This window comes from Panthera pardus, unplaced genomic scaffold (genome assembly GCF_024362965.1).
Source record: "Panthera pardus isolate Hobbes unplaced genomic scaffold, ASM2436296v1 HiC_scaffold_3, whole genome shotgun sequence".
In the NCBI taxonomy this organism is placed as follows: Eukaryota; Metazoa; Chordata; class Mammalia; order Carnivora; family Felidae; genus Panthera; species Panthera pardus.
The window spans coordinates 26,041,701-26,112,307 of record NW_026526876.1 but is presented as its reverse complement, the minus strand read 5'-3'; the positions used below and the strand labels follow the sequence as shown (position 1 = coordinate 26,112,307).

The following is a 70,607-nucleotide window of genomic DNA, read 5'->3' as shown; positions in this document are numbered from 1 at the left end:
CAAATCCAGGAGACTGGGAGGGCTCCCAAGGAGCAAGGACAAAGAGGAAAGATCCCAGAACGGAGCCCTGGGACCCTTTGGGGCTTGGGGCTCTGGAGATGAGGGGGAATCAGCAAAGGAGCTGGAGACTGAGTGGCTTGGGAAACGGTGGTGTCCTGGAGGCCAAGCGGTGATGCGTCTCGAGGAGAAAGACTTAATGCGCTCGTGTGACACACATGGGCTCCAAATGCCGTCCTGGAGGTTGCACATTGGAGCTAGAAACGTGGAGCCCTGCGGTGACTCAGTAAGGGCCGCATCAGGGCAGCGGTCTGGGTGCAAGTGTGACAGGGTGGGGCACACAGGGAACCCAAGGGAAGGATGGGGAGACAGCGAGTACACGGCTGGGCGGTGGCCGGAGGGGGCCCCAGGGCGCCGAGGAAACTTTGTATCTTGTTTCGTTGTGTTTTGAAGCTGGGAGACATATCCGTGGAGGGAGAGCCGGAGAGAGAGAGGGAGAATGGCTGGAGCCGTGGCCTTGAGTGGGGCCTGGGATCCGGGGCCAGGAGGAGGTGCACGGACCGGCCACCCGCAGTGACACAAGGGGTGGCAGTGCGGGAGGGTGCAGGTGTGACAGAGAGGTGGGAAGGGACAGCACGCAGCTCCACCCTGAGGGTGAGGGTGGGGACGGGCTGGCACTCGGGCCAGAAGAGAAAAGCCCGGAGTAGTCACCCAGGTGGGTGCAGACAGCAGCCTCGGGGCCTCATCCGGCAGAGGTGGCCCCAAGGCCCCCACGGAGGTTCCTGGTTACGAGTGCGAAGTGTGTCCGTTCCCCAGGGCTGCAGTTCGGCCAGGTGAGCCGTGAAGGGAGGGGTGACAGGGAAGCAGCGTGCGGCCCCAGGGAGGGGGTCCGGGCACAGAGCAGGCGGGGATGGCTAGGCGTGGTGGGGGCAGAGCTGAGACGAGAAACCAGGCTTCCAGCTCCCAGACCGGAGTTTGCGGGGAACCAGGCGAGGCTGCCGCCCTGTGGCCTGGCACAGAAGTTCCCATCCAACGCGCACGGTGTCCAGGGAGAGGCATGAAACTCACACGACAGCGGGGGTCTCTCCTGTGCCCTCTGGATTGTGCCAGGCCCGGCGCGAGCATCTTGAATTCTGGAGCCTCGGCATTGGTGAAGGGGTGCCGCGGGCTGTCCCATCTCCAACAGGGAGCCCGACACACGGTGGCGGCGCACTGATGTAAATTGGTGTTTGTTGAACGAATAACAAACGCACTCATTTCCGCCCTTCAAGTTTTTAGTTTACTGGTGATCTTCAACCTGTTGTGTCTGTAGCAATTCTGAATGTGAAGGTTTAAGTGGAATCCCTACCACAAGGAATTAAGAATTTGTCTAGGGGCGCCTGGGTGGCTCCGTCGGTGAAGCGTCCGACTTCGGCTCGGGTCATGATCTTGTGGTTTCTGGGTTCGAGCCCCGCGTCGGGCTCTGTGCTGACGGCTCGGAGCCTGGAGCCTGCTTCGGATTCCGTGTCTCCCTCTCCCTCTTCCCCTCCCCTGCTCACTCTCTGTCTCTGTCTCTCTCTCTCTCTCTCTCAAAAATAAACGTTAAAAAAAATTAAAAAAAGGAATTTGTCTAAGTCCCACTGTGTAAGTGAGCAATATTTACGAGGTGCTCCCAGTGCCATCTAGCTGCGTCTCATGGTGTCACTGAAAGCCCTCACAATTGCGGCATCATTCATTGCTGTCACCCCCTAGTGCTATGAGAGATAGCTTTCCCTTTTCTCCCTCGTTCTGCAGAGTCATCCTTTCTTCCGGGTCGGGTCTCAAAGTTACCATCTAAGGAGAAAATACCATTTAATAAAAAATTACCCTTGAAAATGATTGGACGTGCCTAACAAGCGTAAAATTCCAGTTTTGCTTACGTAAACCTCAGCCTTGACGTGCACAGGTGGCATACTTGGTAACGTGTCGCACACAATAACATGTTTTTATGCAAAATAGCAGTTACGGTATTTTTGGTAAGATAAAAGGGCAAAAAGTCAGAATTCGTCTAAAGACTTAAGTCAGAGTATTTACAAGGCAAAGTTCTCACCTGTCCTGGCAAAGTCAACATTCCTCTGTCCCCGGCCTTGGGTCACCTTTCGGCTGGAGGTCCGTACCCCTCCCTAGCAGCAGGGAGCAGGACCCCCTCACCTCAATGATTGGCTCCGTCGGGGCAGAGGTGGGGGTGGGGAGACGGACACTGGGTCCCAGGTCGCTGGACGGAAGCTCTCTGGGTTCCCACGAATCCAAAGCAATTGCTTCATTCTGGAATTCTGGAGCCGCAAACCCTGAGTTTGGAAAAGAGACTCTCTGTCGAACTAAAATATTAACAAGTGCTGAAAACGGGGAGCAGAGTCCCTGCTCCCAGGCGCCCTCCAGCGCTGGTGCAAAGTCGTGTAGACCAGGGACTCCCGACTGCCTGACCACAGACCCCCCCCACCCCTCCCAGGACAGAGAGTGTCAGTCAGGGTCTCAAAGTCCTGGTGGAAAAGCAGCTCTCCCCACAGAGTAAATGCGGTGTCCCGGGAGTACACAGATTGGTGGTTTTTGAAATCGTATCGATGCTGTTGGGGACGAGTCAACTACAGATTTATCCCGAAGCACCAGGGAATTCATAGCAGCTTCCGTGGCTTTTGTAACTCTCAGTCGCCACATACTAACCGTGCAACCACCCTGGGCAAGCAAGGCCAGTCCCTTCCAAATCTAGGACGCCCTGGCCCCAAAGCTGCAGAAAAGTGAGTTTTCCCCAGGCTTCCTCTGCTCTGCTCCCCCATCAAAAAGTCAAAGCCATTGTCCTTTTACTATTTTATTTTATTTCTAGGTTTTTAACTATTTATTTATTTATTTATTTTGAGAGACAGAGAGAGAGAGATAGCGAGCAGGACAGGGGCAGAGAGACAGGGAGACACAGAATCCGAAGCAGGTTCCAGGCTCCGAGCTGTCAGCACAGAGCCCGATGCGGGGCTCGAACCCACGAACCGCGAGATCATGACCTGGGCCGAAGTCGGACGCTCAACAGACTGAGCCGCCCAGGTGCCCCAGAGCTGTGTCCTTTTGCATTCTGAGTTTTCAGGATGGCGTTTGTTGGACAGGACAGCAGATGGAGTTGGAGAGATGTGGAAATCTTGTTATCCAGGTTGCCCAAATGCTGAGTTCCGCTGTCTTCCACAGAGAGGACCCAGGGAAGATGGGAAGGAGTCATTCTTGGTCTTACAGTGTCCCCATGGTCTTACGGTGTCCCCGTGCTCAGAAAAGCAACCCCATGGTGGACTTCGGAATCTTTCAGCCTTTGGAATCTTTCGGCCTTTGGAATCTTTCAGCCTTTGGAATCTCAGCCTCGGCTTTCGAACCTCGTAGGCTGGGTCTGCCCTTCCCGTTCTTACTCCCAGCCAGACTTCTAGAAGCAGATCTTTTGCTTCAGGAAATGCAGGCTGCTGTCTGGACAGCCGGGCTCAGCGGTCCTGCCCAGGTCCCCACGTGGGAGCAGAAAAATACCTATTTCTGCAGGTTGTGAAGTGAATTTTGAGGAACAATTGCAACAGACAATATGTCTGCAAAGTTCACTTTGAAATTTATATTCATGTCGAAACCTAAAATGGCTCTGCAAGTAAAGCCTACTAATTAAAAAATGGAAATTTTAAAAATGCAAGAAGACGGCATGAGAGAATAATCTCTCCTTTATTTCCCCCTTGCCTGCTAGCTAAATGATAACGCACAAATGTAGTAGAAAGTACTGAGAGAGTCATACGCATTATTCAAATTTGTCTTAGAGCAGCTTTTAATGAATGAAACCGTTGTATGAATGGAGGACTGTGTTGTACCTCATGGATGACACCTGCCCCCCTGGGGGGCAGAGACAACACCCCAGAGGGCCATCCAGGAGACCTCGCTTCTGGTTCAGGCCCGTCACACCTGGTGTGGTCTTGCTCAGGTCAATTAACTTCTCAGAGCCTGGACAGGGGTGGGAGGTGGGTTTATGGTCACCGGGGACATTTCCAGTGTTTGTTACGAAGATTCCATTCTTGGACAAGCAAATACACACAGCCACGGGTTTCTGGAGTCCCTTGGCAACGCACCCCAGAACTTTAGGTGCAGCAAGGGCATGGCTTTAAGTAACATCTGATCTCCCAGTAAGAGAATTCTTCTCCTGTGTCCAGAACTATCAAAAAGCAGCAGTACCTAGCCAGAGGTCAACAACGTGATTTGATGTTCCACGGGTTTGTCTTGATGATAATTTTCTTTTCCTTTTAGTTAAGTTTATTTATTTATTTTGAGAGAGAGAGAGAGAGAGAGTGAGAGAGAGAGGCAAAAAGAGAATCCCAAGCCGGATCCGAACTGTCAGTGCAGAGCCCAATGTGAAGCTTGAACTCACGAGCTGGTGAGATCGTGACCCCAGCCGAGATCAAGAGTCAGGTGCTTAACCAACTGAGCCACCCGGATGCCCCTTGACAATAATTTTCTACTTCTTTGGTGCCTGATATTGGATTTCCACTTACTCTATGAGGTTGGCAGAGACTTGTTTGAAATGACATGTATTTAAGCGAACAAGTGATTTGGTTTATAGGAGAAAAATGTTAATAGTATTAATGTGACAGGTGGTATCCAGATGTGGCCAAAAAAAAAAAGGCGGGGGTCTTGTGCACACAAACACAGATACACGTGAGGTTCGGAGATTTTTATTTCCTTATTTAGGGGGTTGTTATTTATTTATTTGTTTACTTATCTAGGGGTTACGAATAGCCACTGCACTGTCTCTGACTTGCAAGGCAGTTTTAAAAGGATTGTGTCTACTGTACCTGTGAAGGTTGAAGTCACTGAGTTTTGGGGATCTGGCTGGCCCAATCCATTCAGTTGCTGGATCTGGCCACTAGATGGGGCTTTCTCCCTCTGGGTCCGGACAACCCATGGTTTCTCACTCTGAGAGGCTACCGTTCTCTGAACTTAATCCAACCCTTTATGATTAATAGATTCCACAACGTTCCTTACCACTCAAGCCTCCAGCCAAATGTCAGCTCCTTAGAGACCTCTCCCTGTTTCCTTCCACCCGAGCCTGTGTTATCACTGACATTGAGCTTGAACCTAAGTTCGGTATGTGCTGAGGTGCTTTTGCTCTGTTCTATCCCCAGCCCGGTCCACTGGAAGGTAGACTCCTCGAGGGCAAGGGCTCAGGCCAGCACAGCCTCTGGCATTCGATAGGCGCTCATATATTGGCTCAATGACTGAGTGAGTGACCCTTCTGTGGAACTTGGGTGAAGGTGGGCAGGCGACCATGAAGGTGACAGGCGTTAAGAAGGTGATAGGTGAACTTGATTTCAAATATCAGCCTCCTTACGTGCTGGCAGGTGGTTTGGGACAAGTAGTTTGGATTCTCCAAGACTACACCTTCCCGTGTATGCAGGAGGGAGAAACGGGTCACGTTCATCGGCTCATTCTGAAAACTAGGTGGGAGATCATTTACATCAGGTGTCGGATCCAGCACCTGGCGCGTTGGTTGGAACCTGACAAATGCTGAGTGGTTTCCCAGCCTCTTCTGGGGAATGATTCAGAGTAAACACAAAAGTCACGCTACCAGAAATACATAATTGATGGTGCCTGGCTGACTCAGTCAGTAGAGCATACGACTCTCTCAGGGTCGTGAGTTCAAGCCCACCTTGGGCATGGAGCCTACTTAAAAAAAAAAAAAGAGAGAATTAATTTAGAATACCTTGTAGAGAAGGACAGACGCAGACCCTCGTGAACGGGTCTCTGGCTTGGGCAGAAGTTTTGACTTGACTTTCTGTTTTCATGGAAAATAGTTCTGTAAAATGCTCCCTCCGCCTTCCAAAAATACCAAATAATGCACACAGTCATAATCTGGATCCCCATCCCAACCCTAGCCTCCATCCTTTATGTCTGTCCACCTCCTTCTTGCTCTCTTGGGCTTCTCACAGTTTCCCAAATCTACTTCTACAGCTTTTTCACATGCAGATCCCCCAGCCTGAAAACATCCACCTGAGACCTTTCCCGGGGGACTCTCACTCATGCATCAGGGCGGGGTTTAAATGTCACCTCCTCAGGGAAGTCCTCCCTGGCCACACACACACACACACACACACCCTCCCTGGGTCAGCCACTGTGCTAAGGCTCTTCTGCTCAAACCCATATTTACTTCCTCAGTGTCTAGCTTTCCCATGATTCGTTGACTTGTAACTTGTTAGTGGACAATATCTACAAGTCGCAGTGGCTTGGTTTCCGGCCACAGGCAGAGGATCTGCGGTGACTAGACGCCTGCACCAGAACAGCAGGGTCGACATGCTCTGCCCCAGAATATGCCAGAGCCTGCATCTGTGAGCTGGGTGTTTCCATGCCAACCGGCGGGGCCTCGGTGAGGAGCACCCGCTTTCCTAAATGCCCCCCCCCCACCCCGGTTAATTACGGATGTGCCTCTATTAAGGCAAGAAACTTGTTTTAAAGTTATGGTGCGTGGATTCGTAGAGCTGGGTCTCTGCTGCTGAGAAATGCATTCTCAAAGACAGAAGGACTGTAGGAAGTGGGCAGTGCATTCCCAGATTCAAGGTTGGGAGCCCAAACGTGGGAAAGCCTGCGGCACTTGCCCTCATTCTCAGCCTCCTCTCCCCCCGGCCTCGGACACCTGGGCTCAAACCCTGGTGTCCGGCGCTGCCCTCTCCCCGCTGCCTCTCCCTCTGTCTTGGCCCCTTCCCTGCCCTCTTCCTCCTTCCCAGAGTCCATCGGTGGTGAAAGCATTTGGAGGTAATTGCTAGATTCTCTAGGTTTTTTTTTTTCTTCTTGGCTAGAGACAGTGGGATTTGAGAGCAATCTGCAATGTTCTGTGGCCAAAGAAGTGTCTCTGTACGTGTTTGCAGCTTAATTATCAGCCTCCTGATTGCAGTGTCTTCCCATGGGACACACCTGCTCTGCCTTTAGAACCTTGGCATTTGGAGTGTATATGCCTGTGTGTGTGTGTGTGTGTGTGTGTGTGTTGTAGCTTTTTTTTTTTTTTTTTTTTGCTACACATTTTCTGTTTGTTCAGATAAATGTGTTTAAACTCTGGTGGGCTGATGGTGCTTCTTCTTTTAAAAGAAACTAAGCTTATTCATCTGTGGACTGCTTTCCCAAAGGAAATCCCCTCTTCTCGTAAAGAATGGGTGCCAGAGATTGCGAGTGAGAAGTGCTGTGCAAATATCTTCCCTTTCTATCACGGCGCCCTCTCTGTGTTCGGGCACACCAGCCGACTCCCTGGAGCTGGGCTGAGATCAGGCTGGAGGGTGTCTCCTCCTCTCCCCAGGCTCCCCAGTGCTATACCTCCTGAGCCTGAGCCCCAGGCCTCTCTCTGCCCCTTTGAGGTCACCAGGAATCCACGGGAGAAGTCTTCGGGGCTCGGAGTGAATGGAGACATGTGACTTTGCTAGATGCTGTTCCCTTCTCCTTCCATAACGCATCCACCAACCTCTCTGAATCCACCTGTCTGGGGCCCCCTGGTCCACCCACAGCTTCTTCTTAGTCTCTGCCTCTCGGCCCAGCCCCTTGGGTCAAAGCACCTGTTGACCACTCTGCTGGGTTCTGGACACCAACCGCCTTTCTGGAGGCTTCCTCCCCCTTAGCTCCCCATTCAGCAGCCTGAGAGCCCACCTTGCCCCTTCCGATCTCCATCCTGAATTCCTAGAGCCAAGCCCTCACCTACACCAACACCCCATTTGTTCAAAATTTACTGATTAAGCAAGTTGTTGGTCCCTGGATTGGTCTATGTTGAAAGTGACTCCTGTGTTAGATACAGATCTTTCAAGAAGTGTGATGGCAATAACTAACGTTGATTTTGCCCTTACTCTGTGCCAGATCCTGGCTAAGAACCTCACACAGGTGTCTTCATTAATCCCCACGACAACCCGTGGAGTGATTCTTAATATCTTTTTGTTCTGTGAGGAAGGGAGAGTGTGGTTGGAGTCTGGAAACCAACGCGAGCCATCTGACGTCGGAGCTTCCAGAACTAACTGAGACGTGCCATGCCCTGAGCGCTGACCTCCTCGATGTCCCCTCCATCAGGTTCTCACACTTGCATTTGGACGGGTCTGCTTTGAGATCATTGAGTGAACACGTGGACAGTGTTTTCCGTTGCGATCGGTCGGATAAAGCAGGGGACTTCATCGTCATAGTCTAGGGTGGGAAGGGGAAGTCAGCGGGACTCAGCTCTTCAGGGAGTCACCCCTCCGTCCCTGCCAGGCCCACCCAGTGGGCTACACCTGGACCAGTGGACAGCCTCCCTCCTTCTCCTCTTCACCCCCTGTGCTGTGGCCTGGGAGACCCTTGTCAAAATCAGCCTGGCTTGGCTTACCCCAGGGCCTCCAAAATGATGTCCGGAGTCTTTAGTCTGGAATTCAGGGTGCTAAGTCTCTGACCCCCACCTATGACTCCAGTCTCAAGCTCTGGGCTCCAGCCTCCATGAACTCACTGTCTGCAAATACACCAAGCTCCCCCACACCTGTGCAGCGACATAGAATGCCCCTCTTCGACCTGGGGGGCTCCCCTTCACCCTTCACCTTTACAAAGAGCCCCATTAGCCCTCCCGGCCACTCCCTCCTTTAGTTCATTGTGGCCTCTTATTCGGACCTCCACGGTCTCACGTGGGTGGTAGTGATGTGTCAGGGTTAGTTCCTAACGGCGAGGATTGCATTGGGTGGTGTAGGGCAATGTCCACCTTTGCAGGAAATAACACTAAGAATTCCAGGTGGAAGGGCATCCAGTCAACAACTTACTGGCCTTGGGCTGTTGTCCCCAAACCCTGTGCCAAGGCATCCCAGAACACTGTAGTGGACCCTTAGAGGTGCCACAGGACATCTTACGTTTTTTGAGGGAAACACGGAAACATTATGAAGCCTCTATTAACACAGCAACTGTTAATCAACCCGAATGTCTATCTGTTAGAGATGGGCACATCCATGCAGCAGGCCATATGTGGCTCTGTGATGATTGAGGTCACAGGAGCCCCACCTAATAACGGGAACTATTAGCTATTTCCTTTGACCTAGGAGCCCCAGAAATCATGACTGGGACCCCGAGGGTGCCACTTGCCACGCAAGTTTGGGAACCTCCAGTTCAGAAAAAAAAAAAAAAAACCACTTTGTTCTGGCTTTGCAACCTTCTGTAAATTTCACATTGTTTCAAAATAAAATAGGAAAGCACCGAGGTTGACTCATGGTCCTCATGGAGGCTTATTTTGCGGACAGAAGTCTCCCCTGCCTCCTAAGGCAGCAACACACTGCCAGGCTTTAACAGAAACTGCATGAAACCAGGACTGTGGAACAGAGGCGGGTGGCAAGCCTCCGAAACTGCAGTCACAAGCCACATTGTGACACGTCCTTCTGCATTTCTGCACGCAGATGTGCATTATTCAGAAGAAAATGCATGTGAGGCCGTGTCAAAACCATGAAGGCACTCGGCTTGTTCCGGTCTATTCCAAGGACATGTATTAAAGAGGAAAATAATAAATTGGCCAGAAGAGGGCAGAGTTGTTAGCTTTCTTTTTTTTTTCTTCTAGAGCTGGGGAAGCATTAGAAATTTGAGGGGAAAAAAGTGCTTCTTTGCATGTGCAAATTCTATATTGAATGAACAAGTGCAGAATTTGATAATGTAAAATATTGACATTGGACTCCCAAAACCAATTTTCCAGATAAAGACTGGCTTAAGGACTGCTGGCCTGAAAAGCACCTTAGGTGACAGGTTTATGCCATTTTCTTGACAGACAAATGCACGACGCCCACATCAAGAAAGGGGTGCAGTCCAGCATTTGGTGCTGGAGTTTTGAATCAATTCTGGAAGTCACATTTAAAAGAGACATTGCGGGGCACTTGGGTGGCTCAGCCGGTTGAGCGTCTGACTCTTGGTTTCCACTCAAGTCATGATCTCATGGTTCGTGGGATCGAGCCCCGCATTGACAGCTCAGAGCCTGCTTGGGATTCTCTCTCCTTCACTCTTTGCCCCTCCCCTGCTCATCGCATAAGCTCTCTCTCTCTCTCTCTCTCAAAACAAACAAACAAACAAACAAACAAACAAACAAACATTAAAAAAAGAGAGACATTGCAGTTTAGAGGGGCTACAGAGGGATGGCAGAATGTTCCAGAATCATACATAGCATAGCACTTGCAGATTGGGAAAGGGACGTGGACGGAAGAGGTGACCAATCAGTAGGGACCGAGAACTATTCCCAGCTGTGAAGCTGCAAAGCACGGTTTATTTGGTGTGGCTACTTAGGTCAGCGAGAAACCCGGAGATCACAGTGGCTTGAGGCAGGAAAGAGCATAGGCTACCTGAGTTGTCCAGCTCCAGGGCCAGCTCTGAGGGAGAAAGTCAAGTGACACCGGGGACATCAAGAGCAGGCTGTCTGAGATGCCTGGACAGGGAGGCACCTGTCTGGGGTGTGAAATCAGTGCAGAAGTGAGCTGCCTTCATTGGAGTGGGGGGCGGGCAGGGGAGCTCCCCACCTTAGCTTATCCGGGTGTGAATGCCACCACTGGCCCAGCTCGGGCTCCTCGGCCACTCCTTGGCCAGAAGGGGAGCGGGTCCGCCGGGCAGAGGAATACACAAGATGTCCTCCGTGGCAAGTTCCTGCAGCTGCCTGTGCATCCCGCCAGCTCAGCTCACCTGCAGGCAGCCCCGGGGATCCTGATTTGCTCAGCGCTTATATAATTACAGCGACATCCTGTTGCGCGTTCCTCTGGAAGCCGACCGAGAGAAAGAGCTGGTGCGATGGCAATTGTCCACCTGGCACGGTATCGGGCAGAGGAGCAGCCCAGCCTCGACCCCGAGGGGGCGCTGCACACAGAGCAGCTGAGCTGGCCTGGGGGAGCGGTTCCCAGCTGGGGCAGTCATTGCAGGTCAAAGAAAGGGACTGATGGCTGCGGGGATGACAAGTCCTTCACGGAGGGCGGGGCCGGGTGGTGCTCACGGTGGCCACCACTCGGTAATAATAGTTGTCATCATCATCGTCGCCGTCGTCATCCTCTGCTCTGCTCACCTGTGAGCTTCTTGAGCCCAAAGGGACAGGATCTGGGTTTGACCACTGGTGTCCTCATCCCGGAGCATGGCTCTCGGGAAGGCCCTCAATGGCTACGTGCCCACCTTCTCTATAATCCTCTGTTACGTTTCTAACATGTGACGTAGAGGCAGGCGTCAGTGCTCCCAGGGCTCTGAGAGGGGAGGCAACCTGTCTGACCGAGGATCAGGCTGCTGCCTTGAGGACCGGCCCTATGTGATGCAGTGCACCTGCTCCCTCGATGATGAGGCCACCCTCGCCGGACAAGCTGGCCTGGTGACCAGAGCTGGGCTTGGGCCCCACTTTCTGAGGCTCTGGCCTTTCCGCCGTGACCTGCTGTTCTCGCACCAGCGTGGCGGCCTCTGCGTGGGCCCCTTCCCTCCTGCCCTGCTCCCCTATAAGGGGCTCTGGCCCAAGCCTGGCCTTGGGGCTGACCTGGGGCAGTGGCCAGGCCACGAGCAGGGACACACGGGACTCACTTGGGACAGAGCCAGCTCGAAAAGCCGTGGTGCTGTGGGCAGGTGCCTGGATGGGAGGCGTCCATAGAGAGGTGGAGGAGGAGGTTGGGGAGATACCCGTCAGAGGAGCAGTGGAGCAGAATGGCAAAGGGCAAAGGTTCTGGAGTTGGTCAAACCTGGGCTTTCATATCTACAAGCCAGTGGCCATTAAGTTAACATGACCTCTTTAGGACTCAGTTTGCTAATCTGTCTGATGGGAATAACAGTACTTCCTTCATTAGATTGTTCCGAGGATTAAGTGGAATTTCATATGTAAAGGGCCTGGCACATAGCAGGTACTGAAGAAACCTTAGTCTTCATCCTGTTCTTCTTTCCCAAGGCAACAAAGCGGTTCCGGGAGCTTGCGAGATGGAGGTGGGGCTCTTTCCTCTGCAACATCTTAGAGAGAGGAAAGGAGGAAGAACCAAAGGAGCAGGAATAGCGACAGCCCTATGTTTAGGGGGCACAGAAACGCACGGAAAGTTCCAGATTGAGCTACTGTATAGGAATAATTATGGCTGCTATTTTTATGCATTTGTTTAATAACGTTAATTTGGCGACAGCCTGATATTATAACATCCTCTCCCACACAGAGGTGGCTTTCACTCCCTGTTCTCCAGAATCCATTTGTAGTTCCCCCGATGGGTTTGGGCTCAGGAGCTGGTGAGTCACAGCTGGAGGGGCCTCCAGGAAAGTCCCCTCTCCACGTGGGGGGCGGGAGCTCCTGACAATGTCACCCTGTGACGGGAGAACCTGAAACTCACCCAGCCTTCCAGGGAATGGCCTTCCAGCCTTGCCCTGGGCCTCTCCGAAGGCTGGCAGAGAAGTGGCCATTCTTGAGCCATTTAACCAGGGTGGACTTAGAGGAGAACTCATGGTGGCTAATGGCCTTGGAACAGAGGAAAGCACAGGGGCCAGAGAGAATCATCGCACTAAAATTTACAACTTGGAGATTTGTGTTGAAAATAGAGATAACGTCAAAGAATGGTTTCTGAGTGAGGGCTGGCAAAATGGTACCCCTTAGTGGATGTTTTGGCTGAATCAACCCAAATGTCCATCGGTTGGAGACTGGGCACATCCATACGACAGGGCACATGCAGCTACAGAACAGAGTGACAATCAAGGTACAGAAAGCAGAAAGCAGATGAGGGGACGTTTCTCTGGAACTGTATTCCAGCTCGTCAATGAAGAAAGAATAGTATTAGAACACTCACATTTTGCAACCGCCAATGAAATAATGGATCTGGACCATGACTGTCAAGGGTTACTAACTTCACGTCTCCCAATTTCAGATGTCAAACTTAAGGTATTCTTGAAGTGTGTTATTATTGGCTTTGTGATTTAAAAAAAATTTTTTTTAACACTTATTCATTTTTGAGAGACAGAGATAGAGTGTGAGTAAGGGAGGGGCAGAGAGCACGGGAGACACAGAATCCGGAGCAGGCTCCAGGCTCTGAGCTGTCAGCACAGAACCCGACGCGGGGCTCGAACTCATGAATGGTGAGATCATGACCTGAGCTGAAGCTGGACGCCCAACCAACTGAGCCACACAGGTGCCTCTCGGTATTGTGATTTTAAAAGAATCTGAGCGTATATAGGTAACTGTGACATGCTTTTAGAGGAAATGATGTGATGTTTGGGGTTTGCTTCTAAACAATCAGGGGTTGGACATGTGTTCATCCTGGTTGAAACTGGGTGATGGGTGCAGGAGAGCTCACTGTACTATGTTGTCTACTTTTGAATAAGGTTGACATTTTTTAATTTTTAAAAAATTGTTAGTTTTTTAAGTTCATTTATTTATTTTGAGAAAGAACGCAGGGGAGTGGGGCAGAGAGAGAGGGAGAGCGAATCCCAAGCAAGCAGGCTCCGTGCTGTCAGCACGGAGCCCTACGCAGGGCTCGAACCCATGTACCATGAGATCATGACCTGAGTTGGACATTTAATCAACTAAGCCACCAGGCACCCCTGGCTGACATTTTTAAAAACTCAGCAGTGTTTTTAAAATAGTGGATTTGTTTGGGTAGTGAGGCTATGCATGGTTTCTTTCCCTGCTCTCATTTGTCTGTATTTCCCAAGCTCTTGAAGATGAACGTATACTCTCACCTGCAGAAGGGGACCTCATAGCACAGTGGTAGGAACCTCGGGTTTGGCATCAGACAATCTAGCCTCCAGTTCCCATCCTCTGAAGACCGGCTCAAGGACACCGCCATTTTCTGCTGTCTCTTCCCTTCCCTCCCCGCTACTCTTGGGAGAATTAACCCTCCTTCTTTCATGTTCCCAGATTATGAGGCTGGCCCATCCATCCACAGAAGATCTTTGATTGGATGATGTGTCTTCCATGCGAAACTGTGAGCTCTTGGAAGGCTCAGAGAGTGTTCTTCTCGGATATGTGGCTGCAGGTAAATCACTTACCTTCTCTGAGTTTCCTCTGCTGGAAGAAGGTATTATAATGCTCCCCTCGTGGAGTAGTTGGTGCAACCCACTAGATGACAAACAAGAGAAAGCTAGATAAGCCTATGTGGTTCTTAACTAGGGACACCCTGCCTACCCCCTGCAGAGAACAGCATCTGGAGACATTGTTGGTCGCCACGATGGAGGATGAGGTGCCACTGGTGTCAACGGGGTAGAGGCCAAGAACGTGCTAAATATCCTGCAATGCACAGGACAGCCCCCACAACAAATATCATCTGAGCCAAAATGTCAACGGGGCTGCCATTGAGGAATGCTGGACTGTTTTAGTCGGGGTAGGGGGGGCGGGGAGTGGAATATAGAAGCATTCATGCTTTGCCTGTGGGAATGGAAACTGTGGCCTCCATTCTGAAAAGCAACTAGGCAGCGTTTGGTCAAATTAAGTGCACACATACCCCGTGATGCATTCCACTCTTTGGTATCCCAAGGCAATGGCCACAAGGTCTGTAAGGTCTGGGTGATGAGCTCTTGACTCTGGCCTCTTAACCCCATTTTTGTGGTGTCTGTCAGTGGGATTTTCACCGGGATTTAGGCAAAAGGTGGTGATTAGAGGAAATGGACTACAAGTTCGTGGAGAAAAACAGAAGCATCACGACAGCAGTGTTAATGAAAAAGCAAGAAAGGGAATGACAGACATAATGTGAAACCATTTATTCGAATTCACATTACATGCAAAAAAACTCAACAACACACATTTAAGGAGCAACAGATAAACAAAAAGTTACCTTATGAAATACATTTGAGTGGTTACTCATGGGGTAGGAGAAGAAAGGAAAAACACATGCATAAATAAAAAACCAAGAGCCAAGCCTTTGTGGACCAGTGAGAGACCAGTTCACGTACCATGAACTAGAGAGTGTAATTTTTAAAAAATATTTATTTACTTTTGAGAGGGGGGGGCGTGTGGGTGTGAGCAGGGGAGGGGCAGAGAGAGAGGGAGAGAGAGAATCCCAAGCAGGCTCTGCACTCTCAGCACAGAGCCCCAGGATCTTACAAACTATGAGATCATGACCTGAGCCTAAATCAAGAGTCAGACACTCAACCAACTGAGCAACCCAGGCACCCCCAGAGAGTGTAATTAACTCAACTCTGCTCTAGGGTTTGGAATCCATAAATAAAATGAAATGATGTAGGATAAACTGCTTGCATAGATGCTGACATAATAGTAGTTACTAAATAAATGGTAACAATAGCTAAAATAATACGTTAGTACTAATTTAATTATTATTAATAGTCTAACAGGGTAAATTATTACGAATGCTTTGATCATTTTCTCATCTCTTTCTTTTCCCCCCCGATCCCGGAAAGAGAATCCACCATTGTTTCTACGGACCCACTGAGGGAGAATACAGAGTATCTTTCCAAGGGGACAAGCTGGAAGGAAGTCCTTGGAAGAGGTCAGGGAGAACAGCCAACTCTGGGGACAGTCCCCATCCTGGGAAGGAAATGAACCAGAGAGTGTAATAGGTGGGATCCTAGAGTGGTTGAGACTAGAGTCCCTCACAGGCCCAAGGCAGGTGTTTCTGAGGCCATTGGACACCAGGCATGGATGTCCTTGCCTCTGCAGGGACCCTAGCGCCTACCCTGGGCTGGGCTGTGGATTTCCAGCTGTCCGATGGCCTCTGTCATGCCCTCCCCATTGGGATTTTGGGCAACGCTTGGAGACACTGAACTTCCCGCCACCCAGTTAAGGGGGGGTGGGGCTCAAGGTCAGACTTAATTTGATTTAGAAAAACAAGGTGACATTTGTCACACTTAAGTAGTGTTGGAGTAAAATTCATTTGTGCTACACTTTTTTCTTTGCACTTCACGCAGCCAGCAGCATGGGAGCTCACACATATGGTGTTTCAGGAAACGTTCTGTTGAGCAAACGGAAATATTCCCTCCTCCTCTCCAGCTGGTGGGCTTCAGACTGTCAAGGCCTCCCTTTCCGTGTGCTTGTACCGGCTATTTGCTTCACAGTGTCCTGGGATTCAGCCTGGAAAATGGGGCCTGGAGGACAGAGTCCACTGAGTGCTCATGGCCAGCATCTGAGGCTGACTCCCCAGCACTATGAGGATCAGGTCATTGGGCAACTGGGATGACGCCAGTCACACTCTCACCAGTCAGGCCAAACATGGGCTGTGAGCCTTCCTCCAGGAGCTGTCAAGAGGAGAGAGGGCAGGGGCGCCTGAGTGGCTCAGTCAGTTAAGTGTCTGACTTCAGCTCAGCTCATGATCTCATGGTTCGTGGGTTCAAGCCCCGCGTGGGGCTCTGTGCTGACAGTTCAGAGCCTGGAGCCTGCTTCGGATTCTGTGCCTCCCTCTCTTTCTGCCCCTCCCCTGCTCGCGCTCTGTCTCTGTCTCTCTCTCAAAAATAAACATTAAAAAATAATTAAATTAAAAAAAAAAAAAGAGGAGAGTGCAGTGAGGGACCAGCATGCAGGAAAACGTGGAGCTGTACATCCATTTCCAACATTGGTTGTGTGAAATAGTAGAAAATACACATGGTGGTCTCTTCTCTGGTTCCTGGCACAGAGGTCCTAAATCCCTTGGAATTTCCTGGGTGATGGGAGAGTCTTTTGTTTGATGAGGCAACCCTGGGTGGGATCCTGGATAGCTTCAAGATGGGGGCTAGTCACCAGAGAGACCGAGGCATGATTAGAAGCCTGGAATTTTCAGCCCTACCCCCTATCCTGCAAGCAGGGAAGAGGGGCTGGAAATTGGGCTAACGATTGACCAGGCCTACATGATGAAGACTCCATAAGAATCCCGAAGGAGGAAATTTGGAGAGCATCTGGGTTGGTGACCACACTCATGTGCCCAGAGGGTGTCACACTACAACTCCACAGGGCTACAAGCTCCGGTGTTCAGGACTCTTCCAGACCTCGCCCGCCCTGTGTATCCCTTCATCCACCTGCTCATCTGCATCCTTATCATGACCTTTATCATCTAATAAACTGGGAAGTGTGTTTCCCTGAGTTCTGTGAACTGCTCTAGCCAGTGACTGGATCCAAGGAGTGAAGTCATAAGAACCCCTGATTTGTAGCCAAGTTGGACAGAAGTTGGGCGTAACCTGGAGACCTTCTTGTAGTTGGCATCAGAAGTGGGGGACAGTCTCACAGGACCGAACCCTCTTAACCTGTTGAGTCTGCGCCAACTCTGGTTAATGTCAGAGTGGAATTGAATTGTGGGACACCCAGCTTGGTGTGGGGAAACCGACACGCATCTGGTGTCGTAAGTGCTGTGTGTGAGTGTGAAGGACGAAGCAGTGAGTTTTTCCAGCAGAGATGAGAGTAATAAGTGGAGAGCTTTCAGGAGAATGGCACCTCACCATTCTTTCCCACTTATTGAGACCTTTTCTTCCCCATCAATCTTTGAACGGGAGCCTGGACTAGTTCTCTGATTATGGAAGTGGACGGTTTGGCCGTGTGGGGCATTTAGAACTGCAGGTAGCAACCAATTAAAACAGGGCTTTCAGAGCACCGCAAATATCATCTGTGTGGTTATGAGCAAGCCCCCAACCCTCTTTAAATGTCAGTGTCCTTTCACGAACCGGATTGACAGGGCTAAATGAAGGAATGCTCGCAAAACCCCTACTACGTGCCAGACGCTCTGAATAAGGGCTTTACATGCACGCCGATGATGATGTCTGGCGATGACCCCTCTGCTGAACTCGTAGGGCCTTAGACTGACATTCACAAGAAACCGTGTCTTGATTCAAGATGGTGAATCCATTTTCCCCGAATCTGCCCCTGACCTCGTAGGACACCATCCAGCCTTGATCATTTAGGGCACTGAGAATTGCTTTGGATTTAATATGTGGTACTCACCTGGAGCCTCTTGGGTTGGTTTAATTTTGTCTCTTGGCCATTTTGTTAAGACAAATAACAGACAAATAAGACAAATAAGATAAATAGTCCTGAGGAGGACTTTTACCTTTTAAACACATAGTTGTCATCTTTTAAAAAATAGACTCCATAGTATTTTCACACGGATTCTATCGTGTCTAATATGGGGTAGGAGGTGGATGTGTGGATGTGGGTGGACTTAATATAAAAATTGAGCCAAGTCCAGTCTGCTGAGAAGACTGTCATACATGGTCTCTTTGTTGCCTGATCAGAAACCTCCAAAGCCCTCAAGCCTTGTTCTTATTATGATTGCTGAGTGTGAAATGAATTATTCAAAGACCAGTGATGAAGACTGGTTTAAATTCTGTGTCGGAGCCCTGAGACTGTAAGGTCATTTCTGAGCATCTAAGGCCTACTCAGAGCCAGAAGTCCATCCCTTGGCCCTGAAAGTGGGGGCAGAGAGAATACTGGCTCCAGAATGCTGAGCACTGCTGTCCTCTTTCTCAAAGGCAGGCCCTTCCTGCATCCTGATGAGTACCAGCTCAGCAGGGAAAGGGCCCAGGAGCAGAGAGGCCGGGAATGTGCCCATGGACTTGACATCTTGCCCATGGCATAGCCTTATCTAAAGAGGCAGGGTCTGCGTGGGTTGGGAGGGAGCAAGGAAGATGCCTGGGCCTTTAGCCTCTCTGGTTGCCCACCCAGGATCATTTCCCCTTCTTTTCCTCTACTTTGTTTGGGAAGCAGTGCTCCCCGACCAGACTCAGAAGGGGCTTTATCCTCAATCTGAAGGGGGAAATCCTGGTAGATCGAAGCCAGTGGTTATCAACTCTGCTTTCACACGAGAACCACCTTGGGAGCTTAAAAAAAAAAAAAAAAAAAAAAAAAAAAAAAAAAAAAAAAAAGCTCATGTGACTGGAACCCAGTCCCTAGAGCCTAGAGCATGGCACAGTCTTGACATCACCTGGAAATTGTTAGAGAAACAGTCTCAGCGCCCAGCTCAGAACAAAATCAGAATCTATACCTGGAAGAACAATTGGTCAAAGCCAATCATAGTGCAGCACATTGTATTTTTCTAAGGTGGTTGCCACAACAGATTCCTTTCTCATGTCCCTGTCTTCACAACAGGACTTTGACACGCATCATGTCTCAAACTGGCAGGATCTGTGTTCTCTCCCCTTACATTTGGGTGATCTGGTGATTATGATGGAAAGGACACCAGATGACATCCAAGGTTACTTCAAAGAAAGGCAATACTGCCTGTCTTTTAGGATGTTCACTCTCAGACCCCAGCTGTCATGCTCCAAGGAAGACCAGGCCTTGTGAAGAGACTGTGCATAGGTGTCCCAGCCGACAGCCCTGGCTGTGGTCCCGGTGGACATAATTGCCAGACAAGTGAGCAAGGAAGTTTTGAAGATGATAGTCGCTGACTCTAACCCCCTGAGAGATCCTGAGTGAGAACCATCTTGCTGAGCCCAGTCAGCCCCCCAAAGTGTCAGAAATAGTGATATGATTGCGATGAAGCTATTGAGGTTTGGGGTAACTCGTTATTTCGATAGATGACTGGAGTATGTGGTCACCCCTTCCCTTTGCCAGATGGTGGTTTATCGATGGGCACATGACCCCAGAGGTGGAGACTTCTGGGAAATTGGTCTTTCTTCCTAAGAAAGCCACGGAAGAAGAGATAGTCCTTCACTTCCTTCTGATGTTGTTGTATCTAGATAGGACCCTTGGGATTGCTGCCAACCTGAGGATAAAGTCAATGGCGGCACCCCCAAGAGATGGAAAGAACTTGGGTTTTTGATGGCATCATTGAGCCCATGAATTAGCCAGTCCTTGGACCCACACCTACTCCTGGCCTTCCTGACGTGAAGATAAGAAATACTCCTATTGTTTAAAGCAGTTTGAGTCAAACTATTACTTTTGCCATTGAAATGACCTATTCGTTGCAGCACATAAGCCAGAATCTGATCTCCACCGGCTTTAAAAAGGGAGGATCTCAAGGCCAAGGTCAGTGAACAATGGGGTATCAGATATGTCCCCCCAAAACTGCTCCTTGCTGGTGAGGAGAGAGCCAGAGGAATGGGAAGAAAGCCCCTCCCAGGCTACGCACAGGATGAGGGGTTGGAGTGGGGCAGGGCCGGGAAAACACGGCAAGTCAGCTAAGCTTGGGGCATAGAGATGATGACTCCGAACCAGTGCTCAGCCCTGAGCCAGTACATCTGCTCCACCGGGCACCCCCAGGATTCCCATTTAAGTTGTCACTCAGGCTCACTCCTTCCCAGGGCAGAGAGGCCGAGGAGGCTGTCCATCTTATGGGTGGAGAAACTGAGGCCTGAAATGTGCCACTGGTTTTCCCGGAGGGGGTAGCTGGAGGCTTGAAGCCCAGCTCTGAGGTGGAAAGGCTGGGTTGGGACTCAGCAGAGGAAGCCACGGATCCTATCCCCGAGCCCTCAGCCCACTGGGATAATCAGCCAGCATCTCATCTGCCAACCAAGGCCAAGACTGAGCTCCTGATGACATTTCTAGGATGAGCTTTTCCAGGGAACTGTCAGTTCCCTCCCCTCACCCAACTCCCACCTGGAAACTTTCATCTCCTAACAGACATAGTCACATTTTGGGTACCTTTCAGCTGGGAAAGATTTTTCTTGCCCTTCTTTTGGCACCAAGGTGGTGCCTCTTGACCTTGAACCCCTTGGAGGCTCTTGACCTCCGGAGTTGGCTCACCAGGGCCTCACTTCCCATAACGCCATCCAGGGGAGCAGACGCTGGATTGAGAAGCTCCACTGCCTCCCATTCCCATTGGCTGAGAAGGGGACAGCTGAGTTCATCTTTGAAACCTCCCTCCTCTCCCCTCCGGCTGTTCTGGGGCCTGCCATTTGCATTCTATCATACACAATCTTGTTCTTCCTTGAGGTCCCCCGAGTACGTGCTCTCTTAGCTAAATTCTGCATTCTTTGGGGGTGTCATCTGGGTGCCCCTGGCAGGAGGCAGAGGCTGGGGGTCTGTCATTTGAGCCTGGTTGGATTTTGCCTACAGAACTTACAGTCTTTTGAGCTGGAGACAGAACCTGCAGATGACTTTATCCAACTCCCTCGTTGTATGAATGATAAAAGGAGGTCCCTAGGCTGCTGACAATACACAGAGCGGGAGCAGTGCCCTGCAGGGAACTCAGGTCCATTGCCATCCTGGAACCAGCAGAGCAGAAGCCTCGCTGGATGCAAACACCCAAGGGCGGGCGACCCAGGCAGAAAAGTCTGGCTCAGAAGCAGACGGGGAGATCGGCCTTTAGTACACATGAGGAAGCCGAGGCAGGCAGTTGTAGGTGGGAATCCAGCAAACAGAATTCTTCCAGAAGGAAGGGCCTGAGGCCCCAGCGCCCATCCTGGGTCCTGGGGGGGGGGGGGGCGGGGGCTTTGGCCCAGCTATGGCTCACCACCTTCCACCCCTTTGGGGAGAGTCAGGTCTGCACCGTGGCGGCCTCTGAGACTCGGTGCCGTGGCTGACTTCACACGTGCAGTGCAGGCTGGGCCCTGGCCCATCTGGCACGTTCGGTGGAATCCACTCATTCACCTGTTCCCCACTCACGGAGTGTTTGTGTTCCAGAGGCTGAGAAACTTCTCAAGGGTTGTGTTAGCATGGGGGCATGTATTCACCGAGTGTAGGATACCTGCCAACACTGGGGGAGCTGCAAACGTGCTCCACGCACTCATCGGGGAGACGGCTTCGGCTGGAGGGACAGCCTGCGAAAGAACAGAGCCCTGGGCGTGGCCGTACACGTGCGTGCATGGGTGAGCAGGGATGCGCCGACTCCCCCTACTCCTGTATCTCACAGCTACCCTGCAATTCTTCTTTGTAAAGTTTATGCATTTGCTTTAAGAGAGAGAGGGTGGGGAAGGGGCAGAAAGAGAGGGAGAGGAGCCCAAGCAGGCGCTCACCGTCAGAGTACAGCTCAACGAGGAGCACAACCCCACGAACCGCGAGATCATGACCTGAGCTGGGATCAAGAGTCGGATGCTCAACTGACTGAGCCACGCCGGCGCCCCACCTACCCCGCAATGCTGAAGATGGAATACCATTTCCCCGGATCTCATCTGCCCTTTGTCCATTTAAAGTGTCAACTTGGCTGGGCCACGGTGCCCAGATTATTCTGGCAGTTTCTGTGAAGGTGTGTTTCAGATGAGATTGCCATTTATGGCAGCGGACTTTGAGTAACACGGATTCTTTCTTAGCATGTGCTGGGCCTCGTCCAATCAGGTGAAGGCCTGAATAGAATAAAGACTGACCTACCCCAAGCAAGAAGAAAATCTACCAGCAGATGGCCTTCAGACTCACACTGCGACTCTTCCCTGAGTCTGCAGCCTGCTGGCCTCCCCCATCTGATTTTGGTGATTTTGGACTTGCCAAGCCTCCACCACCATGGGAACCAATTCCTTAAAATAAATCTCTAGGTGCATCCTATCGGTTCCGTTTCTCTGGAGAACCCCAATACACCACTTCTATGTGGGGAGAAAGGAGTTACCCAAACATTAAGGAAGGGCCCCCCCCGACACATCACTGAGAAGCTGGTGGCACTTGGGGATTTGCCCCCAAATGCCTCCCCATCAACTCACTCCACAGTCCTAATAACAACCCATTCCTCTGAAGGCCATCTGGTGGGACAGAGGGTGTCGTGGAGTCCCCCCCCCCCCCCCGGGGCAAGGAGGAGGCTGGTGAGTTCCATGTGGGAGGGAGCCAGCAGTGGAATTATTCCTGCCCAACCACTGGTGACCCTGAGTGCTTTTACTCCCCAATTTATCAGACTTCAGCTCATTACCCTCCCTCTTTAAGTGTTGGAGGGGGAGAAAAAAAAAATCTCATCAATGTGTTTTCTTGAGTTCTTGAGGAAACAAGAGATCAGCAAGGGCATTGGGAAAGGAGCCAGATTATGATTTCTGAGTTGAGATTACACAGTTTAATATTTGATTGTGGGGAGGCTGCAAACAGACCCCCAGTTCTGAGATTCGTGTGTGGACGGAAAGGAAACCATAATGGTTCCACAATGATCGATAACCTTCCCCCCTCCCGCATGAAGGAGGACGATGACCCAGAACCTGTTCGTAAGAGAAGCAGAAGCTGTATGTTACCAAGGTAAGAGCTCCTTGGCTTAGCAAGTCCAGCAGCCAGGCCAATAAAGGCCCATCCTAATGATGTCAGGCAACAATCAGCTCGTGTTTAGGCGTGGATTCTATTTTTTCCAGGTGCACAAACACAAGCTCAGTACAGTGACAGAGAAAGGGAAATGAGGGACAGGGAAGTGCATCTTAGGAGGGTAATCACATTGACAAAAACCGGAGAAGAACACATCTAAACAAGCGGTCCAGTTCGGAAATGCTACCTACTGGTCTGCACGTACACTAACCGATGCCTCTACTGCGGAGAAGAATGTGGTTTCCGTTTTATTCTGTAAACAGTAACCAGAGTGCGATGGTCATGTGCAAGGTGCCAATGGACTGGAAAGTTGGGTTGGGTCTATAGTTGCTATCAGTTTCAAGGCAAGGATTGAAAAGTCACGTATGATGGCATTCTGGAGCTTTCTACACGAGGCTGAATCAACAGAGTTGGGGGCGGGTGTGTGCGAAGTGGGGGGCTTGAAAATAATTTAGGTCAAGCCCCTCAGAGCAGACGGGGCTTGCCCAAGGATCCGTGCTGAGTGAGTGGCTGAGCTGGGACCAGAATCGCCTCCTCTGATCTTCTCTACTGTGCTGTGAAGCAGGTGTTATAATCCAGCTACGAAGCAACTTGCCCGTACCTGTTCAATTGTGTGGCCCCCCAAAGTAGTGTGTTGAGGCCCTCACCTCCAGAACCTCAGAATGTGACCGTATTTGGAGACAGGGCCTTTACATGGTGATGAAGGTAAAACCGGGCTCTCTTAGGATGGGCTCTAATTCAATCTGACTGGCATCCTTATAAGAGGGAATGTGGACACCAGGGGTGGGCACACAAGCAGAAGAAAGACCCTGTGAGGACACATCCAGAAGAGGGCCATCTGCAAGCCAGGGAGAGAAAGCGAATCTGCTGACGCCTTGATCTCTGACTTCCGGTCTCCAGGACTGTGAGAAAATAACGGTCTGTGTTTTGAGCCATCGGGTCTGCGGTGTTTTGTTACGGCAGTTCTAGAAAACGAATAGACTGTCCTTTCCAAGTCCGTACCCACAGATGTGTGGGTTTTGGTACAGCTTTCCAGGGCCCACGTGTTGCCCGCGGTGGCCCTGCGAACCTGGAACCCAATGCTATCTTAAAGAGAGCAAGAGAAAGACCGAAAAGCTGGCAATGCAAAAAACACATGGCAGAGAGCCTGGCTTTGTTTCGCTACTCGCAATCTCAAAGCCGGAACTACACACGCTGAGAAGATGCCTGGAGAACTGGGGTCACATCCTGCGGTGCAGGATTTCCCCACCCGCCCCGCTGCATTTCATGGAGAGGGCCTGGTACCCCCCAGCCCAGCTTTGCTACTAGGGAAACGGGCATCACCATGCCTCCTCTGGAACCATCTAGTTGCCGACATAGGCCCCAGCCAAGTCCAGCAAGCGGATACTGCCCTGTGTTAGGATTAAAGGGCAACCCCCAAATGTTCACAGAGAGCGGCTGGATCCTTCCAAGTCTGGCTTGTTTAGACTCAAAATGCACCAGGTGTTGGCAAATCCAGCTCCAAATCCCAGGCAGCCTCTTTGAAAGCTGCCTTCTACTTAGGTGGTATAGATGTGTGTCTATAGGATTCTATTTTAGGGCCTTGGACAGGAAATACTGCCCATTTGAGCAGGGACAGTATCCCCAGGGCCTGAAATAGTGCCTGATGGTACTAACTGGGACCAGCCAAAGTCTGAAATTCTCCTTGTCAGAGTCACTTCTTGGGTTAAGGCATTAAAGACCCCTGTTAAAAACGGTATAGGGGCCATACATATTAAGACATCATCAGCCATTAACACCTCTTTGTGACTTTCTCAGAGTAGCCTCAGAATCCCCCCCCCAACTTAGCCCGGTAGGGACAAAGCTGGGGCAGCCGAGTCCTGGTGGGAAGAGAGGGCAGAAGATTCACAGCCTATGGGGTGGAGGGGGGCGGGGAGGACAGGACGGCGTGTTGCGCAGACCGACGTGGGTAAGGAAAACGGATAAGGGATTTCACGAGGAACACTGCTTGGCAATTCTGAACCAGCCAGACCTCCGTATGAGATTCACCTTTCTCCCTGATGGTCCAGAACACGAACACGGGGGCCAGGCTAGTTGGTAGGCACACAGGTCCGGCTGGGTCTGTGTAAGGAACTCGGCATCTCAGAGCTCGTCTCGGCCTGGGGCCACGGAGGAAGGTGTGTGGGGACAGATAACACAGCTGGAACAGCCACGTCTCCCAAGGAAGGGGAGAGCTGCAGGAGTGATTGGCACCCGAGAGGCGGGGCCACGCCCACACTCTCAGCCGATCAGCTTGTCCGCTGGCTCCAGACTCCTGACCCCACGCTGGGGGCAGCGAGAGCCGCTCTTGGGGAAACTTGGAGACGACACGGGTCAAGGGACAAGAGCGAAGCGTGGTGGGGACAGCCTGGGCCTGTCAACCAAGGGCCTGGGGCTCACAGACCATCAGGGGAGCATGGGAAGGGCCGTCTGGTTGTCCACGGTCCAGGGAGGAAGGCGGTGAGGCTCAGCAGGGGGAGGATGACATCTGGTCATAGTCGGGGCACTTGAGCAAGGCTGGGTAGTTGCTGTTCATCTGCAGGGAGGCATCACTGGAGATGTCAGACGGGCTGCGGCCCCGGACCCAGGCGTCCGGGTGCAGGAACTGGCCTGAGTAATCGGAGCAGTTGCTCAGACGGGGACGGTAGAAGCCGGGGTGAGGCCTGTACATGTCCTCGGCGGTGTACCTCTTCATGAACAGGTACACGGACATCACCCCAGCGCTCTACAGTGAGGAGAGAGCAGAGGAGAGCTCACTGCCGGGGGGCCTGGCCTTGCTCCCCAGCTGGGGCCTGCACAGGACACAGCCACCAGAGCAGCTGGAGCTGGGAGGGACATGCATGCGGGCACAGAACTGGGATGTCCTGGAGGAGCGGGCGGGGGTGAAGAGAGTGATACATTCCGGGGAGGAGGAAGGGCAGCGAGTGCGTCCCCCCCCCCCCCGCCCCCGCCACCGAGTGTCTTCCTGCCCCGCCCCCACCCAGCCCCCCCCACCCCCACTGAGTGGCCCTGCCCCCACCCAGCCTGCTGGGGGAAGGTTACCTCTGTCAAAAGGAAAGAGATGGCAGCAAAGGCAAACGACCACCCATACTTGTAGTTGAAATAGGTCTCCGTGTCCCTGGTCCTGTTGAGCATCTCATCGTTGATGCTGGAGATGTACAGCACCAGGCCCACCACCAGAGAGAGGCCTGGGGCAAGGGCAAGGGGGTGCTTAGGGAAGAAGCCCGGGTGGGATGGGGCACCCACCTCCCCTTGGGGTTCAGGAAGGAAGCTGTGGGCCTTGTGGTAACAATGGTCTCCTTCTGGACTAGAACGAGAGTAGGAGCTCTCCTCCTAAAGACCTTGTTGAGACCATGACCTTCTAGAAAGTAGACAGTTGCTAAGAAAGCTCCCCATCCAGCCACCTTCTGGGCCAGGGAAGCCCCGTGGGTCTCAACCCACCTGCCCACTACGATGACCTGTCAGACATACTTGCCTGAGCCCCATCCCTGAACATTCTGAGTCACTTGGCCTGGGCTGGGCCCCTGGCACTGTGCTCTCTTAATGATAATGTGAAGTAAGGGTGCAGACCACTGAACTAGCACGTGGCTTTTGCTAAACTGAGGAATGAGACGGGCTCCCTTGGTAGAGGCGGCCAGGGCGTCCAATCCCTATCTCCAGCAGGGGGTGGTGACCTCCTTGTGGAGACCAAGTGGCCCGTGGTCTTCACAGCCCAGCTGACCATGGGTGCGGCATACTGAGATTGTAAGGCAGGAGAGGTTAAGCCAGAGTTTGCCCAGATTCTGGCAAGCGTTAAATCAAGAGGCCAGTGGGGCCCCAACTCCTGTGCCGTGGTGCAAGTGACTGCCTCAGGCATTCAATTAGTTACTGTAACTGAATCAGGACATAATTAATTACTCTGTTTTGAGCTGGTCAGGCTTAATTCCACTCACATGATTAAACTAGGGCATCTTGTAGGGGAACATTAAAGGAAAATAGGTGTGATTCAAGCCTTCCTTGGTGCTTAACTCACATTGGAATCATTGCTGGCCCAAGGGAATCCTCGTTATTGTTATCATGAAAACAACTTCAGGTGGCCCAGTTCACTCTGAGATTTCTGATCCTGTTGCCTGCTTCTGAAAAACTTCAGGTGCCTTGAAGCTACTGTACAGCCTTGACTATTTTAAGTTCATAGAAAGGTAAAGGAAAAGTTTAACCCCTGAGTCTGTACCTCTTAGACTAGGTAGAAATATCACCATGCAGAGGGCAGGACACTGCAGGTGCTCAATAAATATGTGTTGGATTGATGGATGGAAAGGTGGATGAATGGATTAATAGATGGAAGAATGGATGGAAGATGGATGGGTCAGTTGAAAAAAAGATGGACAGATGAGTGGAAGAAAGGATGGAGGGAGAAAAAAAGGGAGAGGAAGGAAGGGAGGGAGGGAGGGGAAGGGAGAAGAAAGGAGGGGAGGGAGGGAAGGAAGGGAGGGAGGGAGGAAGGAAGGCGAAAAGGAAGGAAGGAAGGAAGGAGGGAAGGAAGGAAGGAGGGAGGGAAGGAAGGAGAAAAGAAAGGAAGGAGGGAGGGAAGGAAGGAGAAAAGAAAGGAAGGAGGGAGGGAAGGAAGGAGAAAAGGAAGGAGGGAGGGAGGGAGGGAAGGAAGGAAGGAGAAAAGAAAGGAAGGAAAGAGGGAGGGAAGGAAGGAGAAAAGAAAGGAGGGAATGAAGGAAGGAGGGAAGGAAGGAGAAAAGGAAGGACGGATGGACCCTCTAGCCTTTGGGATGCCTCCTCCCAGATGTTACACAGACACCTCAAACTCAGCATTTCCTACACTAAATTCATGAGCTGGGCCCAAATCTGCTTCTTCTCCCGTGGTCCCTAGATCAACGATGTGGCACGTCATCCACCCACTGCCCAAGCAAGAACTTGGCACCACCGTTGACTCTTCCCTTGAAAACCTAGTCCTTGTCCTGTTGAGTTTACCCTCCAAATGTCACCTGAATGCTTTCACTCCCTCTTCTCTCCTCTCATCCCCTTAGTTTGGGCCACCGTCACCTCTCTCCTGTGCCACCAAAATAACCTCTCACCTGCTCTCCCTGCCCCTGTCTTGCATCCCCCTCTCCCTTCATTCCCCAGGTGGTCACTCCCAAATCCCCAAATATGATCATATCATCCCTCAGCTCAACATCCTTCTGAAGTTTCTCACAACGTCCAAAATCTGTAAGGCGACCTCACATCCCATCTCTTCTCCCACCACGTTGCACCTTCCCCCCCCCCCGCTCCATCCTCTCTCTTTCCTCCAGGCTCCCTTTTCATCCCCACCCCCAACCTCACTCTTTTACCTAATTCCTACTCATCCTTCAGCTCGCCTTCTCCTGGTCGTCTTCCCTGATCAACCCTTGGTCTGAGTTTCAGCCACTGCTCTTGGCCCCATAGCAGTTCTGGCTGACTGCTATCATAGTCCTTTTTCTGCTGTGTTCAAATTCACTGTCTACTTGTTTAGATCTCCCACTATGCTGACCTTCTTGGAGGCAATGATGCCAATACCAGAATAAAGTCTGGTAGATATCATGAATGAATGAATGAAAGAAAGAAAGAAAGAAAGAACGAAAGAACGAAAGAAAGAAAGACAAAGACAACCTGGTGTCAATCCAAAAAGATAGATCCATATTTAAGGGACCTGGGCATGGGGTGCGACTGGAAAGTGAAGGGGACAGTAGGAGTCTCCTGTAGGATAGCTCAGGGCTGGGAGTGAAGGGGTCAGTATTCCAAAGGCAGGTTGCACTTTCTTGCAAAATGAGGAAGAAATACCCCCTTCAAAAATAAGTAGGCTCACTACTGGTGGAACTAAGAAGCAAGAGGTGGTAACAGTGAGGCGTGAGGAGACAGCCCAGGCTTGTAATCCCCACTCTGCCCCAGGTGAGCCTGTTAGGTCTCTCTTCTCGCAGGGTCATGGATGGACGTGAGGTCATCAGCGGTGTCCCTCACTGTGACTCAGTTCTTCCTGGGGCACTAACTCAGTGGCTCCAGGGCCAGGGGTTGATCCACAGCTGTGATCAGTACTTCCCAGAGCAGAGCCATTGATCAAGAGTCCAGAGTGCACGAAAGAAAACAGCACGTCTTACCTGAGAGAATAAAAAAGATGCCGGAGACAAAGGCCAGTATAGTCCTATGGGGACGGATGTGTCCAATGTTGCTCAGGATAAACCCAATGAACATGAAGAAGAGGCTGACCAGAGGGAATGGTGTGGCCGAACGAATCATTTCTAATCGAGGGGACAAGAGGATACTGTCAGCTTCCCACGGCCTTACTTCCTGCTCACCCACCCAGTTCAAGTGTTCCTGGAAGTGTTTGCCAACCGGTCCCTGAAGTCTTCTGGCTGGCCCAGTTCTCTGGGCTCCATACCCTCCTTGGGGGGCCTGGGGACCTCCCAGTGCTGGCAGGGCTTCTGTCCCTGAGGCAGGGCTGGGAGGTCTGATTTCAAGGGCCAACATGTTTCTGTCTTTTCTCCCAGCACAAACTACTAGGCATCCAATATGGCAGCTGTGGAAGGGCCTGGTCACCCTTCTCATTTCCTCTCCTGGGGGTATTCTCCATGGGCAAAGGCATCTATCTCTGAGTGGTGCAGGAGACAGTTCCTGGCCTTGGTTTTCTTCAATTTTGGGAATGGTCTGCATATTAAATGTCTCTGATCTTTGTCCTTGGTTCCTGAGAGATGACCTCTATATCCTTGGAATTTCCCAAGTGATAAGAGTGTCTTTGATATTCATAGTGGGCTCCCTGACTACACCGAGTTTCTTCCAATCAGCTGACTCAGGATGGGGGCTGGAAAGACCAACCATGGGATTAGAAGTTTAGGGGTTTTGAGCCATGTGATACAGGCCCGACTCTGGGAAGAGGAGGGGGAGATTGTGTTCAGTCATGTGGTTGATAGCTCACTCAACCTGCCTCTGTAATGAAGCCCAGTAAAAACTCGGCCCCAAAGCCTGGTTGTGTTTCCTGGTTAGTGGACACATCCATGTGCCAGGATGGTGACGCGTCCTGATCCCGTGGGGAGAAGACATGGAGACTCGGCATTCAGTACCCTCCCAGATCTCACCCTACGTGCCTCTTTATTTGGTTGATCTTGATCTGTATCCTTTATAATAAAACTGTGATAAGTATAGCACTTTCCTGAATTCTACAAGTGGTTCTAGCAACTTTTTGAACCTGAGGGGGTCACAGGAACCCCTGACTTGTAGCCAGCTTGTCAGAAATGTTGGTGGCCCTGGTGACTTCCAAACTTCCAGCTGGTGTGTGAAGTGAGAGCAGTCCGGTTGGGGGCTGAGAACTTAGACTGTGACTTTGTGCTAACTTGGAGTGATTAGTATCAGAATTGTATTGCAAGTTCATACTGGTGGAGGCGGGTGGTTCAGAATCAGCCCTGGTGAGGCAAAGGCCGTGAAGTCAACCTTCTTGGGGGCCAGAGAGTTTGCGTTAGCTCCCTGAGTGCTATAGCTTGAATGCTTAGGGTGGAACCCTCATGACTGGGATCAATGCCCTTATAAAAGAGACCCCCCAGAGCTCCCTCTCCCCTTTATCTGCGTGAGAACACAGCAAGAAGGCGCCGGCTGTAGCAGGGAGGGGGCCCTCACCAGAACGTGACCGTGCCGGCACCTTGATCTTGGACTTGCGGACTCTAGGACTGAGAGAAATTTCTGTTGTTGATAAACTACCTGGTCTGTGGCATTTTGTTCCAGCAGCCCGCACGGGCTAAGACACGAGGCAGAATGCCCTCTCCCTTGCCTGGGTCACAAGACCGTCATCACCACTGCAAGAATAATTGGCAGAGTGAGCTCTGGTGAGCTCAGGCCAGCACCGCCGGCTGAGTCAAAGGGCGTTAGCTCTTGCAAAGCAGCCTGGTCGCCCCGACTCTTCCCTTCGCCCTGCTCTGCTCTGGGAAGCCAGTGACCCAGGTCAGAAAGTCTGAGGCACCTACTTAAAACATTGACGGTGGACTCTGATGTCAGCTGGGTGTTCATGGGCATCACATACTCTATGGTGAAGCAGCGGCCCCGCTCCTCACCTGTGAAGACAAGAATCGACGTTTCCAGGTGATTCTTGAAATGCGGACGGGAAGTTAGTACATTCAAATGGGGTTCCCAGCTGCTTCCGGGGGCTTTGACCCACAGTGTATTTGCACCTGGGCTGGATCTAACCCCAGGGCGTCCCATCCCTGGCTGGTGACCCACATCTTTCCTGCAGACATCACATCCCGACATCACATGTTTCCTACAGAAGCACCACTGTGAAGACGGACCCACACATCAAGAGTCACATGGGAGGCAGACCGCCCTGCAAACCGGAGGTTGAATAACACATCTGGTGGCCGTCTCATTGCTCTGGGACAGGCTCGGCCGACGATGGTGCATGGCTGGCTTAGACTCCCCAGGGTGGGTGTCATGGAACAGAGCCCGGAAAGCCTTGTCAATCATTTTGGAAGCCAAATACTAGGGACTTCAAACGCTGCTTCACCTGTACATGTGACCATGTGATCGATGCCACATAGTCTAGGGCGGTGGGAGGTGAGGTCAACGTCAGGTGCCATTCCCAAAGCAGACACAAGTCACCGGGAGGCCAGGCTTCGGGGTGCTCTCCCTGCTGAATACTGGTGGGCACCAATCACCACCCCCATCCTCCAAAACCCCGCTTATTATAAAGGGACCACATGCTCCCTCTGCCCAGTGTGCACGTAGGTGACAGGGACCTTCAAGGATTGCTCAGTGACCACACTGTGGCAGTTCCAGCCAGCTCAGGCTTGCGGCCAGAGTACGGAGATGCCCCTCCTGTGCAGGTGGCTCTGGGCCATGATAAAGGGATAAAGGCCAAGTGCTGGGACCGGCAACTCGAGGGTTCCAGAGAAGTCCCAGCAAACTGGAGGGAGGCCCAGATAGGCGGGATCCGAGCCTACACCATCTTGCAGATTTGGAAGGACCCGCATCTGTGTTTTCTCTTTCCCACTTCATGGGGTTGGAATAGGAAAACCGCTAAGTAGTTCCCATTCTGTAAACTAGCGGATATATGTGACACTGAGTCACGGAGACTCACTTCGCCTCCCCGGATCTTCACGTAAGGTTGGAAAAGTAAGTCCTGCCTTGGAGTGTTGTGGGGAGGCCCTGAGATGGAGAAGTCCCTCAACAGTTCCAGACCCGCGTGAGGCCACCTCGTCCAGCCTGCGAGGTGCAGTTCGGGGAAGGCGTGGTTACAGTCATCTTTCAGGTGAGGACACGCAGGTCCCGGGGGCATGACATCGTGACTCAGGGCTTGAGTTTGGAACGGGCCCTGGTCGCTGCAGGGAGCGCCACCCAGAGTTGACGAGGACCATCCCTGGTGAACCGCCCCCCGTCCAGCAGGGGCATCTCCTCCCCGTGGGAAGCCCCTCGGGCAGGTTTTCCAAGGGGGCACAAGCCGCCCCTCTCTCTGCGGCCAGGCTGTCCCGACCTGGGGTGCCCTTACCTGCGAGGAAGCAGACACGCCAGAGGCCGGAGTGCAGGGACATCTTGATCTCCATGCTCTGGTTCTGGGGCAGGACCACGCCCTCCTCCAGGTACAGCCAGTAGTCAGTGCTGACCGCAATGCCCAGGAGACCCAGGCCACAGACAGCAAAGACGCTGCTCAGCAGGGTCAGGGCCTTCCTCCCGCAGCCACTCATCTTCCCAGAGGTCGCTGGGTGGCCTGTGGCCAAGGTCCCGCCAGCAGGAGGTGCGCTCTGGAGGCAGAGAGAGGGTGGGCCGGTGGTAGCCACCACGGCTCTGAGCAGGCCAGGACGAGGGGTCTTCGGGAGGGAACTAAAGTCAACCCTTTACGAAAAGGCACAGGGGCGCCTGGGTGGCTCAGTCAGGTGGGCATCCGACGTCGGCTCAGGTCATGATCTCACGGCTCATGAGTTCGAGCCCTGCATCGGGCTCTGTGCCGACAGCTCAGAGCCTGGAGCCTGCTTCGGATTCTGTGTCTCCCTCTCTCTCTCTCTCTGCCCCTCCCCCCCTCAAAAATAAACAAACATTTATTAATAAATAAATAAATAAATAAATAAATAAATAAATAAGGCAGAGGGGCAGGGAAGGCATCTTGGGAGGGTATCTTCCTCATGGGCTCTAATCAGCTGCAGCTCTGGGTCAACACAAGTCACAAGAAGCCACACCACAGTCCAAACTCAATGGGCCTCCTAAACCCACCTCATCAGAAACCATCCGACCTTGGCGGCCCAGCACGTGGTATTGGCAGAAGCCAGCTCTGAACCAGCCAGAGACCAAGCATCTACACAAAGTGAGCCACGAGCACAGCTACCGATTCCTGCCGAGGCCAAGGCCCTGGGCTCAGAGCTGGGTAACACAGATGCCGGCTCTGACGGAGCCCACGGGCCGGCTCAGAACTGAACTCTGGGTTAATCTAGAAACATCCAGGGAGCATCTAAAAATCCCTAAGGCCTGGGTTGCCAGCCTGAGAGATTCTGGTGCAACTGGGCTCATGTGGGGGCCGTGGTATCTTATAAACAGTCTGCACGATTCTAAGGTAAAGCCCAAGTTGAGAACGCCTGACCTTTCCTACTCAAAGTGTGACCCACGGACAAGCAGCATCAGCATCACCCCGGAGCTTGTCAGAAACGCAGAATCCCAGGGCCCTCCAATTTTCTTTTTTATTTTTTTTTATTTTTTTTTTTAACATTTATTTATTTTTGAGACAGAGAAAGAGCATGAACGGGGGAGGGTCAGAGAAAGAGGGAGACACAGAATCTGAAACAGGTTCGAGGCTCTGAGCTGTCAGCACAGAGCCCAACGCAGGGCTCGAACTCACGGACTGCAGGACCATGACCTGAGCCAACGTTGGATGCTTAACCGACTGAGCCACCCAGGCGCCCCAAGTTTATCTATTTTTTGAGAGAGGGAGTGAGTGGGGAGGGGCAGAGAGCGAGAAGGAGAGAGAGAGAGAATCCCGAGCAGGGATCTCAGTCCTGGGCCTGAACCCACGGACCGCGGGATCATGACCTGAGCCGAAGTCGGACGCTTAACCGACTGAGCCACCCAGGCGCCCCTCCAATTTTCTAAACCAGAATCGACATTGCGACAAGACCCAGATGAGCTGTGTATCTATGGACTTCTGAGAAGCTCTGTGCCAAGCAAACACGCAACTATGCTACAATGTAGTCAGTGCCATGATAGGGAAAGCCCAAGATGTGATGAGAGCCCCGAAGAGGGCCACCTAGTGGGGCTGCAGGGTGCAGGCACAGTTCTGGAAGGCTGGCAGCCCCGGAAACTCTGACAGTGTGTCTGGCCTGAGCCGGTCAAGCCTGCCATGCTGCCTGGCTGTCAGCACCTTCCATTGGCCCTTTGCAGTAATACAAAGTCAAAAACGTTGAAATAGGACCTTGATGCCCACAAAGAGTCAGGTGCCACAGCACCTGGGATAGGGAGGTGGGGTCACCGAGCTCAGGGCCCTGGGGGTGATCCAGCGGCCCTTCCCAAAGCATAGCATCATCCCTCAGCTGAGACATGGGTATATCCTGGCTGAGCCAGCTGCAAGGGGACAGAAGCCACACTCAAGTCAGGAGGCTTGATTCGTCTGTGAGGTCTGAGCTTGCTGTAGGAGTGGAGAGAAGGAAGACAGGGAGAGAAATGGGTGCCCTTCACAAGAAGGGGGGACGTCCTGACCCTAGTTCCACAGCACCGGCCCTGTCCCCTCAGCTGACTGTCTACAGAATAAGCCCCCCGCCGGTTTCCTGGAGGTGTGTGTGTGTGAGAACACGGAGAGAGGTTAAGAAACTTGCCCAAGATGGCTCAGCTAGCAAGTGGCGATGCCTGCATTTGAACTTCACCCCGCCTCCTTCCGAGACCTGACTTGTGCTTCCTCTATGAGTGTTCTCCAAAGTGGGTTCCATGGAACAATATTCTAGCAAAAAGGACTCTGGTGGGGGGAAAAAAGGGCACGGGAAGCACTGCATCTAGGTCTTGAAGAGTCACCTTGCACACTAATATGTTATGGGCCTGAAAAGCATGTTTAGTTTTGCTCATTGCAATGTTTTCCAAACTTCTGCCTCCACAAAATGGCGCCTGTTTCCGTGACACCCACTCTGGGAACAGCGTTGCCCCCCCCCCCCCCATGAAGAATGCTGAGCTCTAACCTGCCCACCCCACGAACTTGCTGGGGGATTAAATGCAGCAGGAGATACGACAGCGCTTTGTAAGGAATTATTATCACACAGCAAAGGGCTAACAAGCAGACAGACCCGAGCTTCTGAAACACGACAGCTAGTGCCTGGCTAGAGCTGAATAGCCAATTTTAACAGTAAGCTTGACAGACAAAAAAAGATTTAGATCTTAGAGATTTGGGGAGAGGAAAGTAGAGAGGAGATTGGATCTGAAGCTATAAAAGCAAGAAATAAAAGAGGCTGAAGTTGACCCAGCAGCCCAGCTCTGTCCTAGGAGACTCAAAGCCTGCAATGCGCTGGGGCAAAGGGAAAAAGTCCCCTTCCAGAGTGTGTAACAAATTTATGGAACGCTGCACAGAGCGAAAAGTGGTAATCTTACTCCTTACACCGTTATTTTGATGCTTCGGTTATGAAATTATTTACTTACGAATAGCTAATATCATTGGCTGAGGACTGGAAAGGCCCCTTGTGTATAGTAACTCATCAGGATTTCACGACAATCCCGTAAGTAGGTGGGATTAGCCCCATTTCACGGACGGGGAAACTGAGGCTCAGACAGGTTATGTAGCCTACAGGACATCACAGGTGGGTGACAGAGTACGGATTTAAATTTAGGTCTGATTCCAAGGTCTACACTCTGGCTACATCATCTCCCTACTGAAGAAATAAACGGGTTCAAGAAGTTTGGGGTGAAGAGGCACATCCAGAGCAGGTCACTGGGGAATCTAGAAATGTACGTAACACAGGATTTTGGGAGATTGTCTTTGTAAACAACCAAGTGTTACACACGGCTGTCTCCTGCCCCTACTGGGTTTACTTCTAGGGGGTCAGCCGGCATATCTTCTCATATTGAGACGCATACTCTAACCCAGCATTTCCGATTCCGAAAACCACCTTTTAGGGCGAAAAGACTAACCCACGTACTTCCCTCAAAGCACATTTAGGAAAATCAAGGTCCGTATGAGAGATTTACCTGGGATCACACAGCCAGTTTGTGGAGGGACAGAGTGCGGACCGGAAATCTTCTGAACGTTGATCCAATGCTTTTTTTTTTCTCTGTGCTGCACGGAAAATCGTAAGGCAGAAGGTGAAAATTATTGCGATGTCCCCCCATGAACATCTTTAGTTTACTGCTTCCCACTCTTTTTCCCGTGTGACAATCTTCTAGCCAGTGTCTTCAGTGGGCGGGGCAGGGACGGCAGTCCCCTGAAGGCACTCTGGTCTGGAATGAATTCCTAGTTCCCACATGATCAGGTCTTTGCTTTTCTTTGGTTACTTCTCCTCGTGAATCCTGTCCCTTGTCTACAACATCCATTTGGTTTTTCTCACGGGGGAGGCAGACCTTTTATACAAGCCGCTGACGCCCGATGAGACTCTGACGCTATAATATTGAATGAAGAAAGCTGGGGGTATAAAACCACGTTTGCCATGAGCTCAACTACGAAAAAAATTCATAGACTGGGAAGAAATGAACCCAAATGTTGACGGTGGATACTTCCAGGTCACAAGGTTAGATGTATTTGATTTTCTCTCTACTGTTCTGCGCTCGACAAAGCTTCTAAAAACAAACAAAACAAAACAAACCTATACCCAGGGAAGAAGACCAAAGATTAGAGTCCCCAGTTGTCCAATCACTGCCCTACGTAGACAGAAATGCAGGGTCCCAGTTAATTTCCGGGCGAGAGATGCCAAAATCTAGTGGCATCCTTCGGAGGCTGGGGCCCAGAAGCATGGCGGCTTGGAGCCTTTGAAGATGATTTCCCTGGTGCCATTACCTCTATGAATCTGCTTGTTAATTATCAGGAATTAACAGTCGCTAATTATCATCTGTGACTAGTAATTAGGGAGAAATGTCTCGCGGAGATTAAATCACTAACGCCACATTTCCCTGCCCAAGCCAATGATGAAGCACGTAGGTGCTCAGAGATAGGTGAGCTTCTAGACAGGGGTGGGAGACAGCCCAGGTGGAGAACTGGGAGTGTGGGGGGAGTGGTGGACAGGGTTTAACTGGGGAGAAGGAGAAAAGAAACGGGAGAAAAGTCCAACGCAGAATCCTGGTCTGTTTCCCACTAACCCAGAGAAAGCCCCATAGCACTTGATGAAGGGTTTGGGGTGGGGGTGGGGGTGGGGTCCTTGACTGGGCTTCTCAGTCAGTTACAGCCGCTGCAACTCTCAGCTGGTCTACGTGACTCAGTGGCCACTTGGCCAACACCCAGCAGAATGCGCTGGTGACCAGAGGACAGCCCCCAGTGGTCCTGTGTCTCTGCCTGCTTCCCATCACGCTGACCCCCATCACATTCTACGGTGGTTAAAAAGTGACCACAAATTCTGTGACACTCTTCCCATTGAGAAGCGGGGTCGACATACCTCTCCTCCCCCTTGAGTCTAGGCAGGTTCGTGACTACTTTGACCAACAGAGGCCGTGGACGTGTCCCATGTGACTTCTGAGGCTGGGTCACAGCAGGAGATGCCTGGTTGTCTGGGGAGCCCGGGCAGAGGACAGCCAGTCCCCAGGTACAAAGCCCGACTCCCCCACAATCACCAAGCTGTGGAGCAGGGGTTGTCAGCCTCGACCCTACTGACATTTGGGGATGCAGGATGTTCAGCAGCATCTCTGGCCTCTAGCACGAGATGCCAATGCACCCTTGCTGTAATAGACAGAAATGCCCCCGGGGAGGCAAAATTACCTCTGGCTGAGAACCACTGCTTGGAGGCCATAAATGGGTGTTCTGATTGACAGCCCGGCCGAGCACTTCCCAAATTCCTGACCCACAAAATCACGAGCAAAGTATGGTAGTTGTTGTTTTACACCATTGGGTTTTGAGGTAATTTGTAATGCAGCAGAAATTACCAAAATAACTTTATTACTCATTTGATGGGCATCTTCTTCTCGCCGCCTAAGTATGATATAAATTCCAGGTGGACTGAGGGTCACAGTTTAATCCCTAGAATCTGCAGCTATGCTGGGGAGCGAACGGCACGTGGGCTTTGGAATCAGGCAGATCTGAGTTGCAATGCCAATTCTCCCATGTCACCCCCTGGGCAAGTCACATGACCACTCTGAACCTCAGTATCTTCATCTGTAAAGCAGGGAGAGCTTCGTAAGAATTGTTGTGAGGATTTATCCCAGTGCAATCAAATAAGGCTGGGCCACCTCATGCCATCTCAGTACAGTGCTACGGTCACAAAGCCCCACTGCCTGACACCCCAAAAGAAGTGAACAACGGGGCAGATTTAATGGGGTAAATCTGTCCCCGAAAAAGGGCACAATGTCCCGGACTTTCTCATCTCCATCCAGCTCTCCAATCGCCCTCTGATCATGGCAATTGCTGCCTGCAGAACTGCCTTCATTTCTACTCTGCCAAACCCCTACCCTCTCCAGCCTCCCCATCAACGAAGGCATTTGGATTGGAAAGATTTTAGGTTCTTCTCATCTCAGGAGCGAAACGCGCTCTGCATGATGATGTAAAAGGTGTCTTCGTGGTGGGCAGGGTGGTGTTTCTGCACAGATAATAAATATAATATTGGCAAATATGTATTGAATTTTTAAGTGTCAAGCACATTAGAGGCTCAGCATCAGAAGGAGGTGAGTCACCTGAAGCCTTGAGACGTCTACACATCACTACTGTCCTGCTCTCCCAACTTGGGACCCATCTCGCCTTAGTTAGAGACACTGCCCTCTACCAAGTGATGACGAAGCTGCTGGTTGGGCGCTGATGAGTGCTCTGTTTTCTATGCTGGACCCACCAAATTCTCCCTGCCCACAATGCTAATGCCTGTGGGAGGAAGTGAATATTACCAGGCAAGGATTCACTGTCCTTTGACAAAAGCAGGACCCAAGGAATATGCTGTCTGTATTTCTAGTGCTCCCTCCCCTGCGGCTAAGAGCAAAAGCCAGAGTCAGTCTGTCCTGCCGGGAGTCCAGGCTGTAGAAGTGAGAAGGCAGAACTCTGGCACAACTCTGTGCCACCGTGACACTGCGTGCCCAAACCTCCTGCAATGGAGGTCAGTGTCTGATAGCAGGAGGTTACTGATGGACTAGTTTCTAGAGGAAACCAAGAGCCATCACAAACATACACCAAGGGCCACTGCTTTTGCCAGAAAAAAAAAAGTCCAGCTGGGGAGATTGCTGACCAAGATTTTGCTGAAGGTCCAACAAGATGCCCTACAAAATACCCACAATGTTTCTCCTCAGGCACGGCCACAGACCCCAAGGCAAGTGGGAGAGGGTTTAATCAGGCGGTACTGATGAGCTGTAATGATAGCAACTGCACCATTAATATGACTTTCTTTGTTGAATTATTCTATGCAAAATATATTGTTTCCATGCATTACAAATGTGAGCATACTGCACGTACCACAGTATAGCCTGATTTCATTTTGCTTAATATCATCAATATTTTCTGCACTGTTTTCAGGAGCTGCAGAATATATATCCTATGATTTGGATATACCAAAACCGAGGCAACCATTTCCCGACTGTGGAACAACTGGGCTGTTTCAGGAAAAAAAAAAGTTCCTTATTGTAAACAACGATAGGCAAACACCCTTATAGCTAAATACCTGTGGACATCTGCAAGTATTTTCTCAGGATATATTCCTGCAAGTGGAATTTCTGGGTTAAAGGACATGAAACATTTTAGCACTCTTAGAAGTATTATCAGGCTTTTTAAAAAAGGTTTCAACGGTATTTTTACCCCTGCTACCTGACGTACAACAAAGGTCCCCTTATATGGACACACAGAATTCCAAAGTGCCCCAGTTAAGAGCTCTTCCCCTATCTCTGCCAAGAAGAAAAGAAGATTGGCACCTGGGCTCTGCTCAGCCCTGATTGCTATCCTCACTACATCAACATGATTTTCAAGACCAAGTCTTCTATACAATTGATGATGCTCCAGGAAATATCTGAGCCTCCTTTATAAAGCAAAATGTCTTACATCGGTGATTTGAGACTTTTTGAGGTGCATAATCATCATCAATAGTGGAGGACGGTAGGCATGGATGCCTGCATCAAGACCAGCTGAAAAAAAAAACATTACAAATAATACTATTATTGAAATAAAGAAGTGGACATATAAGTAACATAACAAAACAACAGCTATAATACAGTTGGAAAATATAATGCTGTCTATGTAGCAACAAAATGGTAAACTATAGGGCAGTAACCTTAATAAGTTATGTGCTAGTGCTGTATAAAGACAACATTAAAACTATTGATAAATATAAAACAAGGCTGATAAATAAAGTATCATGTTTTCAGGTAGGGAGACAATGTAAGAAAAATGTTAACTCTCCCTAAATTGACCTATGAATTCAATGCAATGAGTTATCTTTAGAAAAAAAATGACGTATGATTCTGGGGTTAGTTCAGAAAAAAGCCAGAAGATAAAGGAAATACACTGACGTAAGCCTGACATGTTGTACAACTTTCCACTTGATGCGTGGGCCAGTTCATATAGAGTGTGGACCTGAGAGGCTGAGAAAAAGGCCATGAGGATCTTCTAGCAGACTCATAATGCTACAGAGTCAATAATAGGTGTTCAGGGCTCACCCAGAAGGGCAGGTCTGATAAACAGCCCAATCTTTCAAACACAGGGCTCAGGAAGGCTTACACTGCAGGTGAACAAGTAAGAGATCAGCTTCTGCAATATTTAAGCCTATTTAAAATCAGCTCAATTTACGACTGGATGTAGGCAATCTTCTTTGATCTAACAGACTGTCAAAAACAAAAGTAAATTCTACTTGGAGGAGATAACACCATTAAGAACTACTACAATTTTCCATTCAAATGTGTAGCCTTCAATCAAAAATTACAAGACACATCAAGAGGCAAGACTATGACAAAACAAAAGAGACACCAGAAACAGGAATGATGAAAGTCATGACATAACATGACATTTCAAAAGTGCTTTAAGAAAGCAATCATCAGCCTAGAATTTCATACCCAACAAAAATATCCTTCAACATTGAACATTTTTCAGTATTTTCATAAAAATGAAAACTGAGGAAATCTGTCATCAGCAAAGTTGCATCAAAATAAATACTCAAGAGATTCTTTAAGCAGAATGATCTGGTACTGAAGCACAGAAATACAGGAAAGAAGAAGAAAGAATGAAGAGGGTAACTGTGTGGGTAAATGTAAATAAATAGTGACTAAAAAGGAAAAATAATACTATATTGTGGGTTTAAAATATATGTAGACTTATTTTGAAGCTAGTGTGCCTTTTTCCCCCCTCTGACTAATTTTAAGGTTTTCTCTATGTCTGTTGAACTGAATGATGACAAAAACATGCCTTATCAAAACTTGTGGCATAAAACAAAGTTAGGCTAGAGGGAAAATTATAGCCTTAAAAGCATGTATTGGAAAAAAAGAAAAACTGAAAGTAAATTATCTAATTATCTATCTCAAGAAGATAGAAAAAATGCAAATAAACCTCCTCTCCAAATAGAAGGAAGAAAACAAGATAGCAGAAATTGATGAAAAAAAAAAAAACAAGCATTCAATAAAAAAAAAAAAAAAATACACTAGTATAACTGGCAAACCCCCAGAAAGACAGAGAGAGACAGAGACCGAAAGAAAGGGAGAATAAATGAATGAATGAATGAATGAATGAATGAATGAATATCCAGGGCTAGTAAGGTGTGAGACACAGGAATTTTCATATATACTTGGTGAAAGTGAATTTGCAGCTCTATTCGGGGACACCCACGAAACTTAAAAATGCAATTATTGCTTCCAGGAATGTACGCTCTGGATAAATTCACAACCCTATACACAGATGTGAGTGGAAACCTATCTCTGCAGCACTACATGCACAACAAGCAACTGTGGGGGAGGGGGTAGCTGGTTAAATAAATTAGGATTCAACCATATAATATAATGCAAACTGTAGCTATTAAGTATGAGGAAGCTCTGTATGTTCAATATGGAGAGCTCTCCAAGATTAATTATTAGGTGATAAAGGCAAAAAATCCAAGAAATTGTGTATAGTATGATACTTGGGTTAAAAAAAATCATATATACTATATAAGTATACTTATACTATGTAAGTATGTATAAGTATTTTATATATGTATGTATATTTCTATCTATCTAATCTATGTATCTAAATATATACAGAGGGAAAGGGAGAGGAGGGAGAGGAGGGAGAGGAGGGAGAGGGAGATCTCTAAGATAGTAGGTACTATATTCCAAAATTGTGAGCAGGGCACCCCAGGAAACTAATAGTGGAATAATGGTGAAATGGATTCATGACTCTTTTCTTTTCTTTTTTCTTTTATTCTCTTTTTTTTCTTTCTTTCTTTTTCTTTCCTTCCTTCTTTCAGAGAGAGAAAGTGAGTAGGGATGAGGGGCAGAGAGAGAGAGAGAGAGAGAGAGAGAGAGAGAGAGAATCTTAAGCAGGCTCCATGCCCAGTGCAGGGCCCAATGCAAGGCTCAATCCCAAGACCCTGGGATATGACCTGAGCCAAAATCAAGAGTTGGAAGCCTAACCAAGTGAGCCACCCAGGCGTCCCTGGATTCATGACTCTTAAAGTACTCACCCACACTGATGGTGAAACTGTTAACTGAGTTGAAGATTGCGGGAGATGTGTGAAGAAGAATGTGTGAAAGGGCTACAGATGTGCCCTTGGCTGTTAAAAATACCTTATCCCACAGAGGGCGGAGGGTGGGAAATCTCTGCCCCTAACCTCAAGTTCAGTGAGAGGATTCAGTGTATGCCGGGAGTCCGGTGGTCTGGTGTGTGAGTCTGGCCTAGAAAATCTAAAAGGAGAGAGATGTTGGCTACTTGTTGTGGTGGAGGGAGTGAAGGAGAGGTCAGTGTTGCTCGGCGGCTGGTTTGCACTGCCAGAGTTTGCTGGGGGCAAGGGATGTAGGAGTGTTCCCACAGATGAGTGGGCCAAGCTGAGAGCATAGCACCAGCATGGAAGAGACTTAGGTCTCATCCAAGATGGCTGCCAGGAAGGGTGAAGGAGCCTTGGCAGAGAGAAGCTGGGAGGAAATCACTGGGTTCCCAAGAGCCTGAGGATGGAACCATGAGGGAGTGCAAAACCCACATGAAGGGAACAAGTTAGAAGGCATTAGGGATGGGCGTGTGTGTGGCGGGGGGGGGGGGGAGGTGTCTCTGAAGAACCCAAGAACAGCACAGTGGTAAAAAGACCCAGCCTTGAACACCCCCAAGCCCAGAGAGTCTATGCCATGTCATGAAGAATGCCAGTCAGGTAAGAATTCTACCTCTCCTGCTCCCTCTTTCTGCCCCCACCCCCAAAACCCACAGCAAGAGGGAGGAGTGCAGCTAAGCAGACAAGAGGCCAGCTGCACCCCTTTGCAGGGCTTTAGGCTTTCACCACAACACAGCTGAGCTAAGGGTGGACAACTGCAATCATTTTGCCTAAAGTTGGAAGGTTTGGCTACCACTTGGGACTGGACAGTGCAGTTACTGGCTGGGGAACTTCGCATTCCTGAGAGACCAGACAAGCAGTACAGGTTGCCTCGAGAAGAGCTATCGCCATTGAGTCCATGTGAGAAAGGGGAGGGGACTGTCCTGTGATTACATCCCACAGGGATGTGTTCAGGGGCTTCAGGTTAAAAAAACCAAAACTCCCATTTAAGGCAGTGTTTTCAGGAGCAAGAGAACGAGATCGACGCCCCTTCCTCTCCCTCCTTTTGGGCAACTTTCCCCATCTTGATCTACCACTGATGTGGCAGAAATGAGAACATGACAATGGCTTGGAGGCTGAGGTCCCACCTTCAGTGCTGCCTGGAGAGAGGAAGAGCCAGACTGAGCAGTCAGGAGTGGGTGTCGCGTCTGCACCAGCAAGGGGTCCAGCAGGGGTACAGGGGACACGTGGGCTGTGACTCTCCCCTAAGTCAGGGTGTCGCCACCCCCCCCCCCCGGTGGCTCCCCACCTCTGCCTGTTTGCTGAGTCCTCCCCCGCCCAGGGGGCCTGGGTGGAACAAGGCTCCATTTCCTCTATTATTTATTTTTTTTCTAATCATCCATCCCTTCTGTGGCTCAATGAATCAGTTTCAGATTCACTTCCTGACTGCAGACCTACCCACGTTGGCAGGCTGTCTGAGGGTTTCATTAAACGATTCACATCCAGAACTACTTGAAAGGCTTTCTCGTCTGTAGAATGGGATGATTATAGTAATGCTTCCCCGTAGGGTGGTTTTGGTGGGGGGGGGGGGGGTTAGTGAACTGATACATGTTAAGGCACTTAAAATGGAAGCTCTCAGTAAAAGGAGGGGTGTGTAGGGTACTCACCCCCGCGGCTGGCTTAAGAGACTCATTTTTATTTCACGCGCCCACATTACAAATGCATACCAGGCACAAACATGCCTTGAAGACCCAGAGGATGAGCGTTAGAACTGGACAACCCATGACCACGATGATGAGGAGGGTGATGACGATTGCCACTTGGCAGGCCCATTTATCTACTGAGCGTCCCTTATCTCATCCTGAGATCCACCTTGCCAAGTTGCATTATTATCTGTTCTTTACACGGAGGAACCCGAGGTTGAAGACACGGCGGTCACCCAGCTCATAAGTGGCAGAGATTAGATTCACGCTTAGGTGTGTCCGGCCCACACTCTGTGCATTTCTCCCCCATGGAGTGATGGAGACCACCCCCTTCTTCCATCTAACCCACAGAGTTAAAAAATTCCACTTTGTCCAACAATCCGGAGGTGGGCTCTTGAGTAAATTATGCGGGCACCTTGAACTTCTTTCCCTTCTGACCGGGGGCCTCCATCACCCCCCAGCCCTGCCACCAGCCGTGAACCACAGGCACACCCTCCTCCCTCCACCCTGCCAAGTCCCGCCCCCGCCGTGCAGGACCTGTGGGACCCCCGCAGCAAGGAGACACGGCAGTCCACCGGCAGACAGACGTCCTGGCCAGCCTATCACCAGCCCGATGTGAAAAGAGACACCCCACTAACAGCCACCCCAACAGAAGTGGATTCGTATGTTGCAGGATTTGTGGAAACTCAAATCCTCTGTAGAAAAGGCAGAGTCGCATACTGCCCTCTTCTTTTAGATTCCACTTAAACGGAGCAGCCAAGAGGGTTGCAAACGACGTAATTCAATGGCATGACGTCTTAATTGTTGCCAATTACAAGCCCACTCATGTGGCCGCCTCCTTCTGTTCACAGCACCGGCGGCTCGGCCCCAGCTATAACATCACAACCCCCATGGCTATCGGATACAATAAAGGCCAGCCAGGAATGAAAAACAACTCCGTACCCCGTGTCTCAATACGTGTAGACAGGAAAAATGTTCAGACTTGATCTAATTTGGGTGACACTGGCCATCCATCAGATCCAGTCTGCAAAAGCCCGCAGAGAGAGCCGGGCCCAGGCTTTTCTCCTTTCCTCAGCACCCTGATTTTGGGTCTGCTGCTTCTCTCATTTGTGCACCTTCTGCCTCCCCGATTCCAGGGCCGACCCAGACACTGTGCTGGGCAACTGACACGCGTTAATTCACTTAATCCTTGAGACACCCCCTTGCTGCGAGGCACTGTTATTACAGTAAGGATAACACTAGTAGGAGCTTCTTCAACAGGGCGATGAGGATTCGGTGAGCTAGTTTAAATGCATCCAGTTTAAAGTAGGAACAGGCGCCTGGCACATAGTAGGTGCACATGGTTCATCTCAACCAGCGTCATTATCCCCACTCTACAGGTGGGAGGTTGGTGGTGAAGTCATGTGCCCAAGGTCACCCAGCCAGAAGGTGGCGGAGCTGGGGTCTGAACCCCGCTACCTGGCCCTATTATCTGCTATGCCGGACGGCCTCTCGTTCATCTCTCAGACGGGTTCTCGTGCAGCCGCGGTGGTGATGTGTCCACAGAGAGCTCAGTTCACCACCTTGGAAACTCTCTCTTCCAGACAGGGGACACTCTTGACTGGCAGGTGAAAACTTGGTTCTGATTTTTCTCAACATCATCAGCCTCTCGCCTAGGATACGAGGGCAGAAGATTTCAAGCCCTCTTGTCCCTGGCCTTCGCATCACTCAGGTGGATGGTACAAGCCAGAGATTTTCCTTATGAAACAGCGATTATGGAGGAAGAGGGGGAAGAGCAGAAAAAAGCAGTTCGTTGTTTCCTGCTGGACACTCGGGAGTGATTCTTGGTTACGCCCCCCCCACCCCACCCCTCCATGCTTAGAGTATTTATGTTTCAAGGGAGAGGTTTCTTTTTCTGCTGATTCTTCCTACTGGGAGAAGGGAGAAAGGAGGGGTGGGGGCAGCCTGGGGAGGAAAACCGGTCTGGCTTTGGGGAAGCTGCCTGGACAGCATTGGGGTGCACAGACCAGCTCCGGGCCCCCGGCAAAGGGCACACCTCCCCAGAAACACACACTGCTGCTTCAGGACTCTTGCGAGACGATCAATGTGGCCCGGCCACGTTACAAAGCACCCCAAGCACGCCCTTCTATAAATACCTCCTGCCAAGCACCGTTTCCCTGCCTCCAGCATGTTCTACCAGAACTCAGGGCTCTAATGGTGTGTGGCATGCACGTGCCTCCCCTCGCTCCAGCGCCCCATCTCCCGCCCTTGTCCCATGCGGTCCGGCCCTGCCCCAAGTCCTAGGTCACACAGACGGCAGGCCAGGTTGTTGCGGGCCCAGGAACAACACCCACGAGCCCGGAGTCCTAGGCCTCCCGGATGTTAACGCAGAAAGGACGATGTATCAGCCACCACAGGGTGACAGCCCGGAACAAGACGGGCAAGGACAGAGAAGCATAGAAGGGGACAAGGCATTTCCCTGAGGAGTCAGTTCTCAGCATGATGCTTTCTGTTCCCCTCCTGCCCCCGTGACCGGAGATGAGCCAATGTCTGGGCCAACCTGCGGGCCCTGATGTCCTGGTTGTGAGCGTGGCCCTCCCTGTGAGTCAGGGGGCCCGTGGCCGCATGGATGTGGAATGAAGTCCATTGGCCGTCTCGGTCCTGGGAGGAGGCCCAGTGGTCCCTGGAAATCTGTGCCCCAGCTGAGGCCTCATGACCTTTGAGAGATGAAGTCAAAATGCTTACAGCATTTTTAAACAGATTTTAATCACGTTTAAAATTTTTTGTTTATGTTTATTTACTTATTGAGAGACAGAGACAGAGACAGAGAGAGGGAGAGAGAGCAAGCCAGGGAGGGAGAGAGAGAAATCCCAAGCAGACTCCTTGCTGTCAGCACAGAGCCCGACGTGGGGCTCCAACTCACAAACTGTGAGATCATGATCTGAGCCAAAACCAAGAGTTGGATGCTTAACTGACTGAGCCACCCAGGCGCCTCTTAAAACAGATTTTAATATTTCCTGATTGGATGACAAAGTAAAAACCAGGGGAGAGAACTCAGGGCCGAGAAGGAGGGGTCCTACCATTTACGGCACCCCCTTGGGACGGTAGGTGACAAGACTGCCCTCCCTCCTTTTCAGCCGGCGACACACCTCACAGGCCTGAGAGCCATCAGCCATGGGGAAGCCCTGGTCTGGAAAACGAAGCGCAAAGCAGGATGAGCCTGACTCTCGTTCTGGCTCTGGCTGCTCAGTTCATAATGCCACTGGCCCACATGGTCAAGGCCGGCCCAGACGTGCAAGCGTGGGCTCTGGGGCCTCAGGCAATGCGCTGAGCCTCTCAGAGTCTCATCAATAATACAGGAATGATCGCTCCTTTACAGAGTGGCGGTGAGGATTCCGTGACATAAAGTAGGTCATGGGCCCTCCGCCCGTCTTCATCTTTATTCCTTGATCTAGAAAGGAAGCGAGACTGGCCACGAAGGAGGTGGATCCCAGTGGGGAAAATATTCAGGGTAACAAGATGGCGCTGATGGGCTGGGAGCAATTCGTGAGGAAACTGGTGGGCATCTCCCTTGAAAACTAGCCTTGGTAACTGTCTCCAGCTGAATAAGGCAGAGATTGAGGTGGGACTCCGAAGGGCTGGGAGGTACAGAAACCTTCAGGGACTGCTGAAGTGCCTGCTCTCTAGGAAGTTGGGTCAGGAACTGAGAGGAGAAAAGAGAACGGCATTCCCTAGGGCCTCTACAAGAGTCCCACAGCCAGACAGGATAGAAGAGGACGCAACCTCAAACCCTTATTAAACCAGGGGTCCTGAATCCCTGCTGCCTATTAGTATCACCTGGGGGGCTTAAAAGAAATCCCAATGCTGGGTTGTTTCTAAGACCAATTACATCCTACTCTCTGGTTGGATGGGGGTGGGGCGAGGCATCAATACTTAAACAGAATTCCACGTGATTCCAATATGTGGCCAAGGTTGAGAGCCACTAACCAACAAGGGGACCCTCACAAGCCTGGTTTGTTTTCAGTGCAAGGTGGACCAGAGCAGAATTATCCAATATGGCAGCCACCAGCCACATGTGACTCTGGAACACTTTGCAACGTGGCCAGTCCAAGCTGAGACGTGCTGTCAGTACAAAATACGCACCAGACTTCTAAGACTTACTACAGGGGAAGAACGTAAAATATCTCATTGGTGGTCTTTAAAACATTGATTACATGTTGATGGGGAGCCTGGGTGGCTCAATCGGTTGGGAGTCCGACTTTGGCTTGGGTCATGAACTCATGGCTCGTGGGTTTGAGCCCCGCGCTGGACTCTGCTGACAGCGAGAAGCCTGCTTTGGATTCTCTGTCTCCCCCTCTCTTTGCCCCTCCCTTGCCTGTGTGCACGCTCTCTCTCAAAAATAAATAAACATTAAAGAAGAATTAAAAAGGAAACACGTTGGTTATACATTGAAATGGTATACTGAGCTACATAAAATATATTAATTTTACTATGTCTTCATACTTTTTAAATGCGGCTGCAGAAAATTTTAAATGACACGGCTCACGTTCTATTTCTGTTGGGCAGTGCTGGCCTGGAGACTCGCCAATTCAAAATTGTGTTTTCTATAGTTCTATTTGTAAGTTTGTTTCCTCTATTTTTTGACCATAATTGTCTTTAAAACTTTGCCTCATGATTCCATTTATGTTAGGTTCTTGAAATGACAAAAAGGAAGAAATGGAGAATAGATTAGCGGTTGCTGGGATCAGAGACCAGAGTGAGGGCAGGGAGAGGAGGCCAGTGTCAACAGGAGGGACCCTTGTGGTGCGGAAATGAGCTGCATCTAGACGGCGCCCATGTCAATCTTCTGGTTGTGTTGTTTTGTGCTGTAATTCTGCAGGTGTTACCATGGGGGGAACCAGGTAAAGGGTTCAGGGGATCCCTCTGTGTGACTTCTTACAATTGCACGCGAATCTCCAATTAGCTCAAAATAAGAAGCTCAATTAGGAAAAAAAAACAACTCTGGGGCGCCTGGGTTGGCTCAGTCGGTTGAACATCTGACTAGCTCAGGTCACGATCTCACGGCTCGTGAGTTCGAGCCCCGCGTCGGGCTCTGTGCTGACAGCTCGGAGCCCAGAGCCTGTTTCGGATTCTGTGTGTGTGTGTGTGTGTGTCTCTCTCTCTCCCTGCCCTCCCCCATTCACACTCTCTCTTTCTCAAAAATAAATGAAAACATTAAAAAAATTTTTAATTAAAAAAAAAAAAGAAAGAAAAAACAACTTCACCTCTGAAACAGTAACCCTCAGACTCTGCTGGCAACAGAATAAAGTGGGGGTGCCCCTTATGGAAAGCCACCGGGCAACACACATCCAGCCTTAATTACGTTCACTGCTCTCAGTCCCAAAAATTCTCCTTCTGGGAACTGCTGCTAAGGAAATAGATATAAATACAAGTGCAAAAATACACAAAGGTGTTTATTCACTGTTGTTTGTAGTAGCAAAATGCTCAGAACCACCAAAATGCCTTTCTGGAGGGAGGGGTTATATATGAACTGCGGCTTTATCCACCCAGCGGACTCTCATGTTGCCGCTGAAGGAAATGACAGTAGGACGATGTTAAATGAGGAATAAGTGCGGCAAAAATACTGATGATTTGTTTGCTAATTTGCAAAACAAGAACCTGAGATGGAAAATATAAAAATATTAAGAGTGATGCTTTGATAGTAAGATCATGGATGAATTTTTTTCTTTCTACTTTACTGTTTATTTTCCCCAAACTTGTTTAATAAATATGTGCCACATTTTATTTTATTTTAATTTTTATTTATTTTTTTTTAACGTTTATTCATTTTTGAGACAGAGAGAGACAGAGCATGAATGGGGGAGGGTCAGAGAGAGGGAGACAGAATCCGAAACAGGCTCCAGGCTCCGAGCTATCAGCACAGAGCCCGATGCGGGGCTCGAACTCACGGACTGCGAGATTATGACCTGAGCCGAAGTCGGACGCTTAACCGACCAAGCCACCCAGGCTCCCCGATGCGCCACATTTTAAAAATAACATAATGATCTTTTCCCCCTTTTTTTAATTACCTGTCTTCCTGAAGCTAAGGGACAAGGTCGACTGGGTAAGACGGTAGGTGGCTGACTCGCCCCCTGCTGGCTGACTGTGGTGGTGCAGCATGGGGCCCGGGGGGGGGGGGGGGGTGGGGGTGGGGGTGGGGGTGGATGGGTTTTCATTCTCCTTTCTTTCCTAGGGGCGGTACCAGAGATCTCTAACACCCCCACCCAAAAATACAGAGTCGGAGAGAGGAAGGAAGGCTGCCTCTTTCCACTTTTCTGAATTTCCCAATGTGCTATAATAAGCACAGATACATATATACGACCTTTAACTTAAAAATTAACAAAAGATGACCTATATATAAAGAAAAATACATATTTTAAACCAGAGCAGCTTCATGGCAGAGGTAGGCTGACAGTGAATTCTCTCCCCTCTCCTGGGAATGGCCTCCCCTGCTTCTTCCTGGGGCATAAGCCAGCCAGCCCCAGGCTCTTGCGATGTTCTATTTTTATTTTCATTATTTAACTGTGTCCCATATACACTGCTAAGTGGAGTGTTCAGTTCCATAGCTTAATGGACAACTGACCTCAGTCTGCAATGCCCAAGTCACATGGAACTCTGCAGGCCACTAATGGGGTCCTCAGGCCCCCATCCCCTGTCAATTTCAGTGCCTGGCTGAGAGCAGCAGAAATGGGGCTGCCTGGGGCGGCGGGGGGTACAAGGACAGCGTGAAGCAAGCAGCCGCACCAGCATGGGAATGCTGGGGAGTCCGGCAGACCTGTGGACGCTCTCTGGATGAATCTGTGGCCCATGAGTGGCTCACGGGTTAAAGGCGGGACGGACTACTGACTTGCTTTCTCACCTCTACTAGCTTGTTGATGATTGACCGAACTCAGCTGCTCGCCAGACTGGCAGGGAGCTGTCCTGGGACCCACCTCCTAGAGGAAGAACGGGTTTTAATTCTTCTATCTCATCTTCTTTCTTGCTTATTTGACTCTGCACCTTCATAGTCTGACCTTCTGATCCCACAGAGGTTACACACCCAGAGAGACCTGGGGTCAGCCGTCAGGCAAACAGGGAGAAAGCACAGGGTGCAGAAGTGTTTGCTGATCGACTGATTGCACTGACCTTGACTCTCAGCATTAATGATGTTTTTAACAAATGCTTTCATACAGGTTTGTGACCTCCCTGGATTCTCCTATCGAGCCTCGGAAGATGGTGTTATGGAGGGCATGATTCATTCTGCAGGCGGGAAAAGCAAGGTTGAGAGAGGTGTTCGGCCCAGGGAGGACTTGACGTTGCATCCTCTGGGGTACAGTCCTCTGCCTGTGTTCACCCCATTCTCCCCCGCAAAGAGGCAGGGTGCTTTCCCACGCAGACCCCAGGACAGAGCCCTGGGAGGCCGCTCAGCCAGGAAGTGCAATCCCCAGGACTCAGTGTTAGGGGTCCCCTGAGCTGACCGGTGCTGGACCTGCCCCTCCCGGGGGTAGGAACCGGGCACAGCGGGCTGTTTCTGCCTCCCACCCCGGGCTGACTTCACTCCCTTCCGCAGCCCCTCCTGCCCCGTGTGGTGTCCTGGGGCCCCTCACGTGATGAGTGCTCCTCACCCTTCTCACAACAACACATCCGTCAGGAGGGAGACAGACGTTCCGGTCCAGAGGCAAGTGAGAGGGTGTGGGAGGAATCAATAGTGGAGAATGATGTCTCTATATTGTGCCTTCTGTGCTTTATTTCCCTCCACAGAAGCAGGACAGAAAACAAATGCTGGCTGTGGTTTTGATATGAATCGATCTTGAAGCTGGGTGAACCCAGTGGTGTGCCCTTAATGGCCAGCCGTTGCCTGCTGGCCCTTGGGTTGACAACTAGTTCTCAATCAGTGTGCAAGGGCCACCCACTTATCTGATTTGGACGCCCTGGCTCCTCTCTGCTCACAGCACCGGGGTCTGCTCAGCAGAGTCTGAACGGGTCACCAGCTGATGGGGGTGGTGGTAAAGGGAGAAGGTTAAAGAAGGGAGGCAGGGCTCCTACCATAGCCCCAAACCCATCTCTCTTGCAGAGATAAAATTCCTACCTGCCTTGGGCTCAAGTACCTTCAAAACTGAGCTGAAATCCAACGGGTACAAATAGCATCATCAGCCAGTAACACTTTAGTCTGAATTTGTAGAGACATGTTCTCAATGGAGACAGTCACAGCACCTATTTTAGGAACATAATGAGGAGTGCATGAAGTGACTCACACTCAGGGCCCAGCCCACACCTGGCACCATCATCAGCCAAGGTCTGGTCTTGAGTCTCCAGCCCCCCAGTTTGCATGGCATACTATGTGCTCTCATCTGGACATTTTAATTAACCTCTTAGGCCCTCCATCTTCTCAACTAGGAACTTGAGATAATACTTCTGGTGCAGGTGCTAAGAGGATGAAACACAGTAGAGTATGCGGGGCTTGAAACAGCTCCTGGCACTCAGCAGCTGCTTACCCCTCAAGCTTCTGGAAGTTTCCTGGGGAAGGAGGAGGAGGGAAGGCAGAGGGGTGCCTGGAAATCTGGAGCAATGTCCCACAGAAGGTTTCAGGGAGGGGCAGCATGTCAGCCAAGGATACAGAGGGCTGGGAGGGGGCTCCCACCTTGGGGGCCCTTTTAATTGTGCCCTCAGGGGGCAATCAATGCCCCCAGAGCAAAGGAAGCATGAGAGGCGGAAGGACCCACCCCCTGCAAATTCAGACCCCGGGGCTGTGTCCCAAGAAGTTCCCAAAATCAAGTGTCCTTCATTCAGATTTGCTCTGGGTTCAAATCCCCGCTCTGTCACTTTAGCTCAGTGACGTCGGGTACGTTGTCTTTACCTGCCTGTACCTCAGTTTCTACATCTATAAAGAGATGATAAAAATAAAGACCTAGGGCCCCCTCAGGGATGGGTGTGAGGACTAGTAACCTAGCATCGTGGCCCAGCCCAGAGGGGCCTCTGCATTCGGGCTTGCTCTGATCATAATTCCACCATGGTTCTACCGACATGCACCGTCACTGCGGCTAGAGTTGCACCCTAGAACTCCCTGTGCGGCTTCCGCATCTGAAGGTGGGTAGGGATTCCTGCTACAAATGCTCTCGATTGTTGAAGCCCAGAAAGGGTTGTGGCCAGCCCACCCACAACTTCTACAGCTGACAAGGCCTTCCCCTGGAATGAGGGCCTCGGATCTGGACCTGGGCTTGGGCAGCAAGCTGACCCGGGAGGTCCCAGGTTCACTTCTGCCGGGCCCCCATTGAGCAGGTGAGGCAGAGCACTTGACCAACGCAGGGAGGGGAAGCCAGGGGGAAGCATGTATTCGTGAACTTTTGCATTGACCAGGCAGTATTCCAGCTGCTTCTCTAGACATCAGTCTCACTCAGTTGTCGTGATACTCTGTGACTGCCGCCTTGACGTTCCCCATTCATGTGCGTCTGAGGCTCAGAGAGGACGTGTGCCAGCCTGAGGTCACACAGACAGGGAGAGAGGTAGGTGTGGGCTCTGTGCCTGCCTTCTGACACCACAAAGCCCCAGTGTCTCCACCGCACCAAACAGGAGTGGACTCCAGGAGGGTCAGGTTGTGTGGCCTGGGTTACCAGGGTTACTACCTAGGAGAAGGGTCAAGATTCCTGCAATGGGGCAGAAGCAAGGCCAGAGGTGGTCTCAGAGTAGCTCTGGAGTTGAAAGTGAGTGGGGACAGCTATCCTGATGCAGGTGTGGAAAAAATAAAGGCATTTTCCATGCACACAGCAAATCCCGCCTACCCTCTTCAGGAGACAGCATCCCCTCCGGGAAATAACGGGGCGGGGGCGGGGGCCCTCCTGACCACATCACTCACAGCCCACGCCCTGGGCTCCATCAAAGAGGTGCCTTGTGCCCTGGCAGGATGGAGTTGGCTTTGGTGCTCCACACTTGCTAGCCCCAGAGCACCTGGCATTCTCCTGAAAAGCAAGGAGGCTGACCAAGGCGCCTTGGGTCTCCAGGATGAGGACGTACAAGTGAAGGTCACCCGCCGGGGAACAGCCACCTATTTTGAGAGCAAGTGAGATGAGAGCAAGCACCTATTTTGAGAGCAAGAGAGCAAGCAAGAAGTCGCTTGCCTCCCAGGGCGATGGCTGGCGGTGGGTGTTGTCTGAATGTATTATCCCATGGAGGAAGGCACTGCTTCCTGGCATGCCAACGCTTCCTGCTCATGGCTGCCAGGATGATGCTCCCGGTGCCACACTCGGTGGGACCTCTGTTTGGAGGGCAAGCCATGCGAGGCAGGGGAATGCCAGGTGCAAAGTCAGGAGCCAGGAACAGAGCGACGTTCCTAGGAAGCTTGAACCCAAGACCCTGGCCTCCTGCGAGCACTGGAAGAGAAGAGGTTCACCGTCAAGAGCGCAGAGCACGTGAGCTCAAGCTCTGGCTCTCCCTGTGAACAGCTGCGTGACCTTGGACAACTTGCTTAACTGCGCTGAGCTCCCATGTTCATAGAACCTGGGAAACCATAGTTAAAAAGCTCTTGAGCTGAAAACAGGTGTTCAAAGGCTGGTATGTGAATATTCAGAGCAGCATTATTCATACTATTGCCAAGGGAGAGACCTAAACAAATGTCCGTCAATGAACGAACAGATACACGAAATGTGGCATATCCACACAACGGAATATCATCCAGCCCTAAAAAGGCACGAAGCACTGACATTGCACGGGTGAACGTGGAAAGCATCACGCCGAGCGAAAGAAGCCGGACACAAAAGGCCACACGCTGTAGGGTTCCATTTACATGCAATGTCCACAAGAGGTAAATGCATGGGGACAGAAAGCAGATGTGTGGCTGCCGGGGACTTGGCGGAGGGACTTGGTGGGTGGGTTTCCCTTGGGGATGATGAAAATGTTCCGGAATTAGAAGGTGGTGATGGTTGCTCAGTGTTTCAATGTACTAAGTGCCACTGACTTGTGCGCTTTAAGGTGGTTAAGATGGGACATTTTACGTTATGTGTATTTCGCCACGAACCCCCTGAGGATTGCATCTATTTACATCAAAGAGCACGACTCACCACACAATTTAAGGAGTGCAGGCCAGAAGTGTGTGCATACAAGCAACTGTTTTGCGGGGACAGTGGGGGTTGCCGAGTGGATCAGAGGAGGTCTAGACACGAGGTGCTGGGCACACAGCCGGCGCAAAGTAACTGCTCAGCAAACTCCAGCCTCCCTCCCGGTTTTGCCTCGCGTCGGAGAACTCGGCCTCTGTTGGCCACGCCTTTTACCCACCACACGGTCCTGCGGCCGCGGGGCAGGTGGGACATGTTTTTAAGGTCTTGTCACTGCACATTTGGGAGCAGATACTCCGCTGCTTCCAGGAGCAGCCCGAGACCTCGTGCCCCGGACCCCAGGGACAGAAGTCCCGAACTTGCCTTTAACGCCCGGGAACTGACCTCTGGGAGGTATTGTGAATGCCACTGGTGAACACAAGCTTCGTGGGCGAGAGCAGATCTGCAAAGGGCAGGGGAAGCACTGGGCACGGATTCCTGTAACCAGCGGGAGTGAAGGTCATTAAACAGGTAGAAGGCACCACTTGGCAAGCCCCTGACCTAGTGGGGAAGCAGGGAGGAATGGATGCTGGCGGTCCTGGGGGCAAGTAGGCTGATGGAGGTGTGCTGGGAATGCTGCAGAAGCACAAACAAGGGTCCCTAGCTAAGGAACATCTGGGAAGGCTTCCTGGAGGAAGTGACCCCTGAGCTGAGTCCATTACGTCCCCTTGGTTCCTGTCTGGTGAAGTGTTTTTGCTTTAAAAAAATTTTGTAAGTTCATTTATTTTTGAGAAAGAGAGAGAGGGGGGTGCAGAGAGCGGGGGAGACACAGAATCTGTAGCAGGTGCCAGGCTCTGAGCTATCAGCACGGAGTCTGATGTGGGGCTCGAACTCACGAATGGTGAGATCATGACCTGAGCTGATGTCAGACGCTTAACCAACCGAGCTACCCAGGTGCCCCAAAGTGTTTTTGGTTTAAATGAAGGGAAGGAGAAGACAATTTTGGAAGAGTCAGACCCTGGGCCCGGTGACTTGGAAACATTTCCCTTTTTACAAATTCCAAGGATCTCAGAAAGGCCATTGGGCTCCTTGGGTTTAAATTGTGGCTCTACCCCCTATGCTGTGGCTGACTTCGGGCAAGCTAACTCACCTCTCTGTGCCTCAGTTTCTTTGCCTATGAAATATGGTTAACGGTAATGACCTCATAGAGCTGCCTGGCAGTTAGACAAAGTCAGCATGGGAGGCCCAGAGCAGGGGACACGTATGGGAGCAATGATTATATTCACTGCCTTTACACTTGATCTTGCCGTCGGTGCCAAGGTCACCAACAAGGCACCTAGAAGGATCCGCTGGGCTCAGCTTTCAGCAGAACCTCTTTCAGACATCACGAAGAGGGTGTGACAGGCTCCGTGTCCACAGGGCCAGGAAGACAAAGCGAGAGGCCACCACATACTGGGCATATTTTGCTGTCTGACGTCGTATGATGTCTGTTGTCTCCCTTTTAATTTTATCATTGCACCAACCCTGCACGCTAACTCCTCTGCCCTTCATTTTACAGTTCAGGAAAGTGAGGTTCAAAGAGGTAAAATCACGTGCCCAAGGTTGCATGGAGCGATGACGGAGCTCCTTCCATCCACTGCCCAGCATGGGGGCGGGGGCATTCACGATGGGAGCCTAGGTTTACACCCCCACGCCAATGCTTACCAGACAAGCCCGGTCCCCGGTCTGCAAAGGGACACGACAGCACGGTGTATCTCGTAAGGACTGGACAGCAGGAACCTTACATGAGACCTTGCATGTGATAAGCACCCAATAGAGGCTAGTTGCTATTACTGTTACAGTCATCCCTGCTGTCTCCTCTTAACGGGAGGACTACCCGGGACCCATGCTCTCGAGGGGGTCTGTCTCTGGGATGGACAGCACAGACATGCTGTGGCTCATCATCTCAGGTCCCCAGAGTGTCCCCCTTCCCCGACGCGGGCTCTCCCGCTTGAGACAGGGAACCAAGCCTGCCCAGCCAAGCCCTCCATGCCAAGCTCCTGGTGCGGCCCCTGCCTTTTGCTCGAGAATCCCCACCGGGAGGGCAGCTGGAATACTGCCATATTCCAAGGGTTCTTGCCTCCTTGACCTAGGGCCAGCTGGCAGCTGGCTCCTTTCCACGCAAGAGCAACACCCTCCATCCAACCCCCCCACTCCCAGCCCGTGCCAGCTGCCTCAGTTTCCGCCCTTGGGCAAGTGCCTGAGTCAATGACATGCTGTCTCCCTCCGTGAGGGCCTCGTGCATGTCCAGACTCCTGGGAGCAGGAACGCCTCCCGCAGCATCCTTGCTGGGTGGTGATCCAGGCAGCCTGACCTTGAACTCTGGGAGGCGGGGGAACCCCACATTGGGCAGCAACACCAAGGAAGCAGAAGGGTGCCTGAGGCTTCACCAGCGCTACCCCTGCCCCCCCTAACATCTTTCCCTTTCCCATTCAGAGTCTGCTCTCTGGAATTACGCACAATGAGTCTCATTTCCCAATTGTTCTGCCCTAACACAACTACTTCAAAAACAAGAAAATAAAAACAGTAAACAAGGAGGGTCATCAAAACTTGGTGACCTCCTTCCAAAGTGTAGCCCTTGAAGTGTCGTGTCCCTCCTTCCCTCCCAAGACTTTTCTCTCCCCTTTTAATGCCTCCATGTCCTCGGCTGCCGGCACAGAGCTGCACAGGGAGAGCCTGCCTCCTTGAACGTCAGAGACACCTGGGGTCCGTCCCTGCTTTACCGCTTACCAGCCCTGTGATTTCAGGGAAGTTGTTTTATGTTTCTGGCTCCATTTCCTCAGCCCTCAGAGGGGGAGAGGGAGAGGGGAGAGGGAGAGGGAGAGGGAGAGAGGAGAGGAAGAAGGAGAGGGGAGAGGGAGAGGGGAGAGGAAGAGGGGAGAGGGAGGGGGAGAGGGGAAAGGAAGAAGGGAGAGGAAGAGGAAGAGGGGAGAGGAAGAGGGGAGAGGAAGAGGGAGAGGAGGAGGGGAGAGGAAGAGGGAAGAGGAAGAGGAAGAGGAAGAAGGGAGGGGGAGAGAAAGAGGGGAGAGGGAGAGGGGAGAGGGAGAAGGGAGAGGGAGAAGGGAGAGGGAGAGAGAGGGGAGGGGGAGAGGAAGAAGGGAGAGGAAGAGGAAGAGGGGAGAGGAAGAGGGGAGAGGAAGAGGGGAGAGGAAGAGGGGAGAGGAAGAGGAAGAGGGGAGAGGAAGAGGGGAGAGGAAGAGGGGAGGGGGAGAGGAAGAGGGGAGGGGGAGAGGAAGAGGGCAGAGGGAGAGGGGACAGGGAGAGGGGAGAGGGAGAAGGGAGCTGGAGGGCTGAACTTCTCTTGACCTCCGGAGATATTGGCCTTGACCTCACCAGATGGCGTTGCTGCAGCTCAGTGAATAGATGCACTTGTCCAGAACAAGAGCCTGGAGCTGGGAGAAAGGGGGGAGGGGATTCTGCCTGCCCTCTGGCTTCCCACTGGCACGTGCATGGAGAAGGGGGACACACGAGCTGGCACGGGCAGCGGGAGGGGCTGAGGACAGGGCACGAGTCCTGCAAAAGCCGAGGCTCAGGGAGGTTCTGGGACTAGCCCACGGCCACACACAGCTACCCAGTGACTGGGCCTGGATCTGAACTCCCCTCCGTGTGGTTCCAAAGTCCGCTGCCACCCGGCCACCTCTGTCCTCCTTGCTCTTGGACTGTCTCTTGCCCCTGCCTGGAAGGCTCTCTCCCCAGATCTCTGCCTCACTTTCTTCCTCCTCCTTCTCCAGCCTCTTGGTCACACCGGGTAGGAGCCCCTTTGAAAACGGCACCCCCACCTCCACCCTCCAAACCTCCCGCCCTGCCTTGTCCTTCTCTCTAGCATTTTCACAGACAGCCTACTAAATTTTTCCCTCGTGAGCATATTTATTGTTCATCTCCCTCTTCAGCACTCTTGCTCCTCAGGGAACGGGACTGAATTTTGTCTGTTCTGCTCAGAGCTGTATCCCCAGTGGTTCTCAGCTATGGGCGAGTCTGCCCCCCTCCCCCTCCAGGGGACGCTTGGCAATGTCTGGAGGCATCTGTGGTTGTCGCCATGGGAGGGGGGATGCTACTGCATTTAGTGGGCAGAGGCCAGGGACGCTACTAAACATCCTACAACACGCAGGACAGCCCCTGCCATAGAATAATCTGGCCCCGAAAGCCAGTCATACCGCATTTGTATTTTCATCACAGAGTAGTCATCACCATGTACACAGTAGGTGCTCAATAAATGACTGTGCTGGAATGAAGAGTTGCTGCCGTTATCATCATCATCCAAGAACAGACAGCACTGAGACTAATCTTCAAGAACGCTCATCAAACTGGGCGCCTGGGTGGCTCAGTCAGTTAACAGTCCAACTTCAGCTTATGGTTCGTGGGTTCGAGCCTGGCACCGGGCTCCGTGTGGACGTGCAGAGCCTGCTTGGGATTCTCTCTCTCCTTCTCTCTCTCTCTCTGACCTTCCTGTACTTGTGCACCTGCACGCTGTCTCTCAAAATAAATAAATAAACTGAAAAGAAAAGAACGCTCGTCAAACTAATATAACGTTAAATGTCAATTACACCTCAATTTTTTTTTTAAATGGTTGTCATTGGGGAGTTCATGGCCAACAGGTCAGACTGGTGACCTGTAACTTCTCTCTGGTCTCAGCTCTGCTCTCTGCGGTGCTCAGATGGGCTACAAACAGCTCACGGCTATGCGGTCAGGACATATTCCAGGCTCTCTGAGGGCCGGGGTGATGCTGGCCTGCCTCTCCCCGCATCCAGCCTGTCCATGGACCCCCTGGGCAGGGACGGTCAGTTCTCATCCCCGTACCCCCCAAAACTTGCCCCCCCCCACGCCCACCGGGGCAAGGAACCACCTCCACAAGGGAGATCTTTGAGGACCACGTTTGAGGGTGATCCCAGCCGAGCCCTGCACCTCCGGGCCTCTGGCAGCCCAGGAGACTTGTGGGTCTGAGTGAATGATGTGGTTTTTGCTCTTTTGAGGAAGGACGTGGGATGTCCAGGGCATCACAGGAGTTGAAAGGTCCCGTGGTCCTGCTCAGCCCAGGCCTTTTGCTGACCTAACAAATTACCACTGACAGCTTTAAACAGCCAGCATGACGAGCCCAGGCTCTCCAAATGCAGAGAACACCGCCCTAGAATACATTAACCACCACATGGCCGTGTGCCGGGGGGGAAGGGGGAGCGGCAGAAAAGGAAGGAGGCTTTTGCCTTGGGTCTATTTCACCTCTGAAACAGGCTGCAAAGGCCCCACCCCAGGCAGAGGGCTGGAAACCTCTATATAACACCTGCTGCCCCCGCGGGCCACCCACCCCACATTCTCACTGAGAATTCCCACTGGACGTTCACAACCTCCTCTGCCTGCCGCCTGCTCTGCCCCGTCTGCCTGAATCTTTCCTTCCCTCTGGGGCCTCCTTGGGCTCACAACTGGGCCTTGCTCTGTAGACTGAGGCTGCCAAAGCACTTTCTTCTCCCTGTTGCTCTCCCCACCTTCTTTCGTCTCCCCTCTCTCTTCTGCCCTCTCCCTCTCCCCTCGCACACAGGTCCCGAAAGCTTTTAAATGAGTCGCAAGGTTTCATAGCTGACAAATGGGTATGAGGCCATGAGCGAAAGGAAGGAGTCTCTAATGGTGGAATATTAGGCAGCAGGCAGCCAGGGCTGGGGAGACAGGACATTTGGCAGGTGGCAGGCAGGGGTTTTCCTGGTGCCTCTGAAGTCACATGTAGCTGGCCCTGATTCTGCCAGGGAGGAAGGCTGACCCCAATCCAGGATGGAAGGAAAGAGCAGGCACATGACCGGTGACCACCTAGGAATGAGTCAGGAGGCCGTGTGGGCAGGCCCAGGACACTGGTGGCTAGAAGCCAGGGCAGAAGCACGAGCTCTCCGAGAGGCAGGGCTTGGTGGAGACTGGGTTCCAACTCTCGCATCCTCACTTTCTGGGACCCTGAGTCAATCTGTGAGCTACCCTGATACCCAAACTCACACCACCGCCACGCCCCCCCACCCCCACCCCCCCCCCCCCCAATGCTCAGGATGGCATGAGGGATCCTAGCTTCACAGTCACCTCCCACAAGGACAGTGGCTGAGAGTCAGGCTGGGGGCTGGAGGAAGCAGAGACGAGCAGCCCGGAACACCGCCATTGAGCCCGACACTGACATCTGTGTCCCGGCCCCATTCTACAGAAGAGGAAGCTGAGCCTCCAAGTGTTTCTGTGACTCGGCCAAAGTCACAAAGTCAGTGACCCAGCTGGGATTGGAGCCCGTGTTTTCCACCACGACATCAGGCTTGCCTCCTCCAGCCAACTGTGATCAACTCAGCCGACCTCCCCCCTGCGTTCCCCTCCCCCGCCCCAAGTCCCAGAACCCCAGCTCACAGCCTGAGAGTGGCTGAGCTCTCACAAGCCTGCTGCCAGGATGCCAAGGTCTCACCAACTGGACACACGAGGACAGGGCGGCCCTGGCTCCACCCCCCGCCCCTCAGGGTGTCCACTGCCTCCCACAAGTTAAGACGAAGGTAGAAGTTTGGGATGGGGATGCCTTAGGCACCGCTACAAATTTCACCTTTTCTAGGCACCCTGGGGACCTGACCCTGTGACAGGATGCCCCCAGCTCTCTCCAGCCGTCACGTTAGTGGAGAAGTGAGGCACATTTAGGGCTTCTCAGGCAGGCAGAGGACTCTGGGAGGGGTGCTGGCTGTGGTGTCAGCAGAGAGGCACAGCCGATCTGTCACCAAGATGCCTGCGGTCCTGAGATGTCCTGAAGCCAGAATGTCAGCTCGAAACCAAAGTCCCCCCGCCCTCCCTGCAACCCGGGCTGTGAATTCATCAAGCCTCGAGGTTGAGACAGATGAGGGAGTGGCATAATGTGGCCAAGAAGGAAGTCCCAGCTTTTGTTCCCTGGGATGGTGTGGGGCAGGACGGACCACAGGTGACAGCTGGAGTGTGACATCTGTCTCTCACTTGGGAACCCTGTCCTGGGTCCAGCTCTCATCTAGTCGCCGATAATCCCACAAAGTGGGTGAATCCCTTCCTTTCTCTGAACAAGAGCCTCCTCAACCATAAACACGGACGCCGAGGTGGCTGGTGAGTTCTAGAAGGCGGATGAGAGCCCAAGGCTGCACCTGGCCATTGCGACCCCACACCCAGCAGGGTCAGCACTGGGAGGGGCTCGGAACAGGATCCTCTGCCCTCCCCCGCCACGTTCCAGGAATTACCTCTTAAATCCCTCTCGGTCCCAAGAAGTGACCATCTGACTTCGCTTTAAATTTTTTAACGAACTAACCTTCATCAATTGCCCAATGAGGATGAGGGCAAAGGCAGCTCAAGTAATTAAAATGGGGAGGAGGGAGGCTCTGGAGTGACGGGGGGGAATGTTTCGGTGCGTGCCTCGTGGCTTGAGCGCTCACACTCAGCCCCGGCCAGCGGGTCCCCATGCCCGCCACCTTCTGCTCCCCTCCGTGTCCACCTCTGCTCCGCGGCATCTGGCAGGGGCGCTTTCCCTACCCCGCCAGACCCGGGCATCCTCGCCGTCCCCGCGGTCAGGCGGGAGAAGCGGGGAATTCGAGGCACAGGTGGACAGCCCAGCTCAACAGGTAGCGGGGGGGGGGGGGGGGGCTTTCCCTCCCGCATTACGCGGATAATTTCTGCCTGCCCCACTCAAGCCCGTCTTGCGCGTGTGCCCTCAGCTTTGGAGTGGGCAACAAGAACTGCCCAGCAGCGCCGGCGAACAGGGGGCGTCATCTCCTCCCCCGCACATCCCCGACACGCGCGCGCACACACACGGACACACGCGCACACACAGGCGTGGACACGCGCACCCGCCACCACGCGGCCCCTACCTTCCCCGTGCCGGACCTGCATGCGCGCACGCGGGGGGGCAGTGTGGCCGCTGCCCCTGGCTCCGCGGGAATGGGGGGGGGGGCGGCCGCGCGCAGGGGCCGAGGCGCCGGCGGGAGGTCGTCCTCCCCCCCACCCCCCACCGCCACCCCGCGCCCCAGGATGGGAGAGCCGGTCTCCCCCACCCTCCCTACCCCGGCTTCCCGGCTCCTACCTCGCTGGAGCGGTCGCGGCCCCCGACCCAGGTCGCAGGTGCCTCGCCGGCTCGGCGCGCCGCGCGGGAGGCTCGGCGCCAGGCTCCCGGGCGCCCGTCCCGTCGCGTCCGGCCGAACCGCTCCGCGCGGGTGACCCAGCAGCCGCCGCAGCCGGAGCCCCGAACTCGCAGAGGGAGGGGCGGGCAGGGGGCGGGGCCGAGGGCGGGGCTTTCCCGCCCCCGCGCGGCGAGCGGAGGGCGGGCCGCGGGACCCTGCGGCTGCTGGGCTCCACCCGGGGAGGTGAGCACGTCTCGGGGAAGCACCTTCGCGGGGTTTGTGGGTGGAAAGTAGGAGCCCGGGGTGGGGGAGGAGAGGCTTCTGGGGCCACATGGGGGTTGACTGAGACCCCCCACCCCCCCCCCCCGACTTTAGTCAGACTTTCAAATCCCAGCTGCTTCTGCTTAGTAATAACTAAGGATAAAAACAGCAACGCCGAGGTCTGCTAGTATTTATTGTTCACTTCCAGTGCCCTGCGGGCTTTTCAGAGCGCTTTGTGTGCATGAAGTTATTTAAAGCCTTCCCAGCAATCCCATTTTACCGCTGAGAAAACTGAGGCCCAGAGAGGTGAAGTGATGTGCCTGAGGACACACGGCTGGAAACTGGCAGGGCCAGCGTTGCAAGTCAGGTCTGTCTGGCTGCAGGATCTGTGCTTTTCAAGACTCTAGTGCTATGCTTGCTTTCTGTAGCATTAAGCAGATTGCTCGCCCCTCTGCACCGTGAGTGGAAACACATATACAGTACATGGTAGCAACCAACATTTTTAATTTCTTCCTTCTTCACTTTGTATGTGTCCTTCATTCCCTGGGCCCTGGACACTCAGTAGGTGCTCAATAAATATTTGTGACTTGATGGCTAATTTGAAAGCTGCGTCTGGGGCCAAGGTGGCCCGTCCGGTCAGATTGGATACTGGCACCCAAGGGTTACCCATTCTGGCCTGAATACTAGCCCACCTTCACTTCTCTGCAACGGCAGCCTGACCTGTAGCCTTGTCCAGTATGTGTGTGTGTGGGGGGGGGGGGGGCTTGCTCACAGACCAGCAGCTCCGGAATCTGCTCTGAGTAGGAGGCGCCTCCCTGCAAGGATGAATCTCCAGGATGTAAGCTTGTCCAGCCAGGCCATAGGGAGGTTCTGCTCCGGGGGGTCAGTAAAATTTCTGTAGACAATGAAACGGTCAAAGACATGGGCTATCTATGCGTTCGGGGGGCAAAGGTAGCTCGCCAATAACAAGACATCAGCAATGAACATGTTTGTTGAAAACTGTAAGGCAGGAGCCCTTTTGCTGCTGAGATCTGACCTGGGCATCACGGGAAAACATTGTCGCGTGTGAATGGGACCATGTGGGGCTGGGACAACTGAAGGTTTTTGGGGAAGTATACCCCCACATTTCTGTTCACAGTATTTTAGGCCTAAAAAATTCCCAGCTTTTTCCTCTCTTCTCCTACTTCCCCAAGAGCGCTCCCCCGCAGCCCCTAGAACTTGCTCAGGAGGAAAGGCCTCTTACCCTTGGACGGCTGTCCACGTCTCTCAAACCCTCAATGCCCAGCAGCCCCAAACTCCTCCAGATGTGCTGGTCCCTTCTGCTTGGCTTGCCCTCTTTTCCACGGGGAAAACTCCCACAAATTCTCCAAGACCTTACTCATTACCCAGTTTGCTGTCTCTGACCCAGTAATTAATTTCTCCTTCTCTCGTCTGGACTCAGGAGACTTCTCTTGCTGTCACCAGTGTAGCAATGGCGAGTTTACTGGCAGTCTCCCCGGCTGTGCCTGTGAGCTCCTCGAAGGCAGAAGGACTGGCACATAGTAGGGGCACAGTGAGTATTTGCTGAAGGAATGGGTATCAGTAAGACGGATGTTCCCAGGACTGAAGCTTTTCAGGGAAAACAAATCAGCAAACAGACACGCTGGCGGAGCTGGTTCGGTGCTATGAAAAGATGAAACACGGACACTGCGGCCAGGAGGTGTGTCTTTCTCAAGGTCTGCGTTTAACATTCCCAGCAAAGGTCAGAGATCCTGCCCGGGGTTCTGTGTTGTACAGGGTCACCCCGGCTGGACAGCAGCCATGGCCTCAGGCAACTGAAGAGCGTACGCGTGTTGGGGGTGGTGGTGGAAGCAGACTGCCTGGGGGTGGGTGTGAGGGTATGAGGGTGGGAATGGCAGGTGGAGTGGACTCTCCTGTGGGCCGATGGAAGGACGCCGGAATGCCACCTGCTCCCCAGATCAGCTCCCTCTTTGATCTGTGTGACGCTTGTGTTCCAAGTCATCCTGCAATGCCCAAGATAAAGCAACAGACCCATTGCCTGCAGAAAGCACTCTTTAAAAGGAAAATCGGTTTCTGGGGGTGCTCACAGTCTCCTCCCCTGCCATTCTGCCCGAGGCAAGTGAGGATACCTCAGGAGATGCGAGGGTGAGCAAAAAAGGACTTGGATTAGATGGCATGAGGTCTTCAGCCTCATTCTGCCCCTCACAAGCTGTGTGACCTTGGACATGATACTTAACTCCTCTGAGTTTTGGTTTACTCCTCAATAATCAGGGCTGACTTCACGGGCGTGTGATGTGTGCAGTCCCACGGACCTGCTCGTTCTTCACAATACCCTGTGCCTGGTTTCACGGTCTGCTTTTACCATCTCGAAGTCCTTTCTCAGTTTGGAACAAGGGGCAGCATTTTCATTTTGCACTGGACCCCGCAAATTACGTAGCTGGCACTGGTGCTAACACCCACCTCCCTGGGTTATTGTGACACTTCGCTGAGATCGTGTTGGCACACATGTCTCACACACAAGCTCTCAGAAGCAGTTAGCTGCCCTTTGTCTGATCTGGGTCTTAAAGATGAATAGAAGTTCACCCGGTAGACAAAGGCATATGGGAAAGCAGTTTCAGGCTTAGGGGCCAGCATGGGCAAAGGTATGAGAATGTGAAAGGTGTGAGGTCAAAGCAAATGGCCTGGGGTAGGGTAGGAGGAGAAAACTGGAGGGACATGTTGGGGCCAGAGTGAAAGGCCTGGTTCTTTTAAGGAGTTGGACCTCAGGCCTGGTTTCTGTGAGCAGAAACCCTGGGAAGGGAGGGCAGGTGGGCACTACATACTGACATTCTTAGCCCAGGGTTGAGCTAATGAGACAGGCAGTGGATGGCGTGCGTGGGAGCCCTGCTTGGAGGCTGCCGATACGACGTGTTTGAAACGCTCCCTGTACACATAATGGGAAAATGCTGTAGGTGTCAAAGCCAGCAGCAGTGGTTGGGGACCTGGGGACTCTGGGCCTGATGAATAATGGAGCAGCCCTTCCTCCCTGGGTCTCTTTTTCCATCCTTTCAATAATTCATACATTCCCCATTGGTTGAGGAGTTTCATAAAACCTCAGCTTTTTCTGAATCCTGGGCCAATTCGAGCAAATCTGAGGGCTTCATGCGTTAGGTCTTAATTAGAAACACACACACACACACACACACACACACACACACACACACGAGCACGTTCAGGTCCTTGTATTCATGTCAAGGAAAATGTCCAGTTATGTCTCAGAGGAGGAAAGGTCCAGTCAGGTCCCCTTAGAGGTAGAGGTGGGGGCTGGGTGCCTTGGGAGGGTTGGACTGATTGGGAAGGTCCACATGATGGAAGTACATATATATATATATATACAAAGTCTCCCAGTAGGAGACTTTGTATATATATATACTTGGGTGTTTGGTGCTCCCCACCCCACAGGAAGAGTTTCCTTTTTTTAAGCGTTTATTTATTTATTTTGGGGGGTGGGGGAGAACATGAGTGGGGGAGGGGCAGAGAGAGGGAATCCCAAGCAGGCTCTGCGCTGTCAAACTCATGAAATCTTGAGATCATGACCTGAGCCGAGGTCAAGAGTCGGATGCTTAACCGACTGACTGACTGAGCCACCCGGGTGCCCCTCCTTAAAAGAAAAAAAAAGTTTATTTATTTATTTTGAGAAAGACAGAGTGCAAGAGGGGGAGGGGCAGAGAGAAATGGAGAGAGAATCCAAGCAGGTTCCATTCTGTGAGTACAGAGCCCGACGCTGGATATGAACCCATGAAACTGTTAGATCATGACCTGAGCCAAAATCAAGAGTCAGATGCTCAACTGACTGAGCCACCCAGGCGCCCCAGGAAATTTCCTTTGTTGCCCTTTTGAAGGCATGCTTGGACAGAGGACCTTCTTTAGCCAATGAAATATGAACAGAAGTGACATGTGGTCACTTCCAGGTGGAAGCTTTGGGGCCTCTGAATCCTTTTCCATGTTCTTTTCCCTTCCTTTGGGATTGTGGAGACACTAGTCAAAATGGAGCTTCTGTCACTCTGAATGTCATTCTGTCACTCTGAAATGATTACAAGGCATAGAGCTTCCTTGCTGACCTTGGATAGACATAGCACAGGCAAGAAAAGAAAAGGTCGTTGTTTGAAGCCACTGGATTTGGAGAGCTATTTGTCACTACTAGCCTAACCTGATTCATCTCTCCTTCCCTCCTTCCTTTCTTACCCTTTCTAGTACCTACACCTGACTAATTCATGCAGAAGCATATGGGCTATGTTGTCAGTGTAGTGAGGAGATGGGCTGGGGAACCCTAAACTCCAGGCCTAAGTGGTCATCAACACTGATGGGGGCTGAGTAATAAGAGAGATGAAGGGACCACTGATAGTATTGGAATGGAGGAGATGAGAAATTCTCAGCAGATCCAGATCAAGTTTGAAATGGGCATGAGCTCAGACATGTGGGGTATGTATTCGTGTGTGTCAGGGGATTGGAAGGGAGGGAAGAGGGCCCAGTGAAGAAATCCGGGTTGGGAGAGCAGAACTGGCTAAAGCCAGAGGAAGAACTGAGCTTGATGTAGAGTTGTCCCTAGGGGAGCATTGGCTAACAATCTTAGTACCTATTACAATTAATATCACTTACATGCCACACACTGCTAAGTGCCTTCTGTGTGTTAACACGTTTGGTTCTCACAACAACCTGATGGGCTAGGACATTGCTATCCCTAATTTCCAGATGAAACGGAGAAATGGAGGTTTAAAGAAGTAATTTTCCCTAGAAATGGGAAATTTGGGAATGGGGAGAATGGCATGTTCAGGCTCCATCTGTGCTGCATCACCCATGCCGCGAGTGGGCACAGCAGCCACATCCTTTAGGTCAGCTGTTGGGGCCCAGGCACACAGGATCTGGTCTCAGTAGGGGAACCCCGGAGCTGTTTGGGGGCCACACATTCTGCATGCCTGGGGAAATGGGGAAGGCTGAGATGACAGGGCCACTAGCCCTGAGAATATTCAGGGCCCAAAGAATACTAGACTTCAAGAAGCAAGAGGTTGGTTCTCTGTTCTTCCTTAAGGTGAAGGCTGGGTCACAAAATGATGCTTCCAGGCTAGTTGGTTGGTGGGGAACTAGAAGGCAGAGCTCAACCTCCAGGTGAGAGTGTTTACTCACCTTCTCTTCCTTGTTCACAGATTCAGTCCTAAGTTTCCCTCTTTTTGTCCTGGACTTGACTTTGCTGGTGGAGGAGGTGTCTACAGGGACATCGTCTCTATCCTGCCCTTCCCCCTTTCAGATCTCACCATGCCCCTCCCTTTTCTGTCAACTCTGAGTTCTGCCTGAGCAGTTTTCCACGCCCCCAGCTAACGCCCCTCTCCTCTTCACAGCCCACTAAATGCCTGGTCAGACCTCCAAATGTAGCCTGCTGAAAATGGATTTCTTTTCTTCAATTAGAATGCGCTCTCTCCCCCTCTTGATGCAGCAGAGTGTGAAACCTGGGAGTGTTCACACAGCCGTTCATGTCTCTGCCGGGTGACGGAGCAGCCGCTCGTATTCCCACTGGCCATCCTCCAAGCTGCTCTCCCTGTCCCCTAAGACCAGCTGTTCAGCCTCTGCTCTCATAACTTGTCCCCTTGGCAACTAGATTGTTGCTTATAAAACAGTTCCAAGGGCAGGAGAGCCCATCAGCAAAATGAAGACTCCTCTCCATTTTGACCATGGAGAAAGTTGCAGAGTGTCCAAGGAAGTGCCACTGAAATGAAGGCCATAGATTGGGGCCGAATGCAGCAGGACCGGGTAGAGAAAGACCCAGGCAGCAAGGTCTGAAGGTGGCCCAGGAAGATGCCACTCAAACAGATCAGCACCTGGACAGCTCCCTGCAGGGCTAAGAAGCCAGGTGGTTGGGGAAAGCTTTGCAAAAGCTGATCGCAGCCTCAGAAGTGCTAGACTTTTCCAGGGCCTCTACTGAGCTCTATAAAAGCTCTCTGCCTGCTGACTCATGCCCTCGGGCCTCCAGGAGACACTAATTTCATCTGATAAACTAATCCATGCCACCAGCAGCATGGATTCACATGGGCTAAGGTGTTACACAGGTCAGGCGACATACGCACAGCTCCTTAGAGAGCTTCCAGACCTTTGGCAAGATTGTTGACAAAGCGGTGTGTGTGTGTGTGTGTAGTAGCTCAGCTCACCTACTATCTGGTCGGGTGACTGGCCACCTCCCTGGGGCAAAGAGACCGCTGGGTAGAAAGCACTGGCATGGTGGGGGTGGGCACCCAGAACAAAGGGCCAAAATCCCTGGAGGGTAGGGTGGGAATAAGGAGAAAGGGAGGCCAGGAAATGAGAGCACATATTTCAGAACAAAGAAAGCAGGACCAGGCTCCAGCCACCTCCTCAATTACCTGGTTCCTGAGAGGACAGAAAATAGCATCTTAAGTAGCCATTTCCTAACTTTGAAGTTAACAGCAACAACAAAAAAAGCTTTGAAAGGTATGAGTGAGGGTGGTTTTCTAGGCAGGCAGCATCTGGGAAGGAAGCAATATGTGCCACTGAGAAGCCAGCTGGCCAGTAAGGGTGGGGGCCAGGCGTGCCCCTCCAGCCAGGACAGTGTCCTCCTGCAGTAGGTTTCTCTGGGTCTGCTCCGTAGAAACATTGAAATTGACTATATCGTTCAGGATTGTTTGGGCTTTCATTTCCCTAAAAGGCAACCCTCTGCC

At 51.7% G+C, this 70,607-nt stretch overlaps 1 protein-coding gene across 2 annotated transcripts; it reads right to left on the bottom strand.

The window, feature by feature from the left end:
* Positions 1-22,772: 22,772 nt before the first annotated feature.
* CACNG5 (calcium voltage-gated channel auxiliary subunit gamma 5) lies at positions 22,773-63,770 on the bottom strand. Of its 2 annotated transcripts, XM_053892793.1 has the most exons (7): positions 63,606-63,769; positions 36,179-36,266; positions 32,517-32,769; positions 31,000-31,086; positions 29,146-29,286; positions 26,084-26,229; positions 22,773-25,766 (listed from the first exon to the last, which is right to left on the bottom strand). In XM_053892793.1, the coding sequence occupies exons 3-7, from the start codon at positions 32,710-32,712 to the stop codon at positions 25,509-25,511; spliced, it is 828 nt and encodes a 275-aa protein (XP_053748768.1). In that variant the 5' UTR covers positions 32,713-32,769; positions 36,179-36,266; positions 63,606-63,769; the 3' UTR covers positions 22,773-25,508. The 2 variants fall into 2 exon arrangements, with proteins under 2 accessions (XP_053748768.1, XP_053748769.1); XM_053892794.1 differs by lacking the exon at positions 36,179-36,266 and having other exon boundaries at positions 63,606-63,770.
* Positions 63,771-70,607: the final 6,837 nt, after the last annotated feature.

What these genes read in the sequence shown, in the direction of transcription:
- CACNG5 (XM_053892794.1), bottom strand. Translation starts at nt 32,712, where the DNA reads ATGAGTGGCTGCGGGAGGAAGGCCCTGACCCTGCTGAGCAGCGTCTTT. An exon ending in GCGTGTCTGCTTCCTCGCAG is followed by an intron (nt 31,087 to 32,516) that starts GTAAGGGCACCC and finishes TTGTCTTCACAG; the next exon opens with GTGAGGAGCGGGGCCGCTGC. An exon ending in TCTCTTTCCTTTTGACAGAG is followed by an intron (nt 25,767 to 26,083) that starts GTAACCTTCCCC and finishes TCCTCACTGTAG; the next exon opens with AGCGCTGGGGTGATGTCCGT.